Here is a 72,089-nt window from a genome sequence, read left to right as displayed (position 1 = left end):
TGAGAAAACCACATTTTGTTTTATGCTTCCATAAAGTGTACTTAGCCTACGAACACAGAGCCAACGAGAAGTATATATAGGGTGTAAACGATTATTGTTTACAACGTAGCATAGCTGTGTAGTGGAAGTCGAAACGAAGAATTTTATACAAGACACTTGTGGTCTATTAAGTTGGGAAATAGCCACCAACAGGTTTACGAGACTACATGTGCTATAGCCCATGCACGCCGCGTGAGATTTTCATGTTCTCTTCTCCAGGTCTCTACACATCGTCATCGATTGTTTCGCCATTGTTGCTTGCATTAGCTTGTTATTTCTTCACTGCCTAATTATTACGTGTTTGTCTGTTTGTTGTATCTGCTCGTAACAGGCAACACATCGTCCGTAATTGGCGAGCAGTCTGTACTCGGGGCCGGTTTTCCGTGCGCCACCCTATATTATTACCCCGCGATCAGCTACACAACGCTACAGTTGGCTAAACGAGAGGTTCTGCAGAATCACAGAAATTACTTCTAAAAGTGTGTAAGAATTCTGTAATGAATAAAAACTCTATACTGCACGGGGGAGGCAAGTGCTCCCTCTTGGTGCTCTCCATCCTTCAGTCACCTACACTACTAGTTTTCAGTTTTTCATAAGAACCATATACCAAGCACAAATGAACGGTGAACGAGTAAAAATGAACGGTTCCCAAAAAAGAACGATCAGCAGTGAACTAGTTCCCAATGGTGAACGAGTTTGCCCATCTCTACTTTGTACGCAGCAGTAATGAGAGGTGGGGTACAGAGTGGTGTCGCAATTGCCATCGTAGGCAAGCAGGAGCAGAGATGATCAGCGAAAAAGTTACCATAGTAAACAGAAGATTTACTTATCTTCTATTTCTCAGAGCGTGTGAAGAGTCATTACAAATAATACAGGAAGAAAAAAATTCCAGACCATACAACTGCAACAAGGATGAGGCTCTCGAAAATAAAGCACAAACTATGACATCAAAGTCACGACTAAGCGGCGTCTGCGTAGCGTCACGAAGGAAAGAGGCGCCAACTACAAGTGGGGCCCGCATCTCGTGGTCGTGCGGTAGCGTTCTCGCTTCCCCCGCCCGGGTTCCCGGGTTCGATTCCCGGCGGGGTCGGGGATTTTCTCTGTCTCGTGATGGCTGGGTGTTGTGTGCTGTCCTTAGGTTAGTTAGGTTTCAGTAGTTCTAAGTTCTAGGGGACTGATGACCGTAGCAGTTAAGTCCCATAGTGCTCAGAGCCATTTTTTTCTACAAGTGGGCGTCTGTCTGCCACCAGTAGTCCTGTACTGTCGCGGCAGAGGGCGCTCCTGGTACTGAGATACTGGAGGCATGGCTCAGCAAGCGTGCTCCATTGGGTCCGTGGGTCCTGAAGGCCGTTATCGGTGTCTGAGGGAAACTTGCGACTCTCTTGACGACTTAAAGAAGCCGGTAGGGTGCTATAGATATGTGATACCACAAGGATGGCCAATGATCACTTCAGTGAGGATGCACACCACTCTCGAACTCTTACAGGAATCAGAGATATAAATGAGGAGTAGTGAGGATAGTGAGCAGGAGCACTACATCAGTAGTGTGTGCATAAGTTGAAAATCTGAGTCTGATGTGAGGCATGCTAGGGTAGTCTGTGCAGTTGCAGTGACCACTGTAAACAGCTTGTGCAGTTGTCAGTCATTTCCCTTGCAAGCGGGAGATCCAGGCTCGAATCGCGATCTCACACAAATTTTCAATGGTCCCCATTGAACACTAGCAGCTATTGTCATTAATTCCTGTGTGTCTTGATTTATGGATGTTCTATGTATGTGTGTTCCTCATCTCCTCATAAACCACTGGATCACCTACTGTCTGGAAACCGCTGTGAGCGTTACAGCCACCTACCTATCAACCTATCAAAGGGGTGGAAGTGAGGAAGCTGTGTAATCCACAATGTGCAAATACCCAAACATTATTCATCCAGTATTTGAATGTGAGAGAATTTAGTAACTTGTAACCTATTTTACACATAATTTCAAACTTTTTCTATACCAAAAAGTTTATCTCTTACCATATTTTCTCTGTTAATGAACTGCCGGCCAGGGTGGCCGAGCGGTTCTAGGCGCTACAGTCTGGAACCGCGCGACCGCTACTGTCGCAGGTTCGAATCCTGCCTTGGGCATGGATGTGTGTAATGTCCTTAGGTTAGTTAGGTTTAAGTAGTTCTAAGTTCTAGGGGACTGATGACCTCAGAAGTTGAGTCCCATAGTACTCAGAGCCATTTGAACGATTTGTTAATGAATTAAAACAGCCTCATCAGGCGTTACGTTTTAATATAATATTTCTCTACTATTAACTATATTAGTGACGCACTTTGCAAACAGAATTCACAAATAACTCTGAATGTACCTGCACTGTTACATCATTGGACGGCACATAGTGCAAGAGATATGACGTCGTAAGCACTGAGATGCATGAAAGTCTGTCGTATCATGCATGACTTTTAAATTTATTACTTACACCATTCGCAACACATTTCTCAGACCATACACATATGCCGCTGTATGTAACTACAATATTATAGCATTGTACGATACACAATTCAGGAGAGATGACCTCATAAATATTGATCTGCGTGAAAACGAAATTGCTGGGTGAAATTCGCTAGAGATACAGGTGAAATATGTGTACAAACATTGGTTAAATATGTTAAACACTGAAAAATATGTGATATGTGCGCATGCAGGGAAATTCCTGGATAAAGATCTCCTAAATCCCTGTATCGATTTCCATCAAATATGGTACATGTATTACTCATTATCTGGACAGAAATAGTGTGGAGGCAAGAACGAACAACCTCCTTTTTTGGAGCGGGGGTGATAACATAGAGAGAAAAAACGGGAGGAACAGATGAACAGGAAGGCAGAGGGAAGGAGGGGGGAACACAGATATGGGGGAGCAGGACATGAACAGAAAAATGGGGAGGGAGAAGTGCACAGAGAAAGGTAAGAAGAGGAAAATGACGGAGAGAGGGGAAGAAGGAGATGAACAGATGGGGAAGAGGAAATGCAAGAAAAAGGGAAGACGAGATGGAGAGAGAGAGATAGGTGGGGAAATTTACTGGGAAAGTGCGAGGAAGAGGTAGAAAGAGAGAGGGGGAGTAGGAGATAGAGGGAGCAGGAGGGGTAGATGGGCAGAGGGCGAAGGAGCATAAGAACAGAGGAGTAGGAGCACATTGACAGAGAGAGTGGAAAGGAGCAGATGAACAGAGAGATGGGGAAGTATCAGATGAACAGAGGAGCAGTAGGAGATGGACAGAGAGCAAGAGACGGAAGAGGTGGGCAGGAAGACAGCGGAGAAAGAGATGGAGGGTTAGTGGATATGGACAGAGAAAGGGTGAGGAGGAGGAGGAAGAGGAAGAGATGGAGTAACGGAATAAATATTTACCAAGGCAACGCCGGATACTCAGCTAATTTCTGCACGAAGTATTTTTCAAAGAGATCGGATAATCCAGTTTGACTACGCAAAATTTCGCTGGATGCTTTGGTTATCTGGGAGATAATGGGCAAACGGCTTAATGTCACAGTAATTGCTTAGGTGTTTCAACTTAAGCAACTTGTCATTTCAACCGAAGCAAGTAAAACATCCTCACAAGACCACAGACCGTATCCAGTTTGCACCATCTGTTACGTGCAGACCTCGAACGAGGTATCCGGTGAACTGTGACGGACATGAAACCGGTTTGGATCTATCTCACAAAGGGAGAAACGTGACAGGTCTGATCAGATAATAGATTTACAGTTCTCTATGATCCATTATGTCTGTTCACCGACTTTACCGATCAATTTTCCTACCTTGAGTGAACAAGTCTCTTTCGCGCATGGCTGCTCCATATGTGCAAGCGTTGCAGTTTCAACCTGACAGCTGGGTAGAACCTAGTAGACAAGAAACGTTATTTCGGTCGTGGCAAGTTTTCTGACTGCCAGAGGAGTGACTTTTTAACGTCGAGTCGTCAGGAGTAAACAGCGATTCACAATTGAGACCTACCTCTTCCTCCACTAAATGTTCATTGATATATGTGAAGCCAATTGTGAAAGAATGGTGGAAAGAAGCTGTCGTTGTAGGTTAAGTAGCACCAGTACAAAATTTTATGTTATGTTTTATCTAGTTAACAAATACAGAAGATGATCTCTCGTATTAATCTAATAGGCAAGCCGCACACAAGACACAAAAAAATCCCTCCTGTGCCACTAGACACAATATAGGTGGTCCACAGATTCCAAAGACGTATAGTACACAGGAGGAGCTGACAATTACGCGTGATTTATTTCAAACATAAGATAGCTACCGTATTCAGTAGTAGATATTTACTTTCACATTATCCATAAAGTAGATTAACAACAACGTATCTCCTACCGTTCTCCTATTTTTTTAGTTTTGATATTCGTTTCATGATTAATAAATTATGGTCAAAGGCCAAATCCTCCCCTGAAATTGTTTGAACGTTTAAAATCTCGTTTCTACGTCTCTGATGTGTAATTATATTATCTAACGGAATCCTTTCGCTGTCCTCATGTCCCTTCAATGTGTCAAACTTCTTTTATTATTCTTAAGCCAAGTGTTGGCAATGATTAAATTTTGCTCTGTGCAAAATTCTTCAAAGCGTCTTCCACTTTCATTCTTTCCGCCAATGTGTGCACCTATTTCTATTTTCCGTTCTCTTCTTTTCTTGCTACCGAATTACCGTCCATTATGACTAAATATTCGTTTAGTTTGACCTGATGAATATTTTTTTTTACGTCACGCAACATTTTGGTTCAAAAATGGCTCTGAGCACTATGGGACTCAACTGCTGTGGTCATAAGTCCCCTAGAACTTAGAACTACTTAAACCCAACTAACCTAAGGACAGCACACAACACCCAGCCATCACGAGGCAGAGAAAATCCCTGACCCCGCCGGGAATCGAACCCGGGAACCCGGGCGTGGGAAGCGAGAATGCTACCGCACGACCACGAGATGCGGGCCGCAACATTTTCTTTCAACTTCTAGGTAGTGGGCAGATCTTGGGCTTGTGTTCACCTTAAGCGTGATGATCCGTTTTTTATACTGTCCATTTTCTTCTACATTGTTAGCCACATTCCTGCATCGGTCTTATTTGATTTTTCAAAACTGTTTTATGACCCAGTACTCAGCTGATTAAAAATTCTGTTAATCTTGCCGCAGTACTTCACAAGTGTCCATTACACCCAGCTTCAATCTGCCTATTTATCCTTTCAAATTATGTGTCCTATCAACCCGATTAAAGGATCTAGCATTCCATACTACGGCCCCTAGAACGCCAGTTTTGTTTTTCCTGATGTCAGCATCCTGCTGACATCCTGGAGATCCGAATGTGGGGACAATTTCCCTCACGAAAATTTAACACAGAAGGACGCCATTACGATTAAGCATACAGTAGAGTTGCATGCCCTCGGGAAATATGACGGTCCTTGTTTTCCCTAGCTTTCAACCGTCCAACATAATATGGCATATTCATGATGGGTAATGATACAAGGCCAGTTCAGTCACGCACTTACATTATTGCTCTGTAACTGTTGGCCAGGCTCCTACCCCTCTCCAGAAACCATACGTTAGTTTAGTCTCTTCATAGATATCCATCTGATATGGTTACAAGGGGAATTAATAGCGATATTTTAACATTAACAGAAAAGTTATTTCCTTCGGTTCGTATGAGAGAAAGCAGGAAAACGTTGACTTGACAGTGAAAGATTTTGTTTTAAGTAAAAACTGCGTTAGTGTTTCGACAATGTCTTATATATGAGGGATAGTCAAATGAAACCCGAATACCCGCAACAACAGGACCATGGAATGTTAAAACATTTCTTCCGCTGGGAGACGAGACGATGTTTCGTAGAAGGCGGTCAGCCACGACGGCTCCATATCAGCACCCCATTCTTGCTCGTCTGAATGAAACCGGCCCACGTCTCTCTTCGTGTCGCCAAAGATGTGAAAATCATACTGTGAAAGATCCGGGCTCTGCGTAGTATGCTGCAGTGTTTCCGAACCAAATCTCTGAAGTGATGTTTTTGTCCGATTAGCTGTATATGGTTCGGAAACATCCCACATATCTCCTGCCAAAGAAATCCAAAGTTGTACACACAAGTGCCGGTAAGGTTATCATGAGATTCTTCTTCAACTGCAGGGACCCACTTCTCGTCGAGTTCTTCGACCATGGAACCATAAACAGCTATGAAGGCACTTTACAGAATCTACAACGTTCCATAAAGTCAAAACGGCCAGGAATGCTGTAGGGCGAACCATCCTGTTGCATGATAACGGCCACCCCGACACTGTCAATCGGATGAAGGCTGCGCTGTAGCGATTTGATTGAGAAACGCTGCAGTGTCCTCCGTACAGCCCGGATCTTTCACCGTGTAATGCTTACATTTTTGTCGACCTGAAGAAAGACATGGTTCGACGTCGGTTGGAGTCTAAAGGGGAAGCGCAGGAGTGGGTACGGTTGTGGATCCATCAAAGGCCGACCCCTTTCTACGTAACAGTGGGAAAGATGTCTTAAGGCGAGGTGTGATTACATTTGAGTGGTCCCGTTGTGACGGATGTTTGGTTTTCATTTGACTACCCCTTATAAATGCTATTTTTTATCCAACGTTTCAACGATGAAAACATTTCGTCCCTAAAGGGAAATTTTGGATGTCAGTAACATATGCTCAAAGCATTTCGTTGAGGTAGAATCTTTTCTCGCGGAGTATTTGATGAAAGCAGGTCTGACACGTAAGATACTTAATGTGAACACAAGGTGGACGTTTCAACTATTCGTATCTAAGATCACTAAATTCAGCTTTTACCAATGTATTTGCTGATGATTTATTTTTGTTTTGCGACCTTCGCCTCTATCCACTTATTTTAGTATTCACGTGCTCGTGGAAATTTGAATAGTATTCGCTAGTTATTGTTTGATAGTGTACCAGGTAATCAATTAGAATAAACACGTAAAACTGTGGTTGGGCATAACCCTTCCAGCAGTAGATTTGATGGACAAGCGTCTGCTTCTACCACTGCTTTGATTGCCGTTCGTTTCTGACGTAAGATCCTGAAAACTACGTCCTATCGAGCGTACACCAACTTATTTGAGTTTTTCTAAGCGCAGTGCACACATTACTGAAAAATTCATTTTCTATTTAGTTTTTCCAGCATTCACTTACAACTTGCCGATTGTAAATATCGTATTATGCACTGCTTCGACGTTTTAATTTTTGACTGTAGCTTACAAGTGCTACTCTCAAATGAAGTTTCGAACATCATGGCCACACAGATGCACAGTTAGTATTCAGTGCATTAAATGAAATGTGAGAGGAAAGTAGAAACAATATGATTTTACGTCCTTGTCATTTGATAATTAAAGATGAAGTATAAGACAAAATGAGACAGGCAAAGAGCAAAACATCGATGTATTTGTTCAACATAATCATTATTTCTCATTAAATGATGCTGAAGAACCTAAATCTGACTGAACACATCCTGGTTTAAATCCAGTTTCCACCGAATGCGTGTCCAGTAACTTTACCAACGCGATAACTAGCTCATAATATGAGATACGGTCTCTATTGCTCCTCGCTTGCATAAAACGTGCTGATGAGTAAAATTCCACGATTGGAATGAGAGGAACGAGAACAACTCGTGGCGGGCTGCACCAAACCAGTCAGCAGACTGATTCCCCCCCCTCCTCCCCCCACCCCCCCCCCCCCACCAAAAAAAAGTTTTGAGACGTGTTTCACGTGAATCGCCTCGAAAAGAAGAAGATCTACATTTCAGTTCGGTCTTCCATTTTTTACATGTTGATGACAGAAGAAAGGAGAAGCGAAAGCCCGAAGCTGCTTTTTCTATTACAATCGTGGCACTATTTCCACGCGACAAAATTTTTGAGTTGTTTCGCCAAAGAGACGGCACTGAAAATATGACGCTTTCCAGGCAGTCACATCAGAGACACATGACACCTGTCCAAGTTTTTCCCACACAACGTAATATGAAAAGTGTTTAACAATGTGTATTTCGGAGTTACTTTAACGAAACCAGACAGGCGAATAATGGAATTTTACTCATCAACACGTTCTATGCAAGCGAGGCACAAGAGAGAACGTATCTCATTTTCTGAGCGAAATATCGCGTTGTTAAAGTTACTGGACACGCATGCGGTGGAAATGGGATTTCAACCCGCTTCTGGTCAGTAACATTTAGGTTCTTCAGCATTATTTAATGAGAAATAATAATTACGTTGAAGAAATATATCGATGTTTTGCTCTTTGTCTGTCTCATTCTGTCTTATGCTTCATCTCTAATTATCAAACGACAAGGATGTAAAATCATATTATTTCTTCTTTCCTTTCACATTTCCTTCAACGCACTGAATACCAACTGTATATCTGTGCGCCCATGATGTTCTAAACTATTACACAAGCACTGTGTAAAATAAGGCGAGGAGTATTGTGTCGTCAGTACAGAAAAAGTAACAGCAGAACGTGAACTAGTCATTGGATGTCACCTGAGTAACAAATCCATCAGGGACATTTCAATTCTTCTAAAGCTACCCAGGTTAACTGTTGATGTGTGACTGTTAAGTGGAAACGAAAAGTAACAAACACAGTTAAACCCAGTCAAACTTCATGTACTGGCAGACACGAACAGCCGACCATTGCGCAGGATGGTTGGAAAAATTGCATGAAATCAGTGGAAGGAATCATACGGGAGTTCCAAAGTGCTATAGGATGTCCAGATAGCTCAATGATTGCGCATAGGGAATTGAGAAGGCCCGCATCTCGTGGTCGTGCGGTAGCGTTCTCGCTTCCCACGCCCGGGTTCCCGGGTTCGATTCCCGGCGGGGTCAGGGATTTTCTCTGCCTCGTGATGGCTGGGTGTTGTGTGATGTCCTTAGGTTAGTTAGGTTTAAGTAGTTCTAAGTTCTAGGGGACTTATGACCACAGCAGTTGAGTCCCATAGTGCTCAGAGCCATTTGAACCATTTGAATTGAGAAGGAGTACAGTGGTCGAGCAGTTCATGATAAGCCACACAGTTCTGCAATCAATGTTGAGCGATACTTGAGGTGGAGTAAAGAGTGACGACACTGCACACTGCATGGCTAGAAAAGAGTGATTTGGAATGATGAACCACGCTGTGCCCTGTGACATCCATTGGAAGTGTTTGGGTTTGCTACTTGCCAACAGTGAAGTATGGAGGAGGTGGAATTACGGTATGGGGCTGTTTTTCGTATTAGTGTGTAGGCCCTTGTACTGCTTAAGGATATGAATACATTTTACATCGTTGTGTGCTGCGTATATTTGAACAGTTCGGAGCAATGCAATGCGCGCTGTCATAAGACATCAAGTGAGACAGTGGTTAGTGGACAGTAATGATCCTCACATGGACTTGCCTACTCAGGGTCCCAACCAGGATACAAAACGTCGACTTCGCTACAGGGTCCAGTGTCCAACATCAGTATCTTCTGTGGTTTCGTCTCTTGGAGGAAAAATGGGCTGCCATCTCTACAGACATTGAGACACCTCACTGAATATAACCCAGCAGTGTTCAAACCGTCATCTACATCTACATCTACATGGATACTCTGCACATCACATTTAAGTGCCTGGCAGAGGGTTCATAGAACCACCATCACAATCCTCTATTATTCCAATCTCGTATAGCGCGCGGAAAGAATGAACACCTATATCTTTCCGTACGAGCCCTGATTTCCCGTATTTTATCGTGGTGATCGTTTCTCCCTAAGTAGGACGGTGTCAACAATATATTTTCGCATTCGTAGGAGAAAGTTGGTGATTGGAATTTCGTGAGAAGATTCCGTCGCAACGAGAAACGTCTTTCTTTTAATGATGTCCAGCCCAAATCGTGTATCATTTCTGTGATACTCTCTACCATATTTCGTGATAATACAAAAAGTGCTGCCCTTCCTTGTACTTTTTCGATGTACTCCGTCCGTCCTATCTGGTAAGAATCCCACACCGCGCAGCAGTATTCTAAAATAGGACGGACAAGCGTAGTGTAGGCAGTCTCCTTAGTAGATCTGCTACATTTTGTCATGAAGAGGAAGAGGGGACACACCTCTTATTAATGTTCATTAATAGGTGTCCGTATACTTTTGGTCAGATAGCGTACTTAGAGAAAGGAAATCTAGCAAGCAGCAACTATTTTTGTGGAATTTGTTGATAGAATGGAACAGTGCTTAGTTTGCGACGGGACGCCATACCGGTACCTCTGACAAAAATAGCGTTAAAATAACGTTGTCAGGCGTTTAAATTAGAAAAAAGAGCCAGAAGGTCACAGTACTGGAACCCGTTTTTTCACAAATCAAGCATTGAAACGGACCAAACCTTATATATCATTATTAATGCTCTGTACAAGGTATTAAAATAACCTTCACAGTATACAGAAAATGTTTGATATAAAATCCCAAAAACGTGAAAGAAATTTGCAAAGAAATTTGCTCCATCATTTAATCAATCTTCGAAGAAGTCAGTTAATTGTCTTGTATCATGTATTGGAACCAATACGTTTACTTGACTGATTTTTTTTGATGAATTGGTCTGTCTGACATTCTACAAAATAATCGTACGTTTACTCGCACATTCGCTACAACACGGACCCAATTTCTTCCACATTTTTGAGATTTTATGTAAGTTACTTTATGTATATTTTGTGTATATTGTACATACAACTTCAGCTTATTGTTCGGAGAACTGATAATGGAGCTACAGGCTTTAAAAGTGGCCTGCTAGGAGATTGCAAAAAAATATTGCTACTTGCTGCATTTAATTGCTCAAAAAATGTATTTTGTAAGAGCGGATCCACTGCAATCAGCCGGCTCGTGGAAACACGTCAAAGTTGAAGATATATCTGATAAAATAAATGAAAACAAATCTATGACAGCTGATGTATTTGGTAATATCAATGTGTGTTCCAGACATACGCAGTGTACCGTTTCCCCATACTATGATAGCTGACATAATTTTTGACAGAAGCTTGCTGCGCTGTCGCACTTAAGGTTTTGACCTTTAAGAGTTCATGTCATAGTTTACTTCCATCACTTAAGTTCATGCAAACAAGATGCGGACGATTCATTGTCATCAGCTAAACGAAGATATTCAATTAACGAATATTTCTTCTCATTTCTTTCACTTGTAGATCAGAAAACTTTCTACTGAACTGCTGAATATAATCTTGGTGATACGGAATTTCATTATCTGTCACTATCCCGGCAAGTCCAATGGAAAATGTGGTATTCATGTGCGTATGTTACACTTTACTAACATAATTTTCCTAGAAGATTTAGTTCATTTTTTTCGCTCAAAAAGGGAGACGAGGAGCTGAGAGATATACTAAATTATTCTTAATTACTGGGCTGTAGTTCCATATAATAGATTTAGTGATATTTCTGTTTATGGTTTCATTATTTTAGTTACGATGGCTGTCAGCTGTTAAAATTAAATTTACACCTTCTGCAGGCGCAGGGACACATCTCTGTCCGAGTTTCTTGATGGCAAGGCAGAACAGTGGGCGGCAAATTTACACAGATTTCCGTTTTAAAAAAACTCCGGTCCTGGTAGGAGCTATGCCTTTGTAATCAACCTTCGTTGTTTTCCACCAAGTCACTATTTCCTCTCCCACATTCTATTTCTTCGAAACATGCTACTGGCACTGTGATAAAGTCATTTCATAACGAATGTAGACCTTCGATAATAGCCACGTTGCTACCCGCTGTTATCGCTGTTCGCAGTCTTAAGTATACAATCAAACGAAGCTAAATTTCCTTCTGCATAATTTTCTTTGAGAAATGTGTCATTTTGGCTTTAATAAACGTAATTTATGAGAGCAGACAATGCAATCACTCAACGTGAGACCGACCTTCACCACAGCAAGAATTGTCAGGAAACAGGAAGCTAGCTACAGAAACAGCAGTGGCCCACTGTACCTCTCACTCTCAAAACGGGCAGCCTGAAGTCCAGAGGCAAAATTTCGGAGTTTGGATTCAGCACTTTTTTGGGTTTGCTCCATTTGAGCGTTGTTGCATCACTCTGTGTTTGGTGTAAGTTTTGATACAGTGTAGGCGATATTGCGAAAGTATTTTCACAGCAACAGAGGTAGCTGGAGTAACGAACTGAATAAACTGTGAAACTTCCTGGCATATTAAAAATGTGTGCCGGACGCGACTCGAACTCGGGACTTTTGTCTTCCGCGGGCATGTGCTGTACCGTCTTTTTTTAAAATAGTTTTTATTCGGTTTTATGTAAATTGAAGGAAGAGGGGGAGGAGAAAGGAAAGGGAAGGGATGGGGCTACTGATATTTTTTTTCCTACCAACTTTTTTTTTAATTTTATTTATTTATTTATTTATTTGAAAAGAGAACAAACACCTATTATATGAGCAAAAGTTGCAGGCAATGAGAAAACAAATAAAAACCTCTAGTGTATGAAAACAAAAGACGACGTTCTTCATAAAATAACACAATAACCCTTGAAAACATAAATAGGTAGCTATATTTTGCCAACATCCTTTTTTTTAACGTAAATGAGTACACAGTCTCGCCATCAGTAGCAATCCAACTTTATGTTATTTTTACGGGGGAGCACAGGAGAAAGAAAACAAATAGGCTGCAGATACAGAGGTATGCGTGAAAGGGTAAACATGTGTAAGGGAAAACAATTTAGAAGAGAAGGAGAAAGGAGAAGTGCAATAAATTAGGAATACTTTCCGCGTCATGTTCCATTATGGGCGCCATCAGAACAAAGTGCATTCTATCACTGACCATGAAAAAGGGAACGTGGGATCGTCCAGTCCTGACTGGCACGGTTCGTTGAGATGCCAGCTTTGAGGCGGGTTGGTGAAAATACTCAGTAAATAGTTCGCGAAAGTGGCCCGATAGTGTCAATGTCGGCGAAGGGTGTGGTGATGTACTTGGAGGCGTGTCCAAAAGTCCGCCGGATCGACGATGTCGTCCCGGAAGAGGTAGTTGACAGCCATGCCACTGATCCATGTGATGGCGTGCCACTTAGACGATGGAAAGCAGGTCGTGTCGGGACATATCATCATGGTAGGAGAAACGTGATGTGGCGGTACTCGGAGGTAGAAAGCTACAATCTTCTGTACGAGGGTCCAGACAGCTGCTGCTAGTCCACACTCAAAACGATATAAATCTGGATCTTCGACATTGCACTTGAGGCACAGGGGTGAGTCCACCAGCGCGATGCGATGCAGTTTCTGTCTTGTAGTATATCTGCCGTTGACGAGAAGGTACTACCCCGCGGTGGTATCAGTGGTGTGATATGGTTGGTGGATCGTTTTCCAAACTGTAGGCCATGAAACCTGGGGGTGACGTGTTTATACGGGGTTTCGGGGTGGGGACTTTCGGAGAAGGCGGTAGATGTCGCGGGTGGTCGACCGGAGCTATCCAAGCACGACTCACGACCCTTCCTCACACTATCAATCCCCGCTCAACATCGTCTCCTTCCTTCCAAACTTCACATAATCTCTCCTGCAGAAGAACTTCTCTGAAACTTGAAAGGGAAGGTCGTGAGTCGTGCTTGGATAGCTCAGATGGTAGAGCACTTGCCCGCGAAAGTCAATGGTCACGAGTTCGAGTCTCCATTCGCCACACAGTTTTAATCTGCCAGGAAGTTTCATATCAGTGCACACTCCGCTGCAGAGTAAAAATTTCGTTCTGAATAAACCGTAATCACATCATCAGTCTGTAACGGTCCACTGGAGACTACAGGTCCTTTGTAGCAAAAAAATCTGGATGTTCTTTTTCTGAATATTTTTCGAAATGGTCTGTAGAGCTGAAGTTCATCCTGTATTTCAACAAATCTTACCTTATTCTACTCAGTAGGCAGTTTAAGGATTAGTGCTTTAAATAAATAAAAAACCTTTTAGCGTCAAATACAATGTTTCGCTGGCACTTGTTTTGCGTTTTGGTTTTTCTTACATCTGATCTTGTTTCTGGTAATCAAACCAGATGTAGGGAGCACTAATTATGTCTAGTTCAGTTAAATAGCTATTTCAAAATCGTTTTATGTCCTTGACAATGAGCCATGTTACCTCATCTCTCAAACTGGGCTTCACTGTCCACATGTAGTGAGCCCCTGTTTCGAACGGATTAATTCTGTTGTTTGTATCATGGCTACTGCTTGCTTTCCCGTGCTCCTCTGCCTGATAACAAAGGTCTGCAAAAAATATTTCTTTTAAGTTGTTTGAAATTTGATAACTAACTTTTATGTACTTTTCAGCCTGATTTCAAAACTGCAACCCATTTTTTTCTATCACATCGTGTTTTCTCACAAAAAAGGGGTATTTTTGGGTATAATAACAAAATTTAAGCAATTTATCACATTTTTACTAACGTTATAAAATTTTATTTATAAATCATGTTCTAAACTACAGTTCCAGTACACTTCCATTTCTCTTGAAGCTCATAAGTCCTTATAATAACGCTTTCGCTTTCTGTCAAAGCTTCTTTTGTTGCTTTTCCGGATGTGGACTCATTGAGGATCATCGCTTTTTATCATCCAGCAGTAGTCCGCTATCATGTTGACGCTCCATATTCTTTGATATCTGATTTCTTTGATGTCTTGGTGGAATCTTTCGCCCTGCTCTTCACTTACATCACCAAGGTTTGCAAGGAAGTAGTCAAGATGTGAGTGGAGAAAATGAACTTTAATGCTCATGTTACAGCCCAGCTTCTTAAACGTGTCCAGCATGTCTGCGACGATTGTCTTGCAGTTTGGATATCTTTTGTTTCCTAGGAAACCGGTAACAATTAATTTAAAAGATGTCCATGCTGCCTTTTCTTTCGTTTTCATTTTGTCCACAAACTTGGGATCTGTCATTAGTTTTCTAATGTCTGGTCCGACAAAGATTCCTTCCTTTAGCTTTGGCTCGGATAAACCAGGAAGCTGTCCACAAAGATATCTGAAACACTCCCCTTCTTGTGGCAATGCCTTAACAAATTGTTTCACCAGCTCCAACTTAATGTGAAGTGGCGGAAGTAACACGTTTCTGGGATCCACAAGGCTTTTCCTCTCAACATTTTTAACCCCTCTGTAAGGTTTTTCTCAAGGACCAAGCTTTTTTATGTAGTGTTGCTTTGTGTGTCTCTACTGACCCATTCACAGAGAAAGCAAGGGAACTGTGTATAGCCACTTTGTTGACCAAGAAGCATTGAAATCACTTTTAAATCACTACATACTGTCCATTTGTGGTCTGAAAAGCAGAGTTTGTTTAAAACCAGTTCAAGGTTTTCGTAACATTCTTTTACGTGAACCGAGTGTACAATTGTTATAGAAGCATACTTACTGCCATTGCATAGAAGTACTGCTTTAAGGCTTCTTTTTGAAGAATCAAAAAGTCTCCACTGACCAGGAGCATATTCTATTTTGAAACGTGCCATAAGTCCAGCAACATCACTACGAAACACAAGTTCACGTTCTTCAGAGAAGAAAAATTCAAACTCCTTTTCCCTCCATCGATACCACGAAAAGGGTGTACCCGAAGCGAACATGTGTTTATCTTTCAATCTAGATCCTAAAACCTCTGCCGATTCTTTAGAAAGGCCTAGGTCTCCAACAAAATCGTTCAGTTCAGATTGTGAGAATAGAGTGGGATCGGTTGTGCCAGGATCGTAGCAATCTCTGTCTTCTTCACTATCACCTTGGTAAGCCAATGGCTCGTGGTCATCTATATCATTTCGTCGGTCGCGTGACCGAGCGGTTCTAGGCGCTACAGTCTGGAACCGCGCGACCGCTGCGGTCACAGGTTCGAATCCTGCCTCGGGCATGGAAGTGTGTGATGTCCTTAGGTTAGTTAGATTTAAGTAGTTCTAAGTTCTAGGAGACTGATGACCTCAGAAGTTAAGTCCCATAGTGCTCAGAGCCATTTGAGCCATCTATGTCATCCAAAGAATCTGGAGGAGAGGGTACTGGTACTTCAGGTCCATGAGGAACAGGGCGAATACCTCATTGAATGTTAGGATAAGACATATAAGTTTTGTTTTTCAAATTGAAACCTCGTACGTTGCAAGAACCAAAATAGCAGACATCACTATGATTTTTGGGCTCCCTCCAAACCCATTGGTATTCCAAAACGTAAGGACTTCCTTTTACGTTGAAACCATTGCCTCAGTTCTTCAACACACACTGAACAAACCTGGTGTGGGGCCCAAGGCTTACCTAACTTTATACCAAAATAAGCGAAATATACTTTTTCAACATCATCGGAAGTGTTTCTTTGTTGCTTTTTAACGGTATAGTTACCACAAATTTAGCGGAAGCAATCTGGCGAGTTTATACACCCTCTGGTAGCCATTGTCCATTGTCCATAAAACAACTTCACAAGAAAACAGTCACTACTTTAAAGCACTAGCAACAACAACGCGTGGATAGCACAGAGTGAAGAGGTACTGTGAACTGAAGGACAATAGCAGAAGCTCACTGCTTGGTGATGGCGGGGGAAGGAGCAGCGGGACAGACAGGCACTGACATGAAAATACTGCTGGTTTCTCCTAATTACTCTTTATTTTACGTATATCTAGTATAAAAACGGCTAAATAACAGTTTATGGAGATCCTAAAAATCAAAATTCAAACTCACTAAAGTGCTTAAATAGCGAAAAAAGTTAAAAGTAGACAAGCAGTTTGTGAAATAACTGTACGTGATGGAATTTTTTTCACTATTATTCCCAAAATCAGCGTTGAAAACATGAAATTCACTTAATAAATTTGAAACAATTTTTATGTCGCAGACCTGTGTAATACTGGTAGGCCACCGATTAGAAAAGGGAATGAAATTAAAAATATTCTTAAGTTCACGTTAGCACAACCACAGGCGAAACCAGACAGTGATGGTGATACAGATACACAGCATATAGAAACAATCAATACAGTAATTGATACATCGGCACCTATCGTCTGGCATAAGTTACACATTCGGCAAAGTTTCGGTGCTTCAGTACATCATCCTCAGGCCTTAACTGACTCTGAGGGTGTTGACCCCAATCCTGTACAAGATACATCAGTGGCCAACTTCTATGAACTGGTTGTGAAGACTACGTGTAACAATGATTTTTGTGTCTCCAAACATCAACTACGTGTTGGAGTTCTCCTCCTCAGCGTCAGTTACGGCCAGAAGATGGTCTACTGAAACATCGGAAGTGATAGCCGTATAAACAAATAACACCGTAAGGACGGCAACAGGTGTTCCATTTTATTACATAGAGAGAGAGAGAGAGAGAGACAGACAGACAGAGAGAGAGAGAGAGAGAGGGGGGGGGCGAGGGAGAGGGAGAAAGAGAGAGATATTCATTACCTCTTGTTAAGTGAACAGACATGCTATACAGCTATACCCTGGAGGCAACAACACCTATCAGACACTTAATAGTGCAGTTAGGACCCTGTAGAAAAATTGTAAAAAGCTGGTAAGCAAACATAGCAGCACGTAGACTGCTGACCACTCGCAAAGAAACAGGCCACATTCGGTCATAACGAACAGAACCTCATCTCGCTACCTCCTGCACGTTTCCCTAAATATCGCAATTCTCCAGCCCTAAACGTAATTGGTCATTAGTATCGATGGCATCCATATCAAAGCACTCAATTCTGTGATTATTATGGTGTGGTGACAACCATGTATTAGATGTTCAAACACTCCTTGTGAATAAACTGCTTGCCATTCCAGATATAACATCCAAGTAACCGCGACCTGTTGCTCACGGTACTTCACTTTGGGCGCCTACCACGTTGCTGATGGGGAGTCTGAGGATCTTCCCACACCAGTACATCTCGCGGTCCTTGTCTCACTAACGTCATCGTCACTGCTGTGTCAGATAGCCGGCTGATGGTTCTGTCTCTGATCATCAGTTCCGGGTGCCAGAACCTAACTGTCTGGTGGGGCCAGATTCAGCCGGCTACACTTCTTCATACGGCACGGTACACCCCGATGGGCCACCGTGGTTCACTGTCATCTTCCGGAGTGGGATCGAGGATGCTCTGAGACAGTGTGGGAGCATAATCTCGCGCTACGACTGCGGACGTCAGCCCAAAAAACTTTAACCGAATTGCTCGAGCAGCAGCCTTACCAGCCAAGCCAACAACAGGACAGGACAGGACAGCAGTGTCAGTGTCGTCGTCACTGCCGCCTGCTTCACGTCTGCTGTGCAGCGAGCTACCTTAATAAAAGTATTAACTGTATTTTTCTTACTTGCCACTTCTTCCCTGTGTTTTTGCTTTTAGGAAGATTTAATTGTCGAGTGCTAGTAATAGTGTTCCATAGATTTCGTGTTTGTTTTGAATACAGTCAGAGAGAGTCCCTTTAGTCAGCCATAGTGCCAGTAGTGTCAGTGTCGTCGTAGCTGCCGTCTGCTTCACGTCTGCTGTGCATCGAGCTGCCTTAATTTAAGTATTAACTGTATTTTTCTTACTTGTCACTTCTTCTTCCGTGCGTTTTTGCTTTTAGGAAGCTTCAGTTGTCGAGTGCTAGTAATAGTGTTCCATAGATTTCGTGTTTGTTTTGAATACAGTCAGAGAGTCCCTTTAGTTAGCCACAGTGCCATTAGTGCTAGTGTTTGTTTTGAATACAGTCCAGAGAGAGGTAGTGCTATTTTCATTGTTTTCTACAAGAAGTGGTTAGAAATCACAGTTTAGTCAACGATCAGCTGCCTTTAGTGATTTTTGCAGTCTAGTTAAAAGTTTATTAACTCTCTACTGTAAATTGATTCCTTAGGATGGATAGGATGTGTGACTGCTGTGAACGGACGCGGGAAGAGCTGTCACTGTTCGCGAACAGCTGAGCGTGTTGATGGCCGCGGTCAGCCGTCTTCAGGCTGCTGCCTCGGAGTGTAGCGGCAGTGGGGACTCTGGTGCGTCGCATGGCACACCCCAGGTGTTACATGCTTCACCCACTGTCCCTGGTGTCGAGACATCTTCGCGGGTACCGGGCGCGGTTGGGCCACCCTCTCCCCAAGGGGAGTGGCGGGTTCAGCGGCGATCGCGGTGCACGAGGCGGAGGGTCAACGTGGAGGCTGGCCGTGTGGCATCGCCCGCTCTGACTGTGAGTGGACATGTGGCTGCTCCTTCAGCAAGGTCCGAGCAGGCACACGGGGGGAGGGGTTTATTAGTTATTGGGAGCTCCGACGTTAGGCGGGTGATGGAGCCCCTTAGGGAAATAGCGGAAAGGTCGGGGAAGAAGGCCGGTGTTCACTCTGTCTGCTTGCCGGGGGTCTCATCCGGGATGTGGAGGAGGCCCTGCCGGCGGCGATAAAGAGCACTGGGTGCACCCGACTGCAAATTGTTTCTCATGTCGGCACCAATGACTCCTGCCGTCTGGGTTCAGATGTCATCCTCAGTTCGTACAGGCGGTTGGCAGAATTGGTGAAGGCGGAAAGCCTCGCTCGCGGGGTGGAATCAGAGCTAACTATTTGTAGTATCGTTCCCAGAACCGATCGCGGTCCTCTGGTTTGGAGCCGAGTGGAAGGCTTAAACCAGAGGCTCAGACGATTCTGCGGAGATCTGGGGTGAAAATTTCTCGACCTCCGCTATCGGGTGGAGAAATGTAGGGTCCCCCTGAATAGGTCAGGCGTGCACTAACGCCGGAAGCGGCTGCAAGGGTAGCGGAATACGTGTGGAGTGCACATGGGGGTTTTTTAGGTTAGAGAATTCCCTCCTTAGGCCCGACAAGACGCCTCCTGAGACGCGGCAAGGTAGGAGTAGGCAAAATGCAACAGGGAATAACAATATTAATGTGCTAATAGTAAACTGCAGGAGCGTCTATAGAAAGGTCCCAGAACTGCTCTCATTAATAAACGGTCACAACGCCCATATAGTACTAGGGACAGAAAGTTGGCTGAAACCAGACGTAAACAGTAATGAACTCCTAAACTCAGATTGGAATGTATACCGCAGAGACAGGCTGGACAGTGAAGGGGGAGGCGTGTTTATAGCGATAAGAAGTGCAATAGTATGGAAGGAAATTGACGGAGATCCGAAATGTGAAATGATTTGGGTGAAGGTCACGCTTAAAGCAGGCTCAGACATGGTAATTGGATGTCTCTATAGGCCCCCTGGCTCAGCAGCTGTTGTGGCTGAGCACCTGAAGGATAATTTGGAAAATATTTCGAGTAGATTTCCCCACCATGTTATAGTTCTGGGTGGAGATTTTAATTTGCCGGATATAGACTGGGAGACTCAAACGTTCATAACGGGTGGCAGGGACAAAGAATCCAGTGAAATTTTTTTAAGTGCTTTATCTGAAAACTACCTTGAGCACTTAAACAGAGAACCGACTCGTGGCGGTAACATATTAGACCTTCTGGTGACAAATAGGCCCGAACTATTTGAAACAGTTAACGCAGAACAAGGAATCAGCGATTATAAAGCGGTTACGGCATCGATGATTTCAGCCGTAAATAGAAATATTAAAAAAGGTAGGAAGATTTTTCTGTTTAGCAAAAGTGACAAAAAGCAGATTACAGAGTACCTGACGGCTCAACACAAAAGTTTTATCTCAAGTACAGATAGTGTTGAGGATCAGTGGACAAAATTCAAAACCATCGTACAATATGCGTTAATGAGTATGTGCCAAGCAAGATCGTAAGAGATGGAAAAGAGCCACCGTGGTACAACAACCGAGTTAGAAAACTGTTGCGGAAGCAAAGGGAACTTAACAGCAAACATAAACATAGCCAAAGCCTTGCAGACAAACAAAAATTACGCGAAGCGAAATGTAGTGTGAGGAGGGCTATGCGAGAGGCGTTCAATGAATTCGAAAGTAAAGTTCCCCAGTACTGACTTGGCTGAAAATCCTAAGAAATTTTGGTCTTATGTCTGAGAGGTAGGTGGATCAAAACTAAATGTCCAGACACTCTGTGACCAAAATGGTACTGAAACAGAGGATGACAGACTAAAGGCCGAAATACTAAATGTCTTTTTCCAAAGCTGTTTCACAGAGGAAGACTGCACTGTAGTTCCTTCTCTAGATTGTCGTACAGATGATAAAATGGTAGATATCGAAAAAGACGACAGAGGGATAGAGAAACAATTAAAATCGCTCAAAAGAGGAAAGGCCGCTGGACCTGATGGGATACCAGTTCGATTTTAAACAGAGTACGCGAAGGAACTTGTCCCCCTTCTTGCAGCGGTGTACCGTAGGTCTCTAGAAGAGCGTAGCGTTCCAAAGGATTGGAAAAGGGCACAGGTCATCCCCGTTTCCAAGAAGGGACGTCGAACAGATGTGCAGAACTATAGACCTATATCACTAACGTCGATCAGTTGTAGAATTGTGGAACACGTATTATGTTCGAGTATAATGACTTTTCTGGACTCTGGAAATCTACTCTGTAGGAATCAGCATGGGTTTCGAAAAAGACGGTCGTGTGAAACCCAGCTCGCGCTATTCGTCCACGAGACTCAGAGGGCCATAGACACGGGTTCACAGGTAGATGCCGTGTTTCTTGACTTCCGCAAGGCGCTCGATACAGTTCCCCACAGTCGTTTAATAAACAAAGTAAGAGCATATGGACTATCAGACCAATTTTGTGATTGGATTGAAGAGTTCCTAGATAACAGAACGCAGCATGTCATTCTCAATGGAGAGAAGTCTTCCGAAGTAAGAGTGATTTCAGGTGTGCCGCAGGGGAGTGTCATAGGACCGTTGCTATTCACAATACACATAAATGACCTTGTGGATGACATCAGAAGTTCACTGAGGCTTTTTGCAGATGATGCTGTGGTGTATCGAGAGGTTGTAACAATGGAAAATAGTACTGAAATGCAGGAGGATCGGCAGCGAATTGACGCAAGGTGCAGGGAATGGCAATTGAATCTCAATGTAGACGAGTGTAATGTGCTGCGAATACATAAAGATAGATCCCTTATCATTTAGCTACAAAATAGCAGGTCAGCAACTGGAAGCAGTTAATTCCATAAATTATCTGGGAGTACGCATTAGGAGTGATTTAAAATGGAATGATCATATAGAGTTGATCGTCGGTAAAGCAGATGCGAGACTGAGATTCATTGGAAGAATCCTAAGGAAATGCAATCCTAAAACAAAGGAAGTAGGTTACAGTACGCTTGTTCGCCCACTGCTTGAATAATGCTCAGCAGTGTGGGATCCGTACCAGACAGGGTTGATAGAAGAGATAGAGAAGATCCAACGGAGCGCAGAGCGCTTCGTTACAGGATCATTTAGTAATCGCGAAAGCGTTACGGAGATGATAGATAAACTCCAGTGGAAGACTCTGCAGGAGAGACGCTCAGTAGCTCGGTACAGGCTTTTGTTAAAGTTTCGAGAACATACCTTCACCGAAAAGTCAAGCAGTATATTGCTCCCTCCTACGTATATCTCGCGAAGAGACCACAAAATCAGAGAGATTAGAGCCCACACAGAAGCATACCGACAATCCTTCTTTCCACGATCAATACGAGACTGGAATAGACGGGAGAACCGATAGAGGTACTCAAGGTACACCGTCAAGTGGCTTGCGGAGTATGGATGTAGATGTAGATGTAGATGTAGATGTAGACACAGGTGTAGTGGCGACTTCTGCCACCGAATGTTTCAGGATGACCAAATGTAGCGGGAAGACACCAAACACAGTGGGTGGTTTCCAGGAGGTGCTTTATTAAAACTAGGAGAGAACTTTCCAAGTGGATTATTGCTTTTTAGCTACAGTGTCCTCGTGCCTCTTAGTCTGCGTCACTGGGCCCCGCAATGCTGAGGAAATACCCCAGCGGCCTGTGCAATGCAATGCTGTGTCGTGCCAGCCTCGGCCAGCCTGCTTAAGTTCCGATGATGTCAGGATGCCTGCGCCAGCAGCCGACTCAGCGGCCACCGTCCTCGATGTCTCTGCACTGCTCCGCCGGGAGCCGTAGGCCATTCCCGCTGCTGCTTCTTCGTTGCTGACGCAGCTGTGATAGCGGCGGCAAGCGCCAGCGATCTGGCGTCCAATCTGCAGCCCTCGCCTCGGGATGTCTCTGGCCTGTGTCGGGAGCCAAGACGTCTGCCCGCCGTAGTGAGCCGAAGAGTGGCCAGCTGCTGGCTGACTGCAGATCCCGCGTTGGCCTCAGAGGGTCGAACCAACGACCCGCCACGGACTGGGATGCTGGCGCCCCATATGTTGCTGCGTGCTGGCCAGATTGGCCGTGTAGTTCTAGGCGCTACAGTCTGGAACCGCGCGACTGCCACGGTCGCAGTTTCGAATCCTGCCTCGGGCATGGATGTGTGTGATGTCCTTAGGTTAGTTAGGTTTAAGTAGTTCTAAGTTCTAGGGGTCTGATGACCTCAGCAGTTAAGTCCCATAGTGCTCAGAGCCATTTGAACCATTTGTTGCTGTGTGTAGCCTGGTGGTGTGATATGCCCCGCCGTCCAGGAGAGCTGCCACATTTGAATGAGTCTCGTTAGAAAACGACACCTATTTATACTCGACTGTGTGCCTATGTTTCACTAACGCACCGCTTCGCGTCACGTATGCACAACACTTAGGCTGGCCAGTGGCCCCCTTCTGCCTGCGACTTACTCCATGCAAACTGCTGTGTGTGCCTTCTATGGCGGTTTTACGTCCCTGTGGCCTCCATTTGCCTTCGCAACTGCTAGTATGCATAACTTACTGCAATCCAGCCCACACTTGGCTGTAACTTGTGCTCAGAATATTACACAAAACTACCTTTACCTATTCTAAATGGTGGTGCCGCTACACAGGCTAATTTCACCCTCGCACTGGCACGAGACGAGCCTAGGCTGACAAGAAGACACAGAAGTGTAAATATTAATGAATAAATATTAAACGGCTGCTCATGCTTTGTTAGCACTGAAAGACTCTCTACAGATTCTAGAACACCATCCTGACAACGTAGAGGTGTTCCACTTGGCTCACCTACAACATGGTCAGTAAGTGAAGTGGAAATTGGCTGGCCGTGGTGGCCCAGCGGTTCTAGGAGCTTCAGTGCGGAACCGCGCGACTGCTACGGCCGCAGGTTAGAATCCTGCCTCGGGCATGGATGTGTGTGATGTCCTTACGTTAGTTAGGTTTAATTAGTTCTAAGTTCTAGGGGACTTACGACCTCAGAAGTTAAGTCGCATAGTGCTCAGAGCCATTTGAACCATTTTGAGTCTCCAGCATACAAAGTTTTGCTGATGTACGGATAAGAGGTGCATCACAGTCTGGTAGTGAAATAGGTCAGCAACTGCAAACTTACTTCAAAGTTGAAACACGCGAGAGACAAAATCTCTAAAGGCCATATAGATCCACCGTGAACATCTCGCAGTACATGGAGCAAAAGCAGTGTTGCGTTCGGCTGCAGTGAAATAGTGTCAACAGTACGACCAAGGCGGCATAGACGTGGCTGAAGCTGATCGGGAAAGAAGGCTATCGACATCAACCACAGACGGAAATTTCCATGCAATCGAGGAAATGATTCGCAGCAATCGAAGCTTTTCCGATGACGAGGATGTTCATACTGTGGTTATCGAGTGGCCCTGTGGCTAAGGAGTGGATTTCTACCGTCGAGAAATTGAACGACTGGTAGGACGGTCCGACAATATTTACAAAGACATCTACATCTACTTAAATACTCCATAAGCCACCGTACGGTGCGTGGCAAACGGAACCCTGTATCTTAATAGTCATTTCCTTTCCTGTTCCAGTCGCAAACAGAGCGAGGGGAAAACGACTGTCTGTATAAATCCGTATGACCCCTGATTTATCTTATCTTCGTGGTCCTTACGCACAATTTATGTTAGCGGAAGTAGAATGTCCATCACTTAGCTTCAACTGCCGGTACTTCAAACGTCCTCAATAGTGTTTCTCGAAAAGAATGTCGTCTTCCCTCCAGGGATACCCAATTTGAGTTCCCAGAGCATCTCCGTAGCACTTACCTGTTGTTCGAACCTAGCGGTAACAATTCTAGCAGCCCGCCCCTCAACTGCTTCAGTGTCTTCGTCTGGTACGGATCCCAAACAATCGAACACTGAAACTTCCTCGCATATTAAAACTGTATGCCGGACCGAGACTCGAACTCGGGACCTTTGCCTTTCACGGGCAAGTGCTCTACCGACTGAGCTACCCAAGCACGACTCACGCCCCCTCCCCACAGCTTTAATTCCGCCAGTACCTCGTCTCCTACCTTCGAAACTTCACAGAAGCTCTCCTGCGAACCTTGCAGAACTAGCACTCCTGGAAGAAAGGCTGTGGCTAAGCCATGTCTCCGCAATATCCTTTCTTCCAGGAGTGCTAGTTCTGCAAGGTTCGCAGGAGAGCTTCTGTGTAGTTTCGAAGGTAGGAGACGAGGTACTGGCGGAATTAAAGCTGTGAGGACGGGGCGTGAGTCATGCTTGGGTAGTTCAGGAGGTAGAGCACTTGCCCGCGAAAGGCAAAGGTCCCGAGTTCGAGTCTCGGTCCGGCACACAGTTTTCATCTGCCAGGAAGTTTCATATCAGTGCACACTCCACTGTAGAGGGATTCATTTTAGAATCGAACACTGCTCAAGAATAGGTCGCACCAGCGTTCCATACGCGGTCTCCTTTACATGTGAACCACTCTTTCCTAAAATTCTCTCATTAAATCGAAGCCGGTCACTCACCTTCACTGCCTCAGTTCTCATACGTTCGTTCCATTTCATTTCGCTTTGCAGCATTAGTGATATGAAATGGAACGAGCCTGTGAGAAATGTAGTAGGGAAGGCGAATGATCGCTTCGGTTTATGTGGCTACGTTAAAAAATTCTGTCATGTGTGAGTGTCGCTTTGAGACGTAATGCAGCATTCAATAAAAGTCAGCTGGCTTGCCATAGTAGCGTGTAACTTACTTTTTAAAGTCCCCTCGTAGATGAAGAAGTGGGCTAAGTCCTATCCTTTCGCCGAGCGAGGTGCACGGTGGTTAGCACAATGGACTCGCATTCGGGAGGACGACAGTTGAAACCAGTGTCCGGACATCCTGATTTAGGTTTCCAGTGATTTCCCTAAAACGCTTCGGGCAAATGCCGGGTGGCTTCTTTGAAAGGGCACGACCACCTTCCTTCCCCATCCTTCCTTATTCCGATTGGTCTTATAACCTCGCTGTTTGGTCCCCTTCCCCTAATCAACCAACCAACCAATCCTTAGCCCTGTATACATTTGTGTCCAGCTTAATACTGGACAAATTCCTTCTCTCTCTCTCTCTCCCTCTCTCTCTCTCTCTCGTCCACACATACACATACACGAAATGAACCACCTGGTTATTCAGTCGGAATTAGCAAAGCCGTTTCCGTAAATGAAAAGGGAAAACCATTTCAAGAAATATAATCTCCGAACTTTCACAAAGCAACAAGCTGGCAGCAATTTCGATCGTTTCTTCATGTGGGATACCACAGCCGTATGTTTGTTAAAGGACATTTTGAAGCATTCCATCTCAGCTGTTTTTTTAAAAGTATTCAATTCACTATGTCTTGCAGTAGTGGCAAATTTCGGGCTTACAGACCATTTTCAAGCGCAGTAGGTGTCGATGAGTTGTACAATTCTGTTGTTAAGCATCGGATGTAGCCAATCTGAAAGCGATCACATGAAATGCAGGTTGAAAGCTTACTGGTGCCCTGGGTGTAGTAATAATCGTCTTAACGACTGCTGCCAAATTATCGGATACTATACGTGTTCGCTTTCATTGTTGTTCGTCTTCATGTGTTCATGTGTTCACTTCCCTATCGGCTGTATCCACCGTTTGAAAACAGAATAATTATACAACGCACCAACACCTAACTGCGTTAGGAAATGGCCTGTAAGGCGAAATTGGCCAGTCGTGCAAGATATAATAAATTGAATACTTGTGAAGAACAGCCTAGTTGGAAAACTTGGACGCTGTAATGAACTGGTGTAGGAATAACTTCGGGTGTGCCCCAGAAGGGTGTGATGCGAACCTTGTCGTTCACGTTGATTATGTAGACAATATTTATAGCAATCTCGAAATTTTGCAGATGATTCACTCATCTATAAGGAAGTAAAGTTTGAAAAAAGCTGCACAGATATTGTCAGAACTTCATAACAATTCAAAGTGGTGTAAAGTTTCGCAACTTGCTTTAAATATTCAGAAATGTAAATTTGTGCCCTTCACAAAAAGAAAAAGAGATGTGCTATGACTACAGTATCACAGTTGAAAATTGTCAACTCATTCTAATACCTGGGTGTAGCACTTTGTAGAGTTATAAGGTGGAACGATAGTTTCAGTCGTAGGTGAAACAGATGTAGAATACTAGGGAAATGCGATGAGCGTACAAAGCGTACAAATCAGTCGTGCGAACCATCCTAGAATACAACTCAAGTGTGTGCGACTCATGCTAAATAAAACTAACAGGGGATATTGAACGTATTCAGAGGGGAGCATGAGTGATCACAAGTTTGTTTGACCCGCGGGAGATTGTCACGGAGATATTGAAGAAATGAACTGGCAGACCGATAAACGCAATCTATACAGAGAAATCCAACTTAAAATTTTTAATAACTGCTTTTAAGTGATGACTAGAAATGTGCCACATCCTTCCATGTATCGTTCATGTAGGGATCGTGAGGACTATATTAATTACAGAGTGCACAAAGGCATTTGAACTCATCTTTCCTACGTGAATGGAACGGGAAGAAGTCCTGATAACTGGTAAATGGGAAGTACCCATTGACGCCAAAGTGGTTTGCAGAAAATTGGTGTACATGTAGTTGTAGATGAAGACATAAATAAGTGGTCGAGCGATTGAAAAAATTTGGAAGAAACGTGAAGCGTCAGAAACAGATTTCAGCACAGCCTGTACTAAGAAACTGCGGGATACTTGCCAAGTCAGGACATCAGAATGATACCATCATTGCCAGATACTGTATGATCGAAGAAACAGTTTAGAATGAACCAGCTCAAAATTCCCCCGCCACTGGGTGACTTCGGTCCGTTCAATAATCTTAGCACAGACACAATCGAAATTTACATACTCGGCTCAAAAAGAGATTTTTTATGTGGATGATGATGCAACGCAGTGAAACAGACTTTTTCCGTATTCTTCAACAAGACTGCATCACCCTTCCTTCAGATGGAGGGTTGTATTCTAATCGTTTCGGCTTGTTTCATATTAAATCCTGAAGTAGCCACGTTTTCATTATGTTTATGTGAGTCTATAATTATTACAATACCACACTACAACGTAGCCAGCCGTAGTGGCCGTGCGGTTCTAGGCGCTACAGTCTGCAACAATCGCGTGACCGCTACGGTCGCAGGTTCGAATCCTGCCTCGGGCATGGATGTGTGTGATGTCCTTAGGTTAGTTAGGTTTAAGTAGTTCTAAGTTCTAGGGGACTGATGACCACAGCAGTTGAGTCCCATAGTGCTCAGAGCCATTTGAACTACAACGTAACTTATTTACTGGCTTAACAGAAGGCAAAGTTCACCAAAGAAGGCATCCACCATATTTCGGGCCAGCTGGGCAAACTCCATCTTTCCCATCGACATGTGGACCGCGTCTTTTTTGTCCATCCTTGGTGGATGGACTGAAGGTAGAGTGCCGAGGTGTCTGTGGAAGAGATGTAATTTGCACGGCTGCATGCCCAAAATTTATTGGATTATTGACTAGCTGAAAACGCGTATCAAAGAAATCATTTGTGAAGATTAGAGGTTTGAAGACTGCTATTTTTGCGGAGAAGGTTTACGGGTCTGGATTGAGATACAAAGAAAAGTAGTTTATTGGCACCAGATTGGCTTCACGGTGAAGTGATATGCACTGACGTAAATTCTGCCCCTAGTTACAAAACAGGAATCTAGATCTCTCCCCGTTAAGTTATGTTATTGTAAGCACAGATCGAGTTCTTAAAACGAGGCCACGGTTTCTCCCTTCTTCCTGCCAGAGATGTCTGTGTACTTTGCTGTCAGCTGGTCTATGATTTTCGTTGAAAGAGTAAAACAGGAAAGCAATAGACATCAAAAGTCGTCAAAGCTCAGAACGGAAGTAGATATCATCAGTAGAGCAGGAGCTCCGGGAGCCTGCAAGACTAAGTGGCCCGCTGAAATTAATGGCCAGACGTGTTTCCCGCTGGCGGCTGATCAGAGCTTTTGACGCAACCTGCTAAGCTAGGAAACCTCCAGCGCTTGTTATCGCCGACAGTAAACAGCTAAAAATACGCCGCCCGTGTCCGGGGCACGCCCTCTCAACCACCAGCTGCCGTAAATTACTGTTGCGTGCGTACCCCTTCCAGAGCACGTATTTTTCGCTTAAGCTGGCGAGGCGATCTCATTGACTCTTTAATAAATTGAACGACATAGTCATGTTGCTCTCCTTATATCTCGCTCTTCCTGATTTTATTTTAATACAGTTTCTAATTTCACGCATATTTACAGAAGTTGAAAACTACTTTTGCACTGCTCGGCGTTTACACAAGATCCTGGTAGAAATTGTCAGTTGAAAGCTATAAATAGCTTTGGTGAATGTAAGTGATCATGTAGACCTGTAACACCAATAATCGATAGAGTTACGTATATTCCGTATACGTTCTCTGCTGACATTGTACACAAGCGTATCTGCGTAGTCAAAATCTTTGGTTATGTAACTATGTAACAATTATGTTAATTATTTTGAGTTGTAAGAAATTATAACTTGAAAGATCTAAGGCGAAACAAGGCCCCAGGGGTAGACAACATTCCATTAGAACTACTGACAGCCTTGGGAGAGCCAGGATTAACAAAACTCTACCATCTAGTGAGCAAGATATATGAGACAGGCCAAATACCCTCAAATTTCAAGAAGAATATAATAATCCCAATCCCAAACAAAGGAGGTGTTGACAGATGTGAAAATTACCGAACTATCAGTTTAATAAGCCACGGCTGCAAAATACTAACGCGAATTCTTTACAGACAAATGGAAAAACTGGTAGAAGCCGACCTCGGGGAAGATCAGTTTGGATTCCGTAGAAATGCTGGAACACGTGAGGCAGTACTGACCCTACCACTTATCTTAGAAAATAGATTAAGGAAAGGCAAACCTACATATTTAGAATTTTTAGACTTAGAGAAAGCGTTTGACAATGTTGACTGGAATACTGTGTTTCAATTTGTGAAGGTGGCAGGGGTAAAATACAGGGAGCTAAAGGCTATTTACAATTTGTACAGAAACCAGATGGCAGTCATAAGTTTCGAGGGACGTGAAAGGGAAGCAGTGGTTAGGAAGGGAATGAGACAGGGTTGTAGCCTCTCCCCGATGTTATTCAATCTGTACATTGAGCAAGCAGTAAAGGAAACAAAAGAAAAATTCGGAGTAGGTATTAACATCCATGGAGAAGAAATAAAAACTTTGAGGTTCACCGATGACATTGCAATTCTGTCAGACACAGCAAAGGACTTGAAAGAGCAGCTGAACGGAATGGACAGTGTCTTGAAAGGAGGACATAAGATGAACATCAACAAAAGCAAAACGAGGATAATGGAATGTAGTCGAATTAAGTTGGGTGATGCTGAGGGAATTAGATTAGCAAATGATTCTTAAAGTAGTAAAGGAGTTTTGCTATTTTGGGAGGAAAATAACTGATGATGGTCGGAGCAGAGAGGATATAAAACGTAGACTGGGAATGGCAAGGAAAGCTCTTCTGAAGAAGAGAAATTTGTTAACATCGATTATAGATTTAAGTGTCAGGAAGACGCGTCTGAAAGTATTTGTATGGAGTGTTTGTTTGGAAGTGAAACACGGACGATAAATACACTCCTGGAAATTGAAATAAGAACACCGTGAATTCATTGTCCCAGGAAGGGGAAACTTTATTGACACATTCCTGGGGTCAGATACATCACATGATCACACTGACAGAACCACAGGCACATAGACACAGGCAACAGAGCATGCACAATGTCGGCACTAGTACAGTGTATATCCACCTTTCGCAGCAATGCAGGCTGCTATTCTCCCATGGAGACGATCGTAGAGATGCTGGATGTAGTCCTGTGGAACGGCTTGCCATGCCATTTCCACCTGGCGCCTCAGTTGGACCAGCGTTCGTGCTGGACGTGCAGACCGCGTGAGACGACGCTTCACCCAGTCCCAAACATGCTCAATGGGGGACAGATCCGGAGATCTTGCTGGCCAGGGTAGTTGACTTACACCTTCTACAGCACGTTGGGTGGCACGGGATACATGCGGACGTGCATTGTCCTGTTGGAACAGCAAGTTCCCTTGCCGGTCTAGGAATGGTAGAACGATGGGTTCGATGACGGTTTGGATGTACCGTGCACTATTCAGTGTCCCCTCGACGATCACCAGTGGTGTACGGCCAGTGTAGGAGATCGCTCCCCACACCATGATGCCGGGTGTTGGCCCTGTGTGCCTCGGTCGTATGCAGTCCTGATTGTGGCGCTCACCTGCACGGCGCCAAACACGCATACGACCATCATTGGCACCAAGGCAGAAGCGACTCTCATCGCTGAAGACCACACGTCTCCATTCGTCCCTCCATTCACGCCTGTCGCGACACCACTGGAGGCGGGCTGCACGATGTTGGGGCGTGAGCGGAAGACGGCCTAACGGTGTGCGGGACCGTAGCCCAGCTTCATGGAGACGGTTGCGAATGGTCCTCGCCGATACCCCAGGAGCAACAGTGTCCCTAATTTGCTGGGAAGTGGCGGTGCGGTCCCCTACGGCACTGCGTAGGATCCTACGGTCTTGACGTGCATCCGTGCGTCGCTGCGGTCCGGTCCCAGGTCGACGGGCACGTGCACCTTCCGCCGACCACTGGCGACAACATCGATGTACTGTGGAGACCTCACGCCCCACGTGTTGAGCAATTCGGCGGTACGTCCACCCGGCCTCCCGCATGCCCACTATACGCCCTCGCTCAAAGTCCGTCCACTGCACATACGGTTCACGTCCACGCTGTCGCGGCATGCTACCAGTGTTAAAGACTGCGATGGAGCTCCGTATTCCACGGCAAACTGGCTGACACTGACGGCGGCGGTGCACAAATGCTGCGCAGCTAGCGCCATTCGACGGCCAACACCGCGGTTCCTGGTGTGTCCGCTGTGCCGTGCGTGTGATCATTCCTTGTACAGCCCTCTCGCAGTGTCCGGAGCAAGTATGGTGGGTCTGACACACCGGTGCCAATGTGTTCTTTTTTCCATTTCCAGGAGTGTAGTTCAGACAAGAAGAGAATAGAGGCTTTCGAAATGTGGTGCTACAGAAGAATGCTGAAGATTAGATGCTTACATCATGTAACTAATGAGGAGGTATTGAATAGAATTGGGGAGAAGAGAAATCTGTGGCACAACTTGACTACAAGAAGGGATCGGTTGGTAGGACATGTTCTGAGGCATCAAGGGATCACCAGTTTAGTATTGGAGGGCAGCGTGGAGGATAAAAATCTTAGAGGGAGACCAAGAGATGAATACACTGAGCAGATTCAGAAGGATGTATGTTGCAGTAGGTACTGGGAGATGAAGAAGCTTGCACAGGATAGAGCAGGATGGAGAGCTGCATCAAACCAGTCTCAGGACTGAAGACCACAACAACAACCACAATTTACAATTCATGGTGGTTCTTCAAACTGGGACCCCATAAGCTACTTATGTGATAAATGAAAGTAAAGCCTCTTTCTGGGCAAGTGCAGCAATCCGTACAATCAGTTACTATGCACCAATTTTTTTCTTATAAATAATAACTGCACTACCCGTTTGTATAGAGTGACTTCATGTCCAAATTTCTGAAGCGTATAGTAACCAGTACAGTTTCAACATTATGATCTTTTTGTGATAGTTGCTTAAAATAATAGTAGTTCATGCTTTTGCCAGTCAGACTTTAGTGGTAGATTCATATGTACCTCTGCATTTGTTCATTATACTGCATAGCAAGGCCATTCTGTGTTCTGCTTCAGAGTTAGCTGTTGGTTTCTCTAGGGCAGGTTACTATATAGAGTAACTGAGAAGAGATTGGTTAGGGCATCAAGTGAAATTAGTTTTCTTAGATGAAGTTCCTGTGAGGACGCAAATCAGGTTTGTTTTTAAATACACTCTGTAACGGTCGTAAGCGTTAGTTACCATTGAGACTGAGCGTAGTAAGTTGACGTTAGCCAGGAATACCCTTAAGGCGAAAAAGACTCCATTATTAACACCTCACTGAATTTGAACGAGGCCGTGTGATAGGGCTACGAGAAGCTGGATAGTCCTTCTTCGATACTGCAGGAACACCGGCGGGGTTGTTGCCACTGCACATCATTGCCAGCAGCTGTGGTCACGAGATAGTACGGTCACAAGAAGACGGGACTCCAGGCGACCATGTGGCACTACTGAGAGCGAAGACTGTCGTGTTCGGTGTAAAGCTCTGGCGCACCAGCAATCTGAGAAGCAGTTTGCACCACAGATAAACAATGAAATGGTACAAATCGCTTACTTGAGGACAGCTCCGAACCAGACGGCCTGAAGTGAGCATTGCACTGACTCCAAACCACCGCTATTTGCGACTTCAGTGATGTCCAGCCAGGGCACACTGGAGGGCAGGGTGGAGGTCTTTCTGTTTTCTGATGAAAACTGGCGCCAGTGACGGCCGTACGTCGGTTAGGAGAAGGCCAGTTGAGAACCTGCAGCCAACTTGTCTGCGTGCTAGACACACTGGACCTACACTTGGAGTTATGATCTGGGGTGCGATTTCCTTTGACAGGAGGAGCACTCTCGTAGTTATCCCACGCACCCTGACTGCAAATCTGTACGTCAGTCTGGTGATTCAATCTGTTCTTCTGTTATTCATGAACGGAATTACTGGGTGTGTTTTCCAACAGGACAACGCTCGCTCACATACCGCTTTTGTAACCCAACATGCTCTACTGATCGTCGACATGTTGCCTTAGCCTGACCGGTCACCAGATCTGTCCCCAAGCGAGCACATATGGGACATCATCAGGCGAAAACTCCAGCGTCATTCAAAAACAGCATTAATTGTCCCTGTATTGACCGAGCCACTGCAACAGGTATGGAACTCCATCCCACAAACTGACTCCGGCACCTATAAAACACAGTGGATGCACGTCACATTTTGGCGGTTACACCGATTATTAATGTACGAGCATTTCGCATTTCCAATGCCTTATCTCACGCTACATTAACTTGTGATTTTGCAGTATTAATCACTTACATGTGTTACATAGTAAAATGTATTCCAGAAATTTGATTGCTTACATTAAAAAATGTTAGGTGCTGTGAGTTTTTCCGTCACTGTAGATCAAGTTATGAAACCCATGCTATTTTTTTACCTTACAGATTTGCATTATCTTGCTAATTGTAAAAATTTCGTTCGATACCCGCACGCATTATGAAACCAAAAGTAAAATATGTAAAAAAAGGATCCAACAAAAGATCAGTAGATCAGAGTGTGTGTGTGCCCAAATTACGGCGATAGCTCTCAGCTGAACATGACTGTCTTTTACAACACGTAGCACACTTGGATACAAACGCAGGAAGACAATCAACAAACCAAATTAAACACTAAATTCAGCTAAGTAGGACAAACAAAGAAGTTTCACATTCGAAAACAGACCACTCACTTGTACTTTCACTCCACACACTGAGCTATACGGTTTAACAGGAATACTAGCTCAGGCACAGCAGACAACACTAACAGTGAACTAGGCAAACATGACATCAAAGGCACCAGAATAACAATACCCAACGCTATATGAACCACAATGGACGACAAAACATCGCTCACAGACAGATCGAACTCTGGTAGCCCCATCTGCACACCATGCTAATCTTGTGCCGTCATTTTAGCATTTACAGCGACAGAGTTGTGACAGGCGTAATTTGTACCTGGGTACCGGATCCCACAAACATCAGCGAGAAAAGTGGCAAGCTGCCAGCACATACCCGTCGCCTGTGGTATATAGGATATGGCACAGAATTCATGACCAGCAGAAAGCTTGCATTAAATCCGTCTACACCACAACATCCATACAGGCACCGTACCCCGTCCACGCCACCGAGAAGTTGGCAGACAAACAAACAACATGCACTCGGCGGCCATGGCTCAGGCTTCGTCGCTCCTCATTCGTAGGCTGACCGCAGACTCAGTGCCCACACCAGCCAACGCTGGTACACTCCCGCATCGGCCACAGGTGACAAACCCAAAACTGCACTTGCGGCATGGGTTTCTGATATCGATACTCAGAGATGTGCTGGAATGGCTCCCACAAGGGATATGTGAAACAGCTTGAAGCACAGTGTGCACTCGAAGATGTCCAGGTTATTCTGTAATTCAAAAACTAGACATCTGGACATCTTAGAGTGCACACTGTGAAAATTAACGTTGTAATATATTACTCCTGATAGCGCCAATGGGGTAGACCTCTTGCCAATCCCGGTTCACAAACCCTGCCTACGATACTCTGTGGTCGGGAACCGCTAATTTGGTTTAAAGGCTAGTAACTTTACCATCCTCTGTTGGGAAAAAAATGTCCTGAAAAGTCCTTGAAGAAAGCGACACTTTGAAGAGGAGTGTCATTTTCGGGAGCAGGAAACGACCAAAGGAAATGAATTCTGCTGCAGGGAGTAGGAAACGACCAAAGGAAATAAATTCTGCTCCAGAGGCCGACTGCTTGAAAGGCCTGGATTAAAAAAAAAAGGCGAAATCGGGGAGTTGGCCGACAGTTATCTTGGGTATAGGGCACATCCTAGCGGAGCAGCCGCTGATGCTGGTTCTCGTATCAGTACAATGACACCTTCTTAACTTGTCTTTGCAACTGGACAAGGGTGTCCTGAATATTATGCTCTGTTTTACATGCTGGTGCGTACCCTTGATGCTCTGCTGAGCACTGAGTGAATCAGAAGACACCAGTTATTTCATCCCCCAACCACATCTAATCTGATCCAGAACTTTCGGATTCGCATAGAGATTATTAGCTGAAGTTTCCTGAAGACACGCTCGGGAGGAACGGCAAAACAACCAGTTGTGTCTCCCTGTGTTTGCCCATCAATAAACACTGTGCTAAAATTATTTAAAAGGCCAAGTTCTTTTCTTAGAAACGTTGCCTTGAGTTAACAGTTTATTGCCTTTTGTGAAGCCTGCTCTTCATCAACAACCACGGCTGCGTTTTGTACCAAACCGAGCGAGGTTGCACATTGATTAACGCAATGGATTCGCATTCAGTAGGACGACGGTTCAAATCCGCTCTGGCCATCCAGATTATGTTTTCTGTGATTTCCCCAAATCGCTCCAGACAAATGTGACCTCGAAGCAGATGGGACGATTGATCCTAATCTTCCTTCCTGCCTTTGCACCAACCCTGCCATTGAGACACACATGGATCCATTAATTTCTTGTACTCTGGGTCCTCAGCTCCTGCACTTTCTATTTTTATAATTACATCCCATTGACTTTAGCTGTTACTGTTTTTATTTCAGTGTTACAGTTCCGGGATTTGTGCTATCTACAAGCGTCTACAAAGCATAATATGTGTACAAAGTATTGAGGAAACAAAGTATGAAATTGGTTCAAATGGCTCGGAGCACTATGGGACTTAATATCTGAGGTCATCAGTCCCCTAGAACTTAGAACTACTTAAACCTAACTAACCTAAGGACATCACACACATCCATGCCCGAGGCAGGATTCGAACCTGCGACCGTAGCAGTCGCGCGGTTCCGGACTGAAGCGCCTAGAACCGCTCGGCCAAACGGCCCGGAAAGTATGAAATTAACTATATGTACGAACAGTTTTTGCAGTTTGTTAACATTCATACGTACTTACAAGCACTAATGTTATATTATTCCATAGAAATAGATAAAAATAGCGTTGCTGTACGACTGTATTACTTTTGATGGAACGCATTGGTTATAAATAATGACTTTAGTAGATTTGTTATTGCCATGAAGATTGACGTGTGGCAGAGACAACAATGCAAGAGGTATGAACATCGAAGAGTAACTAGTCAGCAGTACATTATCAATCATGATAGTCCATTTTAGGTACTGTAATCTTGAGCGGAGTATGTACATTCCTCCAATAACGTTATTCTTATGTCTGTCGCATAATACCAGGAGGGCTCAATAAATAATACAACACTTTTTTCTTGGATAGTTTCGTTCGAGAAAATGCGGAATTTTGTTGTGGGATACCCGCTGCACCCCTACAGTTTCATGAAGTTCCGATTGGAGGCTACGGTATTCGTATCCTTGAAAATGGCATCTGTGACGGAGGTGCGTTTCAAGCAGAGAGCTGTCATTGAGTATCTTTTGGAGGAAAACGAGAACATCATGGATATTCATGGGCGCTTGCCGAATGTCTACGGAGACCTACTTGTCACAAAAGCACTATGAGTCGTTGGGCGAGGCGTTTAACATCACAACAAGATCGCGCAAACCTTTCCGATCTCGCAGGTGCCGAGCGGTCGCACACAGTTATGACAACTGCAGTGTTAGAACGTGCGGACACTCTCATTCGAGGTGATCGACGGATCACAATAAATCACCTCACTGTTTAACTGGACGTCTGTTTTGGCAGTGCCGACACACTCATTCACTTGTTGAATGTTTGCCCACTGGGTTCTCCGCCGCCTAACAGAAGTCCATAAAGAGGAATGTAGAACCATCTGTGCGGAACTGCTTGCGCGTTAAGAGGCTGATAGTGACAATTTTTATCGAAGATAGTCGTAAGTTATGAAACATGGGTGCATCACTTCGAATCGGAAAAAACGGCAATCCAACCCTCGAGTGGCACCACACAAATTCTCCTCCGAAGAAAATGATGGAAGCTGCACCATCAGCCGGTAAAGTCATGGCGACGGTCTTCTGGGACTCTGTAGGTGTTATTCCGTTTGACGTCCGCCCCGATAGCTGAGTGGTCAGCGTGACGAATTGCCGTTCTACCGGCCCGGGTTCGATTTCCGACTGGGTCGGAGATTTTCTCCGCTCAGGGACTGGGTGTTGTGTTGTCTTCATCATCATTTCATCCCCATCCGGCGCGTAGGTCGCCCAATGTGGCGTCGAATGTAATGAGACCTGCACCAAGGCGGCCGGACCTGCCCCACAAGGGGCCTCCCGGCCAATGACGCCAAACGCTCATTTCCATTTTCATTCCTTTTGACGTCCTCTTCCAAGGTGCAACGATCAACTCTGAAGTGTATTACGCTACCCTCAGGTAACTGAAGGAACGACTTAAGCGTGTTCGTCGCGAAAAAAATTCAAACTAACTTCTCCGCCTCCATGACAACGCAGGGCCCCACGTAAGTTTGAGCACATGAGAGGAACTCTAAAAACTTCATTGGACTGTTCTTCCTCATTCCCTCTACAGCTTGGATCTCGAATCTTCCGACTTCCATCTCTTTGGCCCAATCAAGGACGCACTCCGCGAGAAGTAGTACGTGAATGGGGGAGGGGGGTGGGGAGGGTTATTGATGCAGCAAGACGTTGGATCCGACGTCGACCAGTAGAGTGGTCCCATGTTGGCATACAGGTCCTCTGGGTAAGATGGGAAAAGGCCGTTACATTGGTGGAGATTCTGTTGAAAAATAAGGTTTTCTAGGCAAAGGAGCGGGAAATTACATGGTGTATTGGAATCCTGAATAAAACCAACCGGCTTTAAAAAATGTGTTGTATTAGTTATCGAAAGCCCTTAGTGTAACATCAAATCTTTTAAGTATTTGAATGTTATCAAACTGCTGAATTGGCTGTACATAGTATGTACTATTATATTTCTCAATACTATATTATGCTTTGTAGATACATGAAAATCCCAAATGCCAAAACTGGCCTGGTGGATTATAAATAGTAACAGCTAAAATCGAATATGACGTAATTTAAATAGTACCTGTTTTCTTAAGTGCTGTTTTGTTAGTATAACGACGGCGAAGTCGTTCCAAGGTAGCACGGATATCTGTTGTTGTCGGGAAAGCCAGTGACGTCGCAGTCGAGCGGAGCTTGAGTGCTTGTTTAACCACAAGGAACCTACATCGATTTGATAATGGCGGCTCACCTGCCTCCGCGCAGAAGCTCGTTATATGGTTTGTCCCGAAAGCCCCTGAGGCCAATCAGTTGGCATTTTGATGTATGGTAGTCGAGCTCTCAGAAACGAAAGCGCACGAAGCTCTTAAAAATTGCGGCAAGAAGGGTCTGTATGCACCCCAGTTCTTTTCATTGAAACACTTCATTACGTCCAGTGCTTTAAAAGCTCTTTTTTTAGCTTATCTACGGTACCCAATTGAGTTTTCTATCAGTTAAGAGGCCAAGATACCTCAGTATTTCGATGTAAAATCGCAAATACGTTTTCTCTCTTAAATATGCTACTCTGTGTTGCTGTCGCATCTGGCTGTGGTTACATTATGGTTCAGAGGTGTGGGCTCTAAATTTTGCACCTTGAACAGACTAGCTGCCTTGGAAATGTGGTTACTTGGAAGAATAATTCGAATACTTTGTAAGTCCTCAGAAAGAGGTATTATTGAAAGGACTAACAAATAGAATAAAACTTTAAATAAACAACGTACGTGCATCGTCTACTGAGAGTAAAATATGCTACTTAGTAATTTAGTGCTCAAAATGCAAACAAAAGGCACACGTAGCACATTGTTGTTGCATATAATATCTTTGGTCACCACCAGCGCTTCGAAGTCGATAGCGAGTAATAATAATAATATAAAACACAGCTGTGTGAAGTGGATATCAGAATGAAGAGAGAGAATCATTATTCGCTCTAATATAACTGGAGCTCTCTGTCTTCATCCCTCATGATGTAGGCCTAGATGTTTTTCTTATTTGCCTGTCGTGCAGTTCTGGCAACTAAGTACATAATCAATCCATTTATTCCAGCGTACAAACAAAAATTCGAAGTTCTCCTGTTAGAGTGGCAGAGTTATCGCAGAACACGTATGACTTCGCACTGTCCACTCAGTCATATCCGGAGCAGGATACACTATCCCAAATTGATACATTTGTCTTTATCCATCGTCACCATCATCATATTTGTCCTAAATGGGGTAAATTTAATCCTATATGTAGGAAGAATTGCTTTATAATAAGTGTTGTATATGGAAGCTTTGAACAAGACGGCTACAACATATAATCTATCATACAGCCATGTATTCCTTAAAGAAGAAAATGAACGGGATTAGGCTTGACACCCCGCCGACGACGATGTTATTAAAGACGGAACGGAACTCCAGATGAGGAAGGATTCTTTTTTCTTTTTTTCCTGTTGCTGATAGAAACCATCCTGGCAATCACTCGAAGTGATTTGAGATAATCATGGAAAACTTAAATCTAGAAGAGGATACGAACGCCGCTATTCCCTCTTGTGAGTTCATTGTATTCTCCACTGTACCGCCTCTCACGGTCGAGAATACAGTACCTAGATTTTTCACGTAGGCCTATAGCTCGCCATCAATGAGTTGAATTGTGACGAACAATAAGGTAATCAGCGCACGCCGATTCCCGAGCACATCGTTCAACTTTTTAAAGCTGCTTTTGTCTCCGGACTTACTTCCATAGCATTAGAGGGAGCCGTAGAAGACAAAAACTGTAGAGGAGACTGGATTGTATTCAGCGAATAACTGGTTACGTCGGGTACAAGTGCTTCTCTGAACTGAAACCGTGGCGGACCTCATCAAACAAAACTTACAGTCCCCCTCACCCTACCCTTCAAACACTCTCCCACCCCTCTACCCCCCCCCCTCTCCGAAAAAAAAACAAAAGAACAGACTACGATAAATGTACTAATGAATCCTATTACTTTTGTCCTTATGCCATTTTCCAACGTGACCCTTATATGAATAAAATCATTTCAGGTTTCAATAAAAGAGTAATAAAACTATATCACTTGTCAAGTAATTTAGTTTTGCAAGGAAGTTTTCGTACTCGGAATAACTTTTTTCCCAGTTATCTCGATTGAGAGGCACCGGAGCGTTTTAACTTCTCGTTTAGCTAACTCGTTAAAATGCAAGGCGGTTCGCTAGGTGCATAAGAAATGGTAGTTAGTGGCCGGAAGGTGAGAACGCTGCTTTTCTAACGGAGGATAGTGGAACAGAAAAAAATAAATGCAGGATTTTAGCAGTATTAATTTCGCTCAAGTGTACCGCAACATTAACTTCGTAAGTGTGTATGCAAATGGATATGAAACATAAAAATTCGCCTGTGTATGTTAACATGTTTTAAGTTACATTCATTTGACGTAATTTTATTTGCTGACAGTAAAATTAATTTTCAGAGCTCCTCGATAAGTTCTACGACAAAGTAAGTGTGTCATGCAGTCGCATAGCAGTCAGAGAAAAACTGAACGATTGTGGCAGAAACTGATCAGCGCCTTTGTATTGCCATATTAAAGTTGGTTGTGATTATAAAGAGCAAACTAGTAATTTTGTTCATCGTGGTTATGTTATAATGCTATTCACGTATAGTTTTATAATCTGCTTCCAAATGAAGGCAACGATAGCGACACCCATACGCTAACCTCCCAACGCTAACCTGATCAGTCACGTAAGGTACTTATGTTTCCAAGACGATACGCGTGGTATTCTAAAATAATTGTGTTGTCAGATTGTGCTTGAAGATTTAAGAAAAATTGTTAGAAAGCTCACAGGCAAGAAAACTGTGCGTGTAGTGTGATGTGTGTTAACTATTACAGAAGGATAATTTTCTGTATTTAATGTGACAGGTTAGGTATAACACTGGGGTGTTTTAGGAACATTCGTGCAAGATTATAGCAGTATCATCGCGGTTCTGTGCTGTAGAGCAATCAAGTGGTATCAGACACACTGGGAGTGTACGCACAAACCTTTCATTAGTATCACGTAACCAACTACAAACGCAAATTTGTTTTCCTCGTGTTCTATTCAAAAAATGACGTTGCAACTGAATTTCGTAAAATGGAGAAACATGAAGACAACGTCCCACTGTTCCTGTTTACCAGCGCAAGCCAGCAGTGAAGAGCGGAAAGACAAAGTTTAAAGCAATGCCCTAGTTTATCTCGGCCACACATCCTATTATGTCTCCAGCGTCACCAGACTTGACTGCATACACTGTCCCTAAGCGGCAACGTGTGGCTCACAAGTTTTCATATGACTAGACATGACCAGACACCCCGTAGCATGCATTCCACTGGCCAAAACCACCGCAGTTTTGGACTTGGGATGTGTAGTGAGAGCTCATTGGACGGAGGACGTCTATTACGTTTCCTGCTGAAAGCCGGTCCTGCCTCGGTGCCAGAGACGGCCGTGTGTTCGTTAAAAGGACGCCAGTTAGGGACCTGCAACGTATATGTCTGCGTGCTAGACATATTGGACCTACACCTGGAGTTATGGTCTGCAGTGCGATTTCAGATGACAGCAGGGCTGTCGTGTCTATCCCACGCAACCTGACTGCGAATTTGTACGTCAGTCTGGTGATTCGATCTGTTGCGCTACCATTCATAAAAAAGTATTGCAGGGTGTATTTTCCAACAAGATATCACTCGCCCACAAACCACTGTTGTAATCCAACATGCTCTGCAGAGTGTCGACTTGTTGTGTTGGCCTAACCATAACCAGATCTGTCCCCAATCGAGCATGCATGGGACATAATCGGAAGACAAGTCCAGCGTCATCCACAAAAAATATTAACCGTATCCGTATTGACCGGCCAAGTGCAACATCCGTGGAACACCATCCCAAAAACTGGCATCCGGCATCTATAAAACACAATGTATGCACATTTGCATGTTTGCATTCAACATCCTGGTGGTTATATCAGTTATTAATATACTCGCATTTTGTATTTGCAGTGACTCTTTTCCCGCTTACATGAACCAGCGAGCCGGCCCGTGTGGCCGAGCGGTTCTAGGCGCTTCAGTTTGGAACCGCGCGACCGCTACGGTTCGAATCCTACCTCGGGCATGGATGTGTGTGATGTACTAAGGTTAGTTAGGTTTAAGTAGTTCTAAGTTCTAGGGGACTATGACCTCAGATGTTGAGTCCCATAGTGCTCAGAGCCATTTGAACTATTTTGAACCATTAACCCGCGAACTTACAACGTTAATCACTTATTCCTAGACAATTGTTTTCCCGAAATTTCACCACTTTACAATAACTATTTCTAGGTGTTGTGATTTTTTCCGCTGGTGTAGATAAAGACTAAAGAGCTTATTCACAGTTTTTAATATCCGATGCAGAATCACTTCAGTACCGCCTAGTGTTCCAATGTGCATACGTCAACATGTCTGTTCTGGGCGTCGAAACGTCCACGTTGTCTTGGCTGCTATCACCGTGGAGTACCGGCTGTTAGTCGCAAACCACTGCGAAGTGCATACCAAGGTGTACGTCCATGTGACACTTATTAGGTTTTTGGTGCCTTTCATCCGCTTGTGGAGTGTAGGATGAATGATAGCCTAAATATATCTGTACGCGCTGCAGTTATTCCAGTCCTGCCTTTGTGGTTCTTGCTGTGCTAATTCGTAAACCAACAGGCTCCACTTGATACTGGTTATTGATAATTTTATGTTGTGGACAACCACAGCCGACGTAATTCATTTTGACAAATAAATCGCTTCTAGCTGTATATTAAACTTTATTTATAGGAATACGACCCTTTTCGTGGTAACAAATCGCATCCCCTAGTTTACATACGTCGCAAAAACATTAAGCCTATAAGATGGGCAGCAGAGGGACCTTCCTCGAATAAAATTCTGTTACTCTCAACAAGCAGGGTGTCATGAATCAAATTCTTCAGTTGAAACATAATCTGTGATGTGATATGCCGTTTCAACATCTCATATTTTTCTACTCCAGAAATTGATTCGCGCTGTACGGTTTGTTCTGGGTAACAATAATTTATTGAGAGAAGGTTGAATCTCCCTCCTACCCATCTTATGGGGTGACATCGACAGTTACGTGATAACTCCGTATTTCACAATGAAGTGCCTGGCAGATGGTTCATCAAACTATCTTCAAGGTAGGAGACGAGGTACTGGCAGAAGTAAAGCTGTGAGTACCGGGCGTGAGTCGTGCTTCGGTAGCTCAGTTGGTAGAGCGCTTGCCCGCGAAAGGCAAAGGTCCCGAGTTCGAGTCTCGGTCGGGCACACAGTTTTAATCTGCCAGGAAGTTTCATATCTTCAAACTGTTTCTCTGCCGTTCCACACTCGAAAAGCTCTGATTTCTCTTATTTTATTTTGATGTTCATTCCTGTCTGTGTTGGTGGACGCCAACAAAATATTTTCACACTCTGAGGAGAAAGTTGGTGATTGAAATGTCGTGAGAAGCTCCTGCCACAATGAAAAGCGCCTTTGATTTAGTGATTGCCATCCAAGTTCACTTATCATATCCGTGGCGCTGTACCCTGTTTCACGATATCTGATGCGGATCCCACCCCGCAAAACAGTACTCCAGCAGAGGACGTACAGGCGTAGTGCAGGCGGTCTCTTTAGTAAACCTGTTGCATTTTCTCAATGTCCCGTCAATAATCCTAGCATTATATACGTGATCGTTCCATCTTAAATGATTCAATTTTGTAATCCTTAAGTATTTATTCGAATTTACAGTCTTTAGATTTGTGTGATCCATCTTGTAACCGAAATTTAGCGGATTTCTTTTAGCGCTCATCTGAATGACTTCACACTTTTGATTTTTTACAATCAATTACCACTTTTCGTACCATACAAATACTTTGTATAAATCGTTTGGCTGTTTGTGTTAATCATCTGATAACTTTATAAGACGGTAACTGACAGCATCATCTGGAAACAATCCCAGGATGCTAATAAATCTCCTATATCGCTTATGTGGATCAGGAACAGCAGAGGCCCTATAACACTCCCTTAGGGAACGCCAGATATTACTTCTGTTTTACTCGATGACTTTCCGTCAATTATTATCAGCTGAAACATTTTTTACAGGAAGTCACGAATCCAGTCGCACAAGAGAAAGCACGCAGTTTAATTAGAAATCATATGTGAATTATTACTGTGTGAAAAGCCTTCTGGAAATCTAAAAATATGGAGTCACTTTTAAATTCGCTATCAAGAGCATTCACTACTTGGTGCGAATAGAGAGCTAGTTTTGTTTCACAAGAACAATATTTTCTGTACCCGTGTTGGCTGTTCGTCCATAAATCGTTTTCTTCGAGATAACTGCTAATGTTCGAACACAGTATATGTTCCAAAACCCTACTGCAAATCAACTTTAGCGAGTTGGGTCTTTAATTCAACGGATTGCTCCTATTTCCTTTCTTGAGTATTAGTGTCACTTGTTCAACTTTCCAGTTTTTAGGGAGGGATCTTTTTACGAACAATCGGTTGTATATGATTGCTAAATGTGGAGCTATTGCATCATCATTTTTGAGAGGAATCTGACTGGGATACAATAAGGAAATATTCCCATTTTCCTACATTCATTAAGTTCTTTTGTTTTGTTGAAGTTGTCTTTGTATTCCATATGGACTGTAGTTTGAGTAGTTAAGGCTTTCTTTTAACTGGTACTTGTATTACTGTCCATGTTTAACACCCCTTGTAGTTGTCTCATAAAATATTGTTCATATTTTACTTTGTTCATTTATTTAATGCAAACTGTTACACAGCCACTGTTTTGATTATAATGTTAATGTTAAAATGCAGTACCACCACACTCTTAAAGATTCCATTTACTGTAGGTTCCCTCAAACATGTTCATTTTCCAGCATTTATTTATTTTTGTTTATCTTATTGATATTGCTTAAGTTCCTTATATATTCTGCAGTTACATTGATGATTATCTCTTCCTTTAATTTATTTGTGTATCACCCTCCATGCTTCATACCTCCTGATGCAGCCTTGTCTAGTATTAATTTAATTTTATTTTATTAGTTTTGTTTATTAATAGAAACTGTTACGTAGGCATGCTATTCCTATATTGTGTTTAAGGTTTTCCTGTCTACTCCATTGTTATTTATGTACTGTTCAATTTTTACTTTTTCATTTCATTACCACCACACTGTCAAAGATGTTACTTACTGTGTGTTTCTACTTCAGTCTAGACGTGTTACTTCTCTTCCAATGTTATTTGCAAACGTTGTAACTTCTTTGGCGATAATACTCAGTAAATGTCTGAAGATGGCCTTGTAAGCCGAAAACCGGTTAACAGTAAATGTAACATTGTAGAACAAACGCAAACTGGTGCTTTTCATTTATTATACCACGAATTATTTTTTTCATAGTCACCTCCCTCTTGGCAGTCCCCTCCCAAAGATCCAAATGGGGGACTAGTTCGAAATCGCTTGCAAATAGAGAGATCATCTTGAAACTTTTTGAATTACAGGCCCATGTTCTGTGGATACATATAATATGTCTTTTATGCAGTGGTATCCATTGTCTTCTGCATCCTCGTGCCTCTGAACATTGCTGATTCTTCCGCCTTTAGGGGGTAGTTACCCACACGAAGGGCAAGAGAGTGCCCTAAACCTCTGTCCAATGTAAACTTCGAAAGGTTGGGATGTTTATCTTTCCTGTATTGATATACCGAAAGTGAAAAAAACAGCCTTGTTTCTTAAAAATTTGTAGCTCTTTCTGCTTTCCTCGTCTCTCTCTCTCTCTCTCTCTCTCTCTCTCTCTCTCTCTCTCTCTTTGGTACTTTCTCATTTTTTTCTCCTTCTCTTTGTCAGCATTGCCTGCATCCTACCAGCAGTTACATCTGAAACTACAATATCTGAGCAGTTACTGCTGCCTTGATATACTAGTGTTTAAATTCGATACAGCGTCTAGCTTTACGATTTTTCTCGTTGGTATGTTAACTATTTCCGCTAGTTTATCACAAAAGCAATTTCTGTTGTTTGCTGTTCTGGTCTTCAGTCCGAAGATTGATTTGCTTCAGCTCTCCATGTTGCTCTATTCTGTGCAAACCTCTTCATCTCCAAATAACTACTGCAATCTACATCGTTCTGAATCTGCTTAATGCATTCACCATCTGGTCTCCCACTACGATTTTCACCCCACACTTTCCTAGAATACTAAATTCGTGATCCTTTGATGTCTCAGAATGTGTTCTATCAACCGATCCCTTCTACTCAGTTTCTACCACAGATTTCTTTTCTCAACAATTCTATTAAGCACCTTCTCATTAGTTACGTGATCGACCGGTGTAATCTTCAGCATTCTTCTGTAGCACCACATTCCAAATGCTTCTATACTCATCTTGTCTAAACTGTTTATCGTCCAAGTTTCACTTTCACTCATGTCTACTCTACAGACAAATACCTTCATAAAAGAATTCATAATACTTTAGTCTATACTGGAAAAAATTTCTCTTCTTCAGAAACGCTTTTCTTGCCATTGACACTCTACGTTTTATATCCTCTACATCGGTAATCATTATGCGTTAAATTTGATGAATTTACAGTTGCTATTGAGTTATTCCTGTGATACTTTATTTGCCGCTTTTGTAGTCCATACTTCTTATGGCTGAACTTCTTTCGACAGTGAAAGGTTGATCGTACCCGTACCATCAGTCTCTGGAAGGGGATGGACGTGCTTTCGCTACAACACTGCAGGTATTTCACAACAAATGAACTGTACAAAGACTGTAAACACAAATTATTCTCGCCTATCTTTGCTGATGGCGAAAAAAGTAACTCAAGACAGAGCTCAGATCTAATGTCCGTCTTCCTGCGAAACTACCTTCGTACCTGAAAACAGGAAGATTCCCGATATCTCCATGATTCAAACGTACCATGTCGAGAACCCTTTTGAAAAAGCTAGGAAAGGGGTTTGTTTGGCCTACAAGCAAGTCCAGAATCAAATATGATGTAATGACAATTTATTATCGAGACGCGGTGGCCTCTATTACTCTTACTTCACAGGTGTTTTATAGTTTCGACGTAGTCTGTGCTTGGTACCACTTCGCAAAGAGCAACCACAGAAAAATGTAGTTAGAACACGCATTCCCTTTACATTCTATGCAGCGTTACGGAACCTTTGGCACATATAACACACAGCAACGAACATAAATTCTCGTTCATGAAAATTCAGTGCTACACAGGGATAATTCAGTAAGACTGTAAGAGATTCAGAATGCTGCCTCTACAATAAGAAAAATCGCTTCATAAAGTTAAAACAATGTTAAGCATTCACAAGCTGCACTGTGCAGTAACCAAGCGGTCAGCAGTGGTACCACACTCACACTGAAAAACGGAAACAACGCAACAAGAGTGTTTGGCGTAGGCCTTCCTGTTTGGTATGGAGAGAAGCAAAATCTCCTACTAGCAGCTCAGTTACTGAATTCAGTGTTCCCTGCTTGAAGTTCAAATCAGACTAAACTTCTGAAAAAGCTGCCTGAATTCTAATGGACCGCAGACATAAGGAATTTACAGTGCCCTCCAGGCTGCGTTCCCTGGACACTGACGCCATTCTACTCCCTCCGCCAGTCAAGTCCCCAGTGTAACACTTATCTTGAAAAAGGCATTGAATAATCATAATACGGTGCAGTATGTCACAAGACCTGTTGTCTGCGCGGAAGGACAAAGCGACGTTTCCAGCGGGCAGTTTTGCTGATGCGTCAGGCGTCATCTCCCACCTGGTAACAGCGTCCTCGCTTGCTATTCGCTGCCGGCCGCGGTGGTCTAGCGGTTCTGGCGCTGCAGTCCGGAACCGCGGGACTGCTACGGTCGCAGCTTCGAATCCTGCCTCGGGCATGGGTGTGTGTGATGTCCTTAGGTTAGTTAGGTTTAAGTAGTTCTAAGTTGTAGGGGACTTATGACCTCAGATGTTGAGTTCCATAGTGCTCAGAGCCATTTGCTATTCGCTAAGCAAAGCTCAACCATATATGGGAGCACGAAATTTTCTATGCAGTAGCTGGGTAAAACGCTCGAGACAGAAGCTCTTTAGTATCGGCAGCAGGAACTAGGTAACGACACCCAAGATGGGCGGCTGCGCCAGTTGCGGCTCTAGTCGACTGTCATGAAGTACTGTTTTATGAAGGAGTCTGGTGGGGGCGGTCACAGTGAACGATCGCGCATGTAAGGACATCGTTGAAAAGTTCGCAAATTTATTAAGGAGTCGGGTGACGGCAGGCACAGTCTAAGACGTGAGACGTGGGCCGGATGTGAGTGCGGTCGCGTAAATAGACAACTGAAATGAATCTACAGTAGACACCACAAGATCCTGTAGAAGATCCCAGCGGAGGGGTAAAAACGTCGATTGTTTGAAGAAAAATGAGGTGGCTTAACAGCCCAGAAGACTTTAGTTTCAGTGACAACGGCCACGAAAGCCTACAGACTTACATAAATGGACAATTGTTTGCTCTATAGAGAATACGATATCAGCATTGCTTACGAGTATACAGTACGGATCAACATAAGTGCCATATTGTGCCATACAAGTACTGTAATGTTGAACGTGTAGCTTTAAAAATCACAGCACTTAATAAAAGATATCGTTTCGAACAATAACTGTGTGTTCTTCATTGACAAGTATTTAATGATTGTTTACGATTCTTACGGTTACCGCGCCGTTTCTGAACGAAGCTCCGACCCGGAGTATCCACTGCGGAGGGAGGGGTATGTTTACAAAACACGAGGTGATTGCTCTGCAGAGAATACGGTAAGAAGGGCATGACGTGGTTCGTTCCCAACAACAATCCTCGCTTGCTCGCTAATCTGCTACGTTACCCTAACGAGTGGAAGGTGTATCACGTCTTCCGCAGCTCTCGCGTCGACTGTCAAGCCCGCTTGTTACCTCGAACCCAACTTCTTCAAAGATCGAAATATTCTCTGTGCACTGAATAAAGTTTGTGCCTCTTACGTCGTCCGTTGGCATGAGTGAATGCTGTTCCCTACTAACGGCGTAAACATGATTGATAATTAATCGAAACCCTCAGCTGCCAACACGTGTTGTTGGTATACCTCAACGAGGACAGTTGAAAATGTGTGCCCCGACCGGGATTCGAACCCCCGATCTCTTGGGAATGTGAGTTTCACGGGAAGCGTGCAAGGGGAAAGTCCCTTCAGTTGCTCTATCCTCTGTGCCCTTGGTGGCTCAGATGGATATAGCGTCTGCCATGTAAGCAGGAGATTTCGGGTTCGAGCCCGCTCGGGGAACACATTTTCAGCTGTCCCCATTGAAATATATCAACAACACTTGTTGTCAGCTGAGGGTTTCTATTAATTATCATTTCTTTCTAGGGAAGCTGCATGATCATCATTGGTATCTGTTCTTTCAGAACAGTTACTGTCTTCATATAGGAAACAATTGTTTCTCTTGCCTGTCCGGACGCATTGTCATTATTTATTATTGCATAGACTAATTGTCTCCTACTAAAACTCACCTTTCTTTTATTTCTGTATTCGGTTTTCGAGGACTGGTCGCATTGTGGAAACATTGGTATTTCTCCTAGTGCCTTGCTGGCGTTGCTTCTCATATTTCATACACTGTGCACGTAGAGGCGAAATCAGATACGTTCGTTACTTGTGTCTGTACACTGTTAACTAGTTTGGTTTCCACAGATCCATGTTTGAAATAACACAGAAAAAACCAGTTACATTCAACACAATGTTTTGATTTTAAAACTGTGTCAAAGTATTGATCTGCAGTTAAAGAAAGAGGGTATACGTAGTCTGCTGTTTGTGACGACCAAATTATTGTAGCCGAGAATTAAGAGGAAACAGGTTCCATGTCTGTAAAACTAACGGGAGGTTACGTGGAGTGGTGTACGAAGGAAAAAGAAAAACACGGAATATGAGCAAGGAGAGCATTAAGAATAAACGAACGGAAGGGAAATTGAAGATGTATACGATGAAATAAGGAAAGAAAAGGAAATCGGATAATTTTTTATTTAGTCCGTCTCAGCTGCGGTCGCCCGTCTCAGTAGCATGCAATTTCCTCAGTAGTAAACAGTTGTGGATCTACCATCCCGTGCCTCGGATAATCAGGGAAATGCCTCAAATGGCTCTGAGCACTATGTGACCTAACTTCTGAGGTCATCAGTCCCCTAGAACTTAGAACTAATTAAACCTAACTGACCTAAGGACATCACACACATCCTTGCCCGAGGCAGGATTCGAACCTGCGACCGTAGCGGTCGCGCGGTTCCAGACTGTAGCGCCTAGAACCGCTCGGCCACCCCGGCCGGAAATAATCAGGGAAACCAAAGGTCACAAGAAAGTATTTACAAGCAGTATAATGAAATGAAAATATCTCCAAAGTTACAAAGAGTCGACTAAATTAGAATTTAGTGGAAATGGCTACTTCATTTGGAGCAAAAGTATGGACACTCAGACAAGTCTTTCTCTCATAGAGGCTTTCAATATACTCTTTCCACCTATCCGCTCTCTTCACAGCAGTTAACGGAAGTCCCATTGTACTCTTAACGTTACCACCTTGCTTTTAATTTTGACTTTTCTATATGCTATGTCAGTCCTTACGACAATCATTTCTTTTCCTATTTCTTCACATTTTTCTTGCAGCCAGATTGCTATAGACTGCTACTCACCATACAAAGGAGATGTTGAGTCGCAGACAGGTATAACAAAAAGACTGCCATACATTACAGTTTCTGGACAAAACACCTTCTTCTAAAGTAGGAAACACACACACAGTCGTGCAAGCACAACTCACACACACATGGCAATAGCGACTCCAGCCTCCTCTTTGCTACCACAACCAATACATTACTTCTCCCATCACGTGCGGTCTGGCATGAGGGGCCAGAGGCAGTAGTCCTTTGTGTGTGTGTGTGTGTGTGTGTGTGTGTGTGTTTTCCGTGCTTGTGTGAATCTGTTTGTGTGTTTTCTAATTTAGAAGAAAAACGTTTAGGAGTCTTTATTGTGCCTGTTTGCGAATCAACATCTCCTCTGTATGGTGAGTAGCAATTTGTCCTTCTCAAAACATTGTCGTTATTCCATCGTAGATATTCTATAGTTTGAGCAGGTGTGTGATATTTCACATGTTCCTGTAACGTGATTTGTCAAACAGTATCGTCACTTGAAAATGCATTGCGACAAATGGGCCCAATTATTGCTTGTGATGTGAGTCTAAGATGTAGATTATTATCAAATATTGGATAGTTCCTCGTAGTTAATATCGGAATGCTTCGCTTTCATCCTTCAGTAATAGATTGGAATATCATTTCAGATGACAATTCTGACACCTTCTGGAGTTTTTCTAATTCAAATGGTTTGTCTGCTATTAGTAATCGGCGTTCGCGATCAAAGCAGATTACAAGATGCATTAGTGGTTAGTACTTCGTCTGCGTGTATATCATTAGAGTTGGATATCAGACTCTGATTAGAAAGGTTGTCAATGGAAGTGTGCCTTGCATGTCGTGTGTCACTCACATAAAAAAAACACACACTTGAGTTGTGTACATATGTATGACCACAATCTGTGGCCTAGTGCTACAACTCAGAAGAAATTTTATATTACATTTTGGTATTGCAATATAGAGTTAACCACGTTTCTAAGGTTTTGCGAAATTAAATTTGCTCTATTGTATCTCAGTGCATTTTTGTAGGCTAGAAAAGATCTCGCTTAAGCACAAGAGGTTAATAATGCACATTTTATACACACTATTGCTCACAGCCCCTCAGTACAATCCATCTTCGAAGTTCTCCCCCTGAATACTCGCGGGCACTTTCAAAAATTCCTACATCCGGTATTCCTGAGAAGTATATTCCTTAATTTAATGACGTATGCTATACTCACTGAAACATGTATTTCCTCCAGATGCGTCTGTATCTCGGAGATTTGGTCTACAGCATTTTTTTCAGTGCTAGAAATGCGGACTCCAGGCTTTGAATTGCAGCAGGTAGATGTTGGAAGTGAGCTCTGAGAAATGCAAAGGTGCAAGGTTCTTGTTATTGCCTAGAGCCTACTTCGCTTTTCCAACAAAAAAGGTTTCACTGAAGTCGAATGCACATACTTTCTCTGACTCTTTCTGACATAATATTGAGCTGCCAAGAACCAAGTTAACCAATGTGTAGGTGTAGGTGAAGGGGATGTTTAGAGCTATTTCCTTAAAGGGCTAAATGCGGGTAGGAGGTTTGAGAAATACTTTCTATACTTGAGGAATTGATACTGTAACGCTCAAGAAATTTATTCCGGAAATCCTCTGCCAGACTTCGTAGGCCACAAGAGAGGGAGGTGCAATTGATCATACTCGGATAGAATTCTTACAACATTTCTCCCGCTTTTAACATGTAGCTTGCAGTCTGTCACCATAAGCAAAAGTTTCTCCTTCTCCTGACCATAGTCAGCGTTGGGCATTCTGACAATGCGGGCTACCGTACTGTGATTCATCATCTCCAATTCTTTATACAGGAGTAGGTGGGCTTTTCCTGATGCCACGGAATCTAATTTCCCCACCATGAGATAAGCTATAAATTTGCCACAACTGTCAGTTGCTTCCTCGATTGGAAACAAAATATAGTGGTCGCCAATGTCTGCTTTAAATGAGCAACAGTGTTTTCATACAACTGTTTCATACCATTTTTGCGAAGTGTCGATTCTTGTGGTATATCGACTCCTGTGGTATACTGTGCTTCTTGTCATAGTGGAAATTAATGGCTGACTCTTTTGTCTGATCTTCTTTCTTGTGACACTCGTAATGTGAGCTGTGGAATCTTTGTTTTGAAGGAAATGTGGCATTTTGTCGTGGCTTACCTGAAATTAAAATACACCAACACTAAGAAGGTAGCAACACCTAAAAAAATAAGAACGTGATCACATGAAGCATAATCTTCAATTGATCGTATTCGCATGTCACTGAACTACTTTCGAATTTCGATTTTTAGCAAGAAGAACGTTAGATAAAATGAATGATGATAATACCAATGATAATAACCAGTGTTTTACTACGTATTTTTGACAGGCTTGGCAAAAGATACTCGGCCGTCAGTTTCGTAATTGGAGTCTTCCACAGTCCGCTCACTGAAAAAAAATAAAGATTTGACTTTTTCTGTTCGGACATGACAACGTTACATTCAAGGCGCAATACTCAATGCGAGTCAACTCGCCATGCAACTTTACTTCCCAACTGCAAAACTTCTCTAGTGTCAGACGACATTTAAGTAAAGATTGACTGGATTTGTCTCAACCCAGCAGGGTGTTAATACTGGACTCGCATTCGGGAGGACGACAATTCAAACAGGCGTCCGGCCAGTCTGATTTAGGTTTTCCGTGATTTCCCTAAATCGCTTCAGACAAATGCCGGGATGGTTCCTTTGAAAGGGCACGGTCGACTTCCTTCCCTAATCTCATGGGACCGATGACCTCGCTGTTATGGTCCCCTACCCCCACGAACCGACCCACTGTCTTGTCTTAACATGTGCAGATTCACATTACTGATTTTCCTTAATAAAAGGGGCGATCAAAAAATTTCCGTTCGAATGCCACACTGACCCCTTGGCAATACGTGGTGCTTATACACTCTCATCGGAGTCGCTTTGGGTTGCATATAAGCTGCAGTAACGCTCGCAAACGGAAAGCTTTTGATCGCTCCTTCATTTAAGCACTCCGTCTTCAGGCCACAAGTGACCCATCGGGACCATCCGACCGCCGTGTCATCCTCAGCTGAGGATGCGAATAGGAGGGGCGTGTGGTCAGCACACCGCTCTCCCGATCGTTATGATGGTTTTCTTTTACCGGAGACGCTACTATTCGGTAGAGTAGCTCCTCAGTTTCTGAGTGTTCCCTGAACGCCTTCATTTAATTAACCGTATTTTTCTGCAAAAGTCCTCTTTAGATCTATTTAGCTTCTTGTAGCCCCTTAAGTACGATTTAACACTTTTTAGGTTCTATGAAAATAAAACTTTTAAATCAGGGCACTGGCCATCAGTCTGCTGACTGGCTTGATGCAGCCTGCCACGGATACCTCTACTGTGCCCCTCTCTTCAACTCAGAGCAGCACTTACATCCTGCGTCCTCAATTATTTGCCGGATGTCTTCTAGTTTTTCCCTTTACAGCTCCCTCTAGTACCATAGAAGTTACTCTGACGCCCTATTATCCTTTCCCTTCGTCTTGTTAGTGTTTTCTACATCTTCCCTTCTTTGACGATTTTTCGGAGAGCTTCCTCGTTCCTATCATCCACCTACTTGTAATTTCAAAGGTCCTTCCCTAACATCACACCTCAAATGCACTGATTCTCTTTAGCCTCGATCTTTCCACTGGCCATGATTCACTACCATACAATTCTCTGCTCCAGGCGTACACCGAGCGAGGTGGCGCAATGATTAGCACAGTGGACTCGCATTTGGGGGGACCACGGTTGGAACCTGCGTCCAGCCATTCTGATTTAGATTTTCCTGGCAAATACTGGGATGGTTCCTTTCTAAGATCACGGCCTATTTCCTTCCCCATCCTTCCCAAATGCGAAGTTCTTCGACTCAAATGACCTCGCTGTCGATGGGACGTTAAACACTAATCTCCTCCTCTTCCTCCTTCTCCAAGCGTACATTCTCATAAATTTCTTCCTCAAATTAAGGACCATGTGTGACGCTAATAGACTTCTTTTGGCCGTGTACGACCTCTTTGCCTGTACTAGTGTGCTATTTAAGTCCTTGCTCCGTCCATCATGGGTTGTTTTGCTTCCGTGGTAAAATAATTATGTAGCTTCGTCTACTTCGTGCTCACCAATTTTGATCTTAAGCTTCTCGCTATTCGCGTTTCTACTACTTCTCTGTACTTTCATCTACAGTTGACTCTCAATCATTATTCTGTACTCATTAGACTGCATTCAACAATTTCTGTAATTCTTCTTCACCTTCACTAAAGGTAGCAACGTTATCAGCGAATCATATATTGATATCCTTTCCCCCAAAATTTTAATTCGGCTCTCGAACTCTTCTTTGAGTTCTATCATTCGTTCTTCTAAGTGGAGTTTGAACGATAGGGGCAAAAGACTGCATAGCTGTCTTACATCGTTTTTAATCTGGGTGCTTCATTCTTGGGCTTCCAATCTTATTATCCCCTCTTCGTTCTTGAACATATCGTATGCTACCCGTCGTTTCCTATACTCCTATTTTTCTTAGGATTCTCAAGATATTTTTATACTGTCGAACGCTTTTTCGAGGTCGACAATTCCTATGAACGTGTCTTGATTTTCCTTCCATTGTCGAGCACAGCGTTCAGATTGCCTCTGTGGTGCCCTTTGCCTTTCCTAAAGCCAAACTGATCACCTTGTAACAAATACTTAGTTTTATTTTCCATTATTCTGTATATTTACGATATGTATGTGTTGTTCAGAAGTACGAAGCAATGTTCCTTCGTACATGCATTCACTGCAATATCGTATTTATCCGCCGACACCTGGCATAATGGATGTAAGAGTGCGGTTGTAGACACATCGTTGACGATTTAAGGAAGCTCGGGTGTGGCTGTGAGGCGTGCTCCGATAGCTAAACAGAGGTCTGCCTTTGGTATGTACACAACGAGAGGTCGCCATGTTTACATTCTGCCGGGCGTTGCTTAAGCCGTCGGCACACGGACCGTGCATCCGAACGTTGAACGTCGAGCGTGCCGAGTTTCTGACGTCATAGCGTGGAATAGCACGTTCGGGAGTCTTTCCGAACGTGCAGAGCAATATCTGGCATGTCAGATATTCTGAGCGTGCGTCTGAGCGTTGACCAACGAGATGGCACAACGCCACCTACGTCACACGCACGCCGTCTCCCTTCAGTACAGAGTTGTGAGGCGCCATATTGGCGTTCATTTCAAGCCTATATGTATATATGTTGTTAATTCTGTGATTCGTTCCAATAAAATAACGAGAAACATCATATTCATGGCAAAAGAATTATTGTAACTTGCGTCTTATGAGAGTAGGCTATTTGAAGGCAGTGACACAAGGATGATCCACCCAAAACGCATTGTTCTTGTACAATTTGTTATAATTAAATTTAATTAGTAACGTATCTACGATAACGTTTTCTGCAACGGGTAACATACTTGGATTACTTGCGAGATGTGTCTGCGTGTTGTTGGATTTGTGTAATGAGTAGCGTAACTGTCTCGTATTTAGTTGATAGTTGGGGCAGTGGTTCGCGTCTTCACATTTCCGTATTTTATTTCTTAACATTAGCGTTTTTATTAGGTTCTGATACTTTATTATTAGTTTAATATAAGTATATACTATGATATTTGATATTATGTAAATATAAGTTCACCTTTTTTTGAGGGGTGCATTTCTTCGATTGGCTTAATCTACAGGACAGCTTGCGCTACTTCCATAAAGATATTTTGCTCCTTTTCTTTTTCGCTTCGTAATTCACATGTTGCAAAGATTCTGCTGTTGGGTAGGAACAGTGATTGAGCAAGACTGACCTTGGGGTTTTAATAAAATGTGGGAATGATGAAATAATGTTAATCTTATGCGGAGATGTATTCCAAATTTGTACCGCACTGTTTGTAATGGAACTTTTATATGTGTCTGTCCTTATTGATTGGACATGGTACTTTCCTTTTCGTGGACGATGGAGGAAATGTGCGTTTTAATAGTGCTAACGTGGGAATTTTAGGCGCGCCCGTTGAGTAAACATTGTGATTTACGAACTAGAAACATCGCTCAACTGCCGCTGGAGTGCGTTGCGAACGCGTATAGCACGTTGGGGCCCACGTACCGTATGCACAAGTCGCATCATTCCTGAGCGTTCAGCAGCACGTTGAACTTGGCACGCTCAACGTTAACGTTCGACAGTACGGTCCGTGTGCCGATGGCTTTACGTGCCAGTTTAGCGTCTACGATACATGGCGAACCGTTACCGTAAATCTACACTCCGATTTACTTTCTGCAACGACTATGTCCGACCCAAAGCACTTGAGGTGGAGCGGTTTCTGCGAGATAAAAATAAAGATCCCGGCGACCAGTCTCATAGGAATACACATGTCGATTCTGAATAGCGCGGTCTATGTTAAAATCATTGCCAAAGCGACGTGCGAACGCATCCTACGTGAGACCAAACAGGGGCTCCGCATCCCTCACGCTGACGGCAATGTCGGGATGCTGACCGTTGACCACGCAGGCTTAGGTATGCGTACGATACACATTTTCGTGTTGGCGTTCGAAGATCCAGCAAAGGAAGTCGTCACGGCACTCCGACCATAAGGCACAGTCAACTACCATATGTCAGATAACTGGTCGCAGTTTCGGGCATATCCTGTTCTAATTGGCGTCCGACAGGTCGCCATTGATCTCCGAAGCCACGTCCTATCTACAGATCCGCTAATGCCATGCAATAATTACGTATGACGGCCAGCCTCGGACTTGGTCCGGGTGCGGCCTACAACGGGGCGTTACGAAACTTCCAGACTTCCGGCGGACCACCCGCGTCGCAAACTACGCCGCTGGTCTCGCTTCACCTTCCGCCTTTCAGCTACGCCTGGACGCCACAACTGAGCCAGATCCCAGCGGGGGCATCTCGGACGGCCCGCCGCCTCGACCGGCCGTCGATCCCGTTCCAGCAATACCGACTCTACCGGCCTCTGACCCAACTCTCGGCAACAAGATGGAGATCGACTCGCTTATCGTCCATAGGGGGCCTTCTTCTCAGAGCGAAGCGATTCCCTGCCGTCGTCGGACTCTGAAGGTCGCCTAAGGAAACAACGTTCTCCGAAACGTCTCAAGATTACGCTCAGGACAGTCTTAGGGCAAGAGGAGCTGTTGCAGGCCGAAGACGAGGCTGCCGTCGACCTGAACGACGGCCATTAAATCGCCACCGCCGAAGGAGACGATGTGTGCCACCGCCAGTCTCCGAAACAACCGCGAGGACGTGGAACTATCTACTAGACATAGCACAGCCGAACTAGGCCACGAATTACTATTGCATCTTCTGAGGACGAAATGGACCATACACCAATGCCCACCTCCATGGCACGGCATCAAGAGAAGGTCGAGGAACAGGACTTCTTATGGAACCCTGTGTCATCGGCACCACTCCACTAACCTTATTCTCGCTTCAACTCCCTAGAGGCGAACAGGACGAAGTTCCACCTCGACACCCACGTCCTTCCACTGACGCCAGCAGTCCACCACCAGGCCTATCAGATAGCAACAAGCAACAATCAACATCATCTGTTCAAGGGTGCCAATCCACCTGCTTCTGGTACTGATTTCGCTCTCCACTCAACTGGAATGGGGACATGCCTCTATGCCCCATCGGGCACCGACCAAAGACATGAACTGGTCCAGTTTCATTCTGAGGACGTCACGTCCCTGTTTCTAGGGCGAACGAATACTGTCCACTAGGAGGTGATTTTGTAACTGTGTCCTGCACCTGAAAGACCAGGTTCTCCACTACGCGAATTGCCAGGCACTACTTCTAGTGGTGCAGGACCTTCTGCTCCACGACACCCTGGAAAGTCCAACATGACGACTGTTCTGCCTTTACCTTTTTTACCAGTCATTCTACAAACCGCGTAGCCGGGATATATGTCGCAGAGGATCTTACATCTGCGATACAGGATGCTGAACGCTGACCACTGGCCTTTTGCGACCATTGAACATACATCTGGATGGTCCTCCTTTTGCCCCAATCCATATGGGTAGCCGTGGACCATTGAATGTGAATACTTCTCATATGCATGGACAGCCTGCTAGCAAAACCTCCCAGCTACCGTTCATGACCGATGTGGGGGATGGACTATGCCAAAGCGGCGATCTGGAGGACACTGATGAGATGTGGCAATGACTTTGCCAAATTGCACTGAAACACCATCAACTTCTACTATGCGATCCTCCGGGATCTGGACAGCCACTTGGCAACCCCAGACAACGAGATATTGGCACAGAGCTAAGGCAGTAATTGCGCTGGCTCGCCGCAAATTGCAGGGAGCGGGGGAGGGAGGAGTTGGGCGGCAAAGATGCAGCGCCACGATTGGGTGGGATTGGAAATTCCATCCATGGATCACATAGTGTCTGACAGACAGTCCATCGACACTCTGCTCACGCCTCACGACATGCAGATGACTTATCGGTGACATCGTTAACGCCTTTGTCGAACACTACCGACATACTTACAGGGAAGAAGTTACCGATGCTGGTGTGGACGACATAACGTCATGCGCACCTTCAACGACGCAGAGGCGGATTCTTTAACAGTGTTTTCCACATGAGACGAATTCGACGACGTATTCGATAAAGGTGCAGTCAACAGTTCGCTCACTTTCCGACTGAGTTTTCCGAGTCTTCTGGGGGGTCATAGCAATGTGGTGGACGACTATATTCCAAGAACTGATGACATTTGTCCAAGCAGTTCCACACACCTTTGTTGAGGGCATCATCATTCCGGTCCACAAAACAGCCTGCGGTCTGATTGTCACGAACTGCAGACCACTCACTCTATTCAATACAGATTACAAGATTTATGCCCGCATACTGTCGATGTGTCTGAGGACAATACTTCACCTGTCCTCTCCCTAGAACAAACGACGCCTGGGGGACAGATTGACATATAGACTGCCACAGGTGAATGCTGTGACTTAACTGCTATAGCGGCGATCTGTAGACTCCGTGGAGTGAACTTTGCTATAGACATCGATAGCGCCTTCGATAAAGTGCACCACTGTTTTCTGTTTTCAGTGGCAGCCTGCATGGGCATCCCACCTCCCCATATTAACGTCCTCTGGCACCTGTACGGTGGTGTCAGTTCACGAATCCAAGTCAACGTATGTTTGGCAGGGTCGGTTCCCATCCGTTGCTCACTTCGGCATGGTATCCCCCCCCCCCCCTTCTGTTTGCTATTGCCCAAGAGCCCCTCATTGAAGGCCTGACAACCGAGCTCTCCAGACTCACCCTTTGTCATCACATGTTTCACTGCTGGGCAAATGTTGATGACCACTTCCGCCTCACCACCTCCAGCTGCGAGATTCGAGAAGTCCTAGAATTATCTTACAACCTACTATAGCGCCGTGTTTCTTCCTATGGACGTCTGGGCTATGTGATATCATACATTCAATAGGAAGTTTGCCATAAAACAGTGACTGCACAACATCAGTTTGTCGGATTCCCCTCTTTGTCTCCTTTTCCTGGTAACTGGACACTGATGCCCATCGTCTCACCTGCGCCTCTTCGCTCGACGTCTGACGGTTCGAGCAACAAATGACTGCCTGCTACATCTGAGTGCCACACGATGGGGTCGAACCGCGAATGTTTCTATTCCCACGGGACACGTGTCTTCCAGGCGCCAAACATCATGCCATGACGTGGGTCAAAGAGTGGGGACTCACTTATTCCGTGAGGAACCAAAATTCCGTCTCGATTCTGGACCTATTTGAAAGAGTCCATGCATCGCTGGAACACAAGCCACGTTATCGACTTCTATTCGCCAGTTATCTTCGAGGGGTCTTTGTTAGATTTGCACTTCATTGGGGACTGCTGGGAGCTGACGGCACCTACACCCCTCCGGCGGTGTCCGAGATTTAGCCGCCTATCGTCGATTCCACCATGGCCGTCGCAGATGAGTGAGCGTGCCGTAGATGAGCCGATTCTTTTTGTACCCTATCTTTTGGTTTCTCTTATGTAAGTGACTTGTGTCCCACATGATTTCATAATAATAGTAAAAATTTCAAAACAATAAAAACAAAAATAAATGAATAAAGCCTTCCACTTCTGCTAATTCCCTTGCCTCTCATTATCCTATGCCCAAAGGCTCGGTGGCGGGGTGGGGGACACTGTGCCCAGGCCTCGGAATTCAAACCCGGCTAGATGACTGCTCGCGATAAGGGGGAAATCAGGGTTCGCGTCCCAGTTTGGCACAAATTTTCACTGTCGTTCTGTTATACTTCCATAAATGTGCTGTTAAGCTGATTGTGCGATTGGTCTCGCCTTTATCTGGTCTTGCTATCTTCTTAATTGTGTAGGTGATGTTTATCCGAAAGTCTCGTTGTGTGCCACCTGTCTCACAGATTCTACACACCAGCTTTAAATAGTAGTCTGATTGCCACTCCCCTCCCCCCCTCCTCCCCCGTGAGTTTAGAGATTCCGAGGGAATGTTACATACACGTTCTGCCTTACTTCTCGTCAATGTTTCCATAGTTCTCTTAAATAGTGCACCCCTTATCTCTTCCATAGGAACTCCAGTTTCTTCTATCGCGTTAACAAACAACTCCTTTCCGTCGTAAAAGCCTTCATTGTAATTTTTCTATCTATATGATATTTCCTATACTTTTAATAGTAATATCTCCTTTGCACTCTTAATGTTTCCACTCTTGCTTTTCATTTCAAGGTTGTATTGAGTTTTCCGTATTCTGAATCAGCCCTTCCGACAATCATTTCTTATTCTATTTCTTCACACTTTCCCTGCAGACAATTCGTTTTGGCCTTATTTTACGTCCTATTTATTTCATTCCTGAGTGATTTATTTTTATATATTCCTGTCTTTCCCTGCAAACTTTTGTGCTTCCTTTTCGTTCGATCAACTGAACTATATCTTTCGTTACTGTAGGTTTCTGAGGAGTTACCTCCCATGTATGTAAGTTTGACTTTCCAACAACTGGGACTGCCCATTTTAGAGATGTCCACTCCTCTTGAAATGAAATGCTTGCCATGGTATTCCTTAAGGCAGTACCTGCATTTTTAGCGAACTTCAGACCCGTCTCATCATTCCTCAATAAATCAGAATTCCATTTGCCACCAAACTGGTTCTTCCAGATGGATCTCTCATACTTCAGTTTACTCATCATCACTAAATTGCGCTTTGAGTCTGTATCTGCGCCTGCGCCTTACAATCCAGTATCTGATTTCAGAATCTCTGTCTATCAATACATGATTTCAGAATCTCTATGATGTAATCAGTTGGAATCTTTCAATTATCGGGTATGTTCCGCCTTTTTGCAAACAGGGTTTTCTGTTTTTACCGAAACATGTTTCAGCATCTCCATGCCATCATCAATGGTTTTTTTTTTTTTGTTGAAAACTAAATAGTCGACGTATTTTAGGTTGTAGTTTATTTAACATAGTGTGACCTAAAGAAAGTTTTTGTTCGTCTTGCTTCTTCCCGTGATCTTACATTATATGGTGTTCTGCGCTGACAGTCTTTCTCCGACTTCTGCTCAGTTCCAACTTAAATTGGAATGATCACTTGTGGAAAGCTGTAGAAATGGGATCACTTGCAAGATGCGTAGGGGGTGACTAAAACAACGTCGTAATTTTACTGTAGCAGCTAGGCTGGGGAAAGGTGACTAGTTTTGAGATATGAGAGTGCGAGAAATATAACTGAGTAGAGGTTGTAATCATTACAGGCATTGTCAATAGGATCCAATGCTGGTATGTGCTTGAATGGAAAGACCTGTTTGCAAATCCAAGATGTCATATCTAACAGCGTAACAGTAGAGATCTGAGAAGCTAGTGTACGTTTTCTTACGACCTCAATCAGCACATCATCTACAACTACTGTTTGTGTTCCTTCTCAGTCATCGCCTATAACCCAGTGGATATATCGTGGAAACTCTAATACGGTCTCGAGACAGAATGCGCTACAAATACTATAGAATTATCTAGCTGGTGCGGTGCGAGGGAGTCGCAAAAACTGCTTACATACCACATTCCTTAGCCGAATCACTTTCAAAGTTCATTGATTTTATTACGAGGTTGCATGGTGGGCTGATAATACACATTCCTACGATAACCGTCATGGTATTTGTCTGGAAAAAATGCACCTCATTTAGAGTTAATGTCGTACTACGATTTGTAAAATGGGTATAGCTTTTAACGTGGATACTTATGTGCACCTGTAGAACCAAGACCGCTTGTGACAGTAACAAGCAGTAGTTGTTGCGATCGAGTCTTTTTTTTTAACATCTGGTCGATTACGTCTCTCTTTCTAGGACATGGTGGTAGCACTCGCAAGAATAAAACTTGTGGGACATGTCCATCCATCTCTCATTTTCAGTTAGTATTATTTTGTATCGTAGGCAATCAGTTATTGACGAAGTATTATACTTTTTAGTAGTGGTGGGTACATGATATGTTCGCATTTGAGCATCAGGTTTATGAAGTACATGTTTGTGGAAAGGAAATGTCCGATACTTCGCTCACTGTCGAATACCGTTCAATTGAGATGGTGATCGTAACACCTAATTGTATGTATAACGGTAAAACATATATGTGACCGACTTTCTGGACTGATTCCGTGTATGCATGGTCTGTGGTGGGAATGATTCATGTTTAACATTAACAGCAGCAGCTGTTCAAATGCAGTGGCCTGTTGGAGTGTAGGAAAGTATCTGAGTTAACTTTGCCGTTCTCTAGACGACTGAATGGGGAACTAATACTTAGTATGTGTTGGGCGGTTTTCGTGATCGAGTGGAAAATTGAGAAGATTGTGTATGGAGGTGCGTTTACACTGTACCGTTATTCCCTCTCATGTAAATTGTTTGGTTGACTGCTTCTGCACATTTTGTGCCTTTATTTAGTTGAGTGAAGATCTATTGTGGTGTGTGCATCTAGCATGCGGAAGACACATTTGCCTGTTCTCTAGACATGGGAAAGACCTTAGTTGGCTTGTAAATTATAGGGATGTTTTGGAATGTGTTACATCACCGACTTCGGTATTCGAGAGTGGAAATACCAGTTTCCTCTGTTTGTTTTTAGTTACTCAGTGGTTTACAGCATGCTGCACCTCGCTAAAGTTTGGGGTTTGTAGAGAAATAATTTCCAGTCTTTATCTTGGGAATTATGTTGTGCTAGCGAACGGTAGGATGTTGCCTAGTGCTTGATATCGAGAAGTTCCACAAAAATCGTATAATATTATGGCAAACCGTGCGAAAATAATTGTGTTCTTGTAATCTCTGTGTCTAGAGATGTGCATAGAAGAGCGAGCAAGCAAGGAAGCAAAAGCAGTAATGCGCTTGTGCCGAGGGGAAATGGTCTCGAATTTGTAGAACAGTTCTGAGGTGCTGTGGGAACCTGTCGGACATAGATGCCCTAATGCCAAGAGGAGTATATATACGCTACTGTCCATCTTCACGGTATATGTACGAATGATGTAAAAGGGATCATTTTGTATGGTGGAGGATATGAACTGTATGTGTACTACATCGACACGATAGGCGGTGATATATAACTGGGTAGGAGATCGGTTTCGCGGACTAATATTCAAGCTCCTGTCCTCAGGTGGGAGAGCAGTGTAAATAAGTAAGAGTCTTTCCATATTTTACCCTATGTATGGCACTTTGCGAGGTTTAGTTGTCGGTACAATATGGTGATCAGTGTAATATAGTTTATTGCTGCTGAAAGTTTCATCTGTAGAAAGAAAGAAAAGGCTGACCTTGCTTCCCTAGGACTGGGGAGCATCATGACACATAGCCCGTGTGAGTGTAGGCATGTGACAATTTTTTTGGGTGCTGTACAGATGTAAAAGATAACTGCACTGTTTGTGTAAAATGTGTATATAGTGTAAAGTTACTATGGTTTGTTATGGCAAAAAAAAGGTTCAAATGGCTCTGAGCACTATGGGACTTAATAGCTGAGGTCATCAGTCCCCTAGAACTTAGAACTACTTAAACCTAACTAACCTAAGGACATCATACACATCCATGCCTGAGTGCGGGATTCGAACCTGCAACCGTAGCAGTCGTTCGGTTCCAGACTGAAGCACCTAGAATTGCACGGCCACCGCGGCCAGCTAGTTATGGCATGACGAGAGAGAATGACTGTGTGTCCTATCATGAGGGACATATAGATTCAGCATATTGATAGCCGCAAGGGTTTGAGAGAGATTTTTTATGTGGAAAATTATATGCGCTATAGATACTGACATTCGTTCCAGAAGCACAGTCATCAAGAGGAGACATTACCTGTACACCAATCGGTGTCAGACTGTAGCAGGATCGTAATATTTAATCGCAGTTACACTGGTAAATATCTTCCTGGCTTCCATTATACTTGTGAGTCTCGTATGTATTTGATGATCTGTAGACAACTTTGTGGGTTTAACTGCCAATGCAATTTAGCGATCTGTACAAAATAATTTTACCTCTGAAAGTCTCAGAAAGAAAAGGTGGATGGTGCTTAGATACTGGCGGCATCAGTAATTCAGCGGGTAAATTCGATAAGAGCCAATCATAATGCTCGATTCATTCACATATTTTGTCCTGGGATATAGGAGCCTCTACATAGCGGAGGGAATGTTTGTGTGTGCTGAAAGCAGGAAGGATAACATGTGACGGACTGGGTTATTCTGCATTATTGTCGTAAACAGGTTCTGTTAGGATAAGAATTTCCGTGCATAAAAGCTGAGACATCAAGAAAGCGAATGTTAACTATTTCTATGACACTATACAGTTCACTAGAGGTCGATTTGGCTGTTATTTTGTACATAGTCATGTGACATCAGTATTAGGTTGAGAATCTTGTTAAATGCTTTTGCGAAGGTTTGTAGCTACACGTGTGCACTTTGCGGTGTTGTATCAGTCATGCTGGGCTGTTAAGCTGGGTTAAACACATATCTCATGTCACACTAGGAGAAATGCGCCCTGTGCTACTCTGTCATCAATGGTAAAGACACATGCTGCCCAGAAGCGTCTTGTGTGAGCGCGCCTTGGAGTTCTGTGATGTCAGTATATAGTAAATGTAGACTCGAAAATAGAATCAACTTTCACTGCGTCCATCGGCGTCTAGCGGGTGTGACGGTGTGCGCGGTCCTGAATGGGCGTTTGTATGTGGTTTGACAGCTGACAGCTGGGGGGACCGGGGGGTGGCAGAGGGTGCTTGCATTATTTTGAGAACAGGTTTGTGAGCTGCATAATGAGTACTGTGCGTGTCTATAGATCACTGTGCTGCATTGTGTAGGAGGAGTTTGCCAGTGTGTACTGAAATTATTTCGTTAATTTAGGAGTTGTTTGAGTGTCTTGGGAGCGGTATTTAGAAGTAGTTTACAGGTTTTTGAGCTGTGTGACATGGTCCCAAGCATGTTAGAGTGTGTGTTTTGCATCAGTGTGATAAATATACTCGATCCCTAAATAAAATGTTAAAAAGTAAATAGAGTACACTCCTTCCTTACTCTCACCAGCAGCCCAGAGTAGGCTAAGTGATTTTCCCCTCCAGACAATCATCTTGGATTATGTCACAGGAGGGATGACAACACCATCTGGTGGCAGTACTGTGTACTAGGTCAGTTAGACTCTAGATCTCGTGGTGGAGAGACTGCCTGCAAAATAGACATGTCCAGCTCAGGCACAGTCATTTTCCTGCCATTTACCCCCACCTTGTGGGTTATCTCACAAAACAGACGACAGCACCATCTGCTGATGGTACTGTGAACTAGGTCCAGACTTTGTGGTGAACACACTATTTGAAGCCATCTTGAATAACGGTACCTGATGTCATGGTAGCGCCCTCTGGTGGCAGTGCTGTGTACTAAGTCAGATGGAGTCTGGACCTCATGGTGAACAAACCGGATGGCCGTACTGCATGAAACTGTTAAAATAAAGACTTATGTCCAAGTCCTTCTCCCACGAATCCTTAGGAGGAGGTGGTGCTCGGGTGACTGAGGTTAGTACACATGTCCTTTCTCTCGTGCCATTTCCTTAGCTTAGTAGAGATATGCAAATTGACCTTTGTTTACCATCAAAATTCGAAGTTGGCGCCAGTTCATAGGAAGAAGTGGCGGTTGGGTGACCTAGTGGAGGTAGTCAAGTGGCCTGTCTTAGTGCGATTTTCATAGGATAGTAGAGATAAAGTGGTGTGATGCATTATCCTGTTGGAATTTGAACTTCCCACCATTTTTCTGAGGGAGGGGGGGGTGTGGCATTCCTGCCAAAATTCAAACTTCCCACCAAAATCCGCCAAGTTGAATGACATCATAGTCGCTATCTTGGGTGATTCGTGCACTGTTGCCAAGTCTAAACTCCACCATTGCCGTCAGCTTGGATACATCTGGCTACAATGCAGAGTGGGCCACAACCAGCCTTGTCCCAATACTACTGAGAATCCGCATTTCGCGATCGAGACATCTCTGCACCCTCAACAGGTGACTGTGTGGGATGAAATGTCCAGTCACGGAATAATCGCTGCAATATTCCTTGATGGCACGGTGACTACCGAACAGTACGTTGAGGTTTTGCAAGATTATTTCATCTCCATTAACCAAAGTGACCTTGATTTCGACAAGATGTGGTTACTCAAGACGGAGATCGACCCCATCGAAGTAGGTGTGTGTGTGATGTACTGGAGAAGCACTTTGGGGCCCAGAGCCCACTGGCATGGATCTTGATTGGCCGCCATAGTCTACGGATCTGAACACATGTGACTCCTTTTTGTGGAGTAACATTAAATACAAGGTGTACAGCTGGAAACAGTCATTCAGGACATCATCGACTGCATCGATGACCACACACACACTTCAGTGGTCCTGCAGAATTTCGCTATTCGTCTGCACCATATCACCGCCAATGACGGCGGGCATATCGAACATGTCATAACCTAAATCCGAATACCTGTAGTGACGTTAACATGTTGAACTAAGTGTGTGCACGCCGTAGTTTGTAACTAATTTAAGTTTTTCTCATGTAGTTCAATAATTTACACCCTGTATATCCCTTTTCCTTCAGAATCACATTGATGATCCCTTTGTCTGCCCTTGTTATTATTGCGTTGTTTTAATTTACGTTGTAGCGTGTTGGTTTCAAAGCCTCCAAGTATAACACCTCTTTCGGTTCTTGAACAGATTATTCGCTACTACTAGCCGAAAATTGTTGCAGAACTCATTTACTCTTTCTCCGTTCTCATCCCTGCTACCAAGCTCGTGTTTTCCCGTCACCCTTTCTTTTACTCTTTCTGTACAACCGCACTCCGATCCCTAATGACTATTAGATTATCATTTCGCGTTAAATTATCTCTCGTCATCTTCTGCTTGCGACCTGAAATACGGTTGTCGGCATTGATTTGCTGTCAAATCTGATGAGAACAACCCTATCGCTGAACTACACGCAGCAACTACCTCTCTGTCCTGCCTTCCTATTCATGATGAATCCTACTCTCATTATACCATTTTCTGCTGCTGTTGATGTTACCGATATTCTTCTAGTAAGAAATCCTTACCTTCTTAAGATTCCTGTTCACTGACCGCCACTACGATTAGACGGAGCTGCCTTTGAATTTCCTTTTCCAGATTTTCTAGCTGCTCTACCATGTTCAGAATTATGACGTTCCACGCCCCGACTCAGAGTGCTACCCTTTCGTTTGACAATGGAGATATCATCATGACTTTTTTTTTCAATTACAGGCTTCATATCCCTTGGATACACCTTAAGAGTCTTTATTGCTGTAGTTTATTCTGCCTTCTTCATCTTCATGCCGTTAATCATTGCTTATTCTTCCACTTTATGGGCATTTTCCAGCTCCAGGGGCAATAAAATGGTCGTCATTCTCACGGCCGATGGTTAAATCGATATCTCCAGATTCGACATTTAAGCAGAGCTTGAGGTCTTGACATAGAAGTGCCTTTAACGTATTTAAAGTCATCAGTTACCTTAACTAGTGCAGTGTTTGTGCTAAGGTGTTTACGAAAATAAGACATACTTCAAATACTTTAAATGTGTTACGTATTCGGTCATTTTATCATACATTTATCGTAATCATTTGTATTAAAATATTCTTTTCGCCATTTACGTTTTTAGTTCTGTTAGATATTAATGGACTCAAACATTTGTTTTAACATATTCAGTAAAAGCGACATTATCTAACATAATTATCCCGTCACCTCCGCGGCTAGTTACGTGCATAAATTCATCTCATAGCGAAGCATCCTTGGGGCAGCCAAGGTCTCCACTCGTTAACGGGGACAGTGCCGTAACAGCAGTAGGCTTTCAGAGCACGCTGTCACCATATCCGGTCGTACATTAACGTTTTGGTAATAATTACACAGTGGCGTGTGGACAGCGGCGCACTCTTACATCAGTCACAACACAGCTGGACGTGTGACACTGAAGTACTATTACGTAGTTATGGTTATATTTTTTAAACATCCATTGTGAAAGAGTGACACACAAGAGTAACAGAAAGCACACACTAGGCAACTCATGGTCCTCGGCCGCCATGGAGAGACCTTTGTACAATGGCCGCTTCTTGAGGCAGAATGTAAGAGCAAGGCCAGTAATTTTAAACTCGGCGCAAAAGACGAAATCAGTCACAGACCTCGTGGCAAATCGACCTTATCAGGAAGTTTGACGGGAGAAAATCGTTCTGGCGTTAGTGTCGGAGGAGCACGTCTAAAAGACAAGCTGAGTTAATGAAGGTTCAAATGGCTCTGAGCACTATGGGACTCAACATCTTAGGTCATAAGTCCCCTAGAACTTAGAACTACTTAAACCTAACTAACCTAAGGACATCACACACACCCATGCCCGAGGCAGGATTCGAACCTGCGACCATAACAGTCCCGCGGTTCCGGACTGCAGCGCCAGAACCGCTAGACCACCGCGGCCGGCACAAGCTGAGTTATCAACATGGGAGGAACCAGTACAACAGATTCTCTGCCGCCAACCGCCTAATAAAGGCCAACAGTTTTTCGTGATAGAACAGGGGCTGACTTCTAGACTGACAATTTTAGAGATAAGAGGGCGTCTCCGTGTGGGACGAGACTCTACTTCCGTCGCAGATTCAGTGAGCCGCTGGGGCCACTGTCGTTGCAGTGACTAACGTTAGGGAATGTAGGTAAACACCCTGAACGAAGCAAAACTCTGTACCTTCTTATCATAGATTTCACACTGAAAGTCAATAAGTATTTATGCTGTGTTTACCAGGTTTTCTGTGTTTATAAATTTTTTGTTACGAACTAGGCAAAGCTATAGATCGTGTGTTGCTGTTCCAATAGACTCAAAAAATGCACTTTGAAGCAGAGAAAATATATTTGAGCGGATACTCTTTAAAGAGGAATCGTTGGGTAACACTAATCTGGTGAACGTGTATTGATGACCCAAAACATTATGACCACATCATACTAGCGTGATGCTTCACTTATGGAAGGCAATACAGTAGCGATTCTACATGCCATTGGTTCGATATGTTCCTCGTAGATTTCCGGCAATGTGTGGCACCAGATGTCTACGCGCATAGTTCATGCGATTCCGGAAAGTTACGGACCTATGGTTTGTGGACGTGGAGCTGTTACATTGGTTTCAGATCAGGCGAATTTGGTTGCCAGCATGCCAACGTGAAGTTACTGCCATACCTCCTGAAATCTTTGTAGCACGAGTCTACCACGACTGTAACACGACGACATATGGAAGTTTGGTCTGGCCGTGAGTCGTGAACGGATAGCCAAATGGTAAGGCGGCCGCTGGCTATAAGCGGAAGATCCGGGTTCGTGTCCCAGTCCGGAACAAATTTCTACTGTCGTCATTCCATTCTACAGCTGATGGTTGACGTCATTCGCAATTGTGAAATCATATAGTGAAGTTATCCTTCAGGAAGATACAATCGTTGCCGGAGAAAACATCTAGGATCAGTCGATGCAGGTGGTCCGCAATAAAATTCGCATCGTCCACAGGTGTCGCGTTCGATTTCCACTATAGGAGCCATGGCAGCCCAAGTAAATGTCACTCATAGCGTAATGCTGCTCCCACTGACGTGCATGAGTGGGTGATGTATGTTTCGAGCAGCTGTCGACTCGATTCCGTTGATCCAATGTCCAGTCTCGATGATCCCATGTCAACTGTAATCGCAGCTGACGATGTCGTTGGATAATGTGAGAACACGTAGGAGTCGTCTGCACCGCAGCCCCATTTTCATCAGTTCGCGCTGAACAGTGTGCTCTGATATACTTGTGTTTATACTAGAACTGAGCTCCCTTGTCTGGTCTACCACGGATCGCCGTCTATGATGCTTTACAGAGTGAGCAAGCCGTCGACCTCAACGTTCCGTGATTGCGTGGTGACGTCCAGTTTCGTCTTCCACTCGTAGTTTTACTTTTGTGGTGGTACTGGCCAATAGGGTTAAAGTACAGGATCTATTGATTGAGTCTCAGTTATCACAACATTTATCTTTACCATGAGCAACATAAGAAACGATAAGAAACAGTTTTCAGACAGAGATAGTAACTTTATCCTAAACGAGCTGTAACGTTTTTTAAATTATTTTTTTTTCCAAAGGATACGAAATGCGTAATGTTTGTGTCATGCATATTTACTGTGTGATGTGTTGTTGAGCAAATGACTTAAT

At 43.8% G+C, this 72,089-nt stretch overlaps 2 non-coding genes across 2 annotated transcripts; one reads left to right on the top strand and one right to left on the bottom strand.

The window, feature by feature from the left end:
- Positions 1-25,049: 25,049 nt before the first annotated feature.
- On the bottom strand, positions 25,050-25,124 carry Trnas-uga (transfer RNA serine (anticodon UGA)). The gene has a single exon. It is a non-coding gene; the product is annotated as a tRNA-Ser (tRNA).
- Positions 25,125-43,984: 18,860 nt separating this feature from the next.
- Trnas-cga (transfer RNA serine (anticodon CGA)) lies at positions 43,985-44,059 on the top strand. The gene has a single exon. It is a non-coding gene; the product is annotated as a tRNA-Ser (tRNA).
- Positions 44,060-72,089: the final 28,030 nt, after the last annotated feature.

Source organism: Schistocerca cancellata, chromosome 2, assembly GCF_023864275.1.
Source record: "Schistocerca cancellata isolate TAMUIC-IGC-003103 chromosome 2, iqSchCanc2.1, whole genome shotgun sequence".
In the NCBI taxonomy this organism is placed as follows: Eukaryota; Metazoa; Arthropoda; class Insecta; order Orthoptera; family Acrididae; genus Schistocerca; species Schistocerca cancellata.
This window is presented reverse-complemented; position numbering and strand designations above follow the sequence as displayed.